Source organism: Protopterus annectens, chromosome 1.part0, assembly GCF_019279795.1.
Source record: "Protopterus annectens isolate FY-2018-M chromosome 1.part0, PAN1.0, whole genome shotgun sequence".
NCBI lineage: Eukaryota > Metazoa > Chordata > Ceratodontiformes > Protopteridae > Protopterus > Protopterus annectens.
The window spans coordinates 323,944,372-324,016,460 of NC_056725.1; positions in this window are offsets into that span (position 1 = coordinate 323,944,372).

Here is a 72,089-nt window from a genome sequence, read left to right on the forward strand (position 1 = left end):
GCAGGAGTTGGGGCTTTGTGGTTAAGCAGAAGTGAGAAGCCTTAAGCAAGGCATGTTCTTAAGGTAGGCTTATGGCAGATAATTGATAGTTTGGTTTAACTCGTGTTGCAGGGGCCTGGAGCGCCCTTTATATGGATGGCTTATTGTAGGGCATTTCCATAGTGATTAAATTTGTGTTGCAGTTGCCCTGGGTAGGAGGTGATCAGAAGGATTGGGTATTTGTATACTTTGGGATCAAGGTTGGGCAGTTCAGTTGGTCAATGAGGTGTTAGCTGCAAGTAGTATAGTTACACAGATGATAATGGTATGCAAACTTAATCTGGGTTAGGGGTTTCATTGGCATGTAGGGTCAGGGTAGGTTTAATAGGGTGAGAATTAATTGATAGTGGCCATTGGCAGGATAGTTTGTGTGTTGAGGGCTGATGTAGGTAATGAAGGTTACTGGGCTACAGTTCATGTGGTGTGTTTTTCTTTGTAATGGGTGTAGTGAAGTCATTCATAGGGTGTTTTTGTCGATCAGCAAATGCTATAATGATATTAAAGGTTTTTTTCATTACATTGGGTGGTTGGTGTGGTTGAACTGCTATTAAAATTGGTTTTGAAAAGGAAATTTCATACGGATATGTCCATTGGGCAGTAAGACAGGGCTTCAGTTAGGCGTGATAGTGGGCAATTGTTCGTGATTTTGCTTTTGCATGGTTTTGAGTTCAGTGTTTGGGTGGTACATTTGGGGGGGGTAATGATCTGGAATCATTGTATGCTACTATGGGTTCTTAGGTGAGTGTAAGTTTAGTTAATATATATACAGGTTAGGCAATGTCATAGTTGGCTATTTTAGCACTGGAGTGGGATTAGTGTTATAATTTCAGCAGTTAATGTAGGTGGCTAATTTGGATAGTTATGTTATAGAGCTTTGGTGGCCTGTTTGTTACTTTGGCTATGTCTGTGATAAGGGTTATAAGCTGGGGGTTGAGTCAGTGGCTGGTGTGAGGGAGGATGATTGAGGGGACATGAGTATTTATTTTAATTTTGGTGTTGGAGTTAGCTGGTGTAGGAGGATTCATTGGGGTTGTTGGGGGATTATGGTTTGTTTCCAGTTGTCAATATGGCACTTACAGGGCTGATGGTGGTTGGGCTGCTAACAATGTCATGATGGTTGTTTAACCATTTCATGTTATAAAGACTAGTTGATTTAATGTCTGGATTGATATTGCACCTGCACTAAAGAGATGTCATTGGTATGATGGTATGCAATTGGGCTTAATAATCAAATATTATGGCTTGTTTTGTTGAGTTGTTAGAATGCCATGATGACTGGTGAGCAGTTTTATGGAGGTGGCTTGTTGGTCTAGGGATATGATTCTTGCTTTGGGTGCAAGAGGTCCTGAGTTCAGTTCCTGGACAAGCCCTGTATTTAAAAAAAATGCTTATAAGAGATAGTGTGATGGTGGGATTCTTAGACAATGGGAGTTTAATGATACTATTTTTGTTGGTAATGATGGGGGAGTCATTAGAATTGTTATTGCTCTGGCATTAAGGAGAAGCTCATTTGGTTATCATGGCATTGGGTGGTAAATGGGGTTGAAATGTGGCATGATGACATGTAGTTGACTCTGCTTGGTTTTTATAATGCCCTTGAAGTCATTGCAGAGCTGCCATTGGTCATGAAGTGAGGATTATTAGCTCATGTGCAGTGCAATGCTAGGTTATCAGCATAGGTGAAGGGTCAGTGTTTTTGTTTACAGCTGTTTTGGTAACTGTTTATTTTGCTGTGTGATAGGGTTTTAGGAGTTAACTCTACCCACCTTGGTTAGTGGGGAGGGGGTACACCGAATGATTGTAGGCTGGATGCATTAATGGTGTTTAGTTTGCTGGAAGTGTGTTGCAGAGAGAGGGAACAGCCTGGTCAGGCTGGTGGGTGGGGAAGAGGGGTAGGCTTACCCTTTTCTGTTCCCTTTCTGGTGCTGAATGGTCAATTAAATAAGTTTGGAAAGGAAAGAGAGGTTACGCTGCTTGAGTACAAAAGTAGGAGGAGGAAGCTGATTCTTTGATTGGTGGTATAATGCAATAAATGGTAAGGAAAGTGAGTGGTTATGCTGCTTGATAAGTATATAAGCAAGTGGGGGAAACTGCTTATTGGATTGATGGTATAATGCAATAAATGGTAATGAAAGTGAGCGGTTACGCTGCTTGATAAGTACCGATAAAGGGTAATGGAAGTGAGAGGGTACGCTGCTTCATTAGTAAGTGAGTGGAGGTATGGACACTGCTTACTGGTCAGGATGAGCAGGTTTACACTGTCCTTTCCCAAGATAATTTTACATGGATGGTATTTCACCTGTATCATGTTTGGTTGAAGTGAATGAATATTGGTTAACATTTATGTTTATGAAAATGTAATAAAGGTCATCAAATGTCATTCAGTGTAATGTGTTTCTTGAAGGGGACCTGGACAAATAAGGTTTGGAACAGACCATTTTGTCCAGGGACATCTTCAAAATGTGGGGGGGGGGGGTTAGTTAGAGTAGCAGAATTTGGGAGGATAGGGTGAGGATAAGGTCAAATAGGAATGGATGAGGTTTGGGAGGAAGTGAGATAGGGGTAGGGAGGGGCTTAGAGGATGTTAGGCAAGTGTAACTGGAATAGGAGTCATATTTTGGCATGAACTTGCTACCCACTCTCCCTGCCTCTTTTATTAGTGGGGATATAGCTATGTTTAGTTTGGACAGGGCAGAGAAGAAGGGCAGGCTTGACCTCTTCTGTTCCGCCTCTGGTGCTGGATGGTCAATTCAATAAGTTTGGAAAGGAAAGTGAGTGTCACGCTGCTTGAGTACATATGTGAGTGGAGGAGGCTGCTTATTTGGTTGGTAGTATAATGCAATAAATGATAAGGAAAGTGAGCAGTTATGCTGCTTGATAAGTGCCGATAAAGGGTAATGGAAGTGAGCGGGTACGCTGTCTCATAAGTAAGTGAGTGGAGGTATGGACACTGCTTACTGATTAGGATGAGCAGATCTACGTCGTCCTGTCCTAAGATAATTTTACATGGATGTTATTTCACCTGTATCATGTTTGTTTGAAGTGAATGAATATTGATTAACATTTACGTTTATGGAAATGTAAGAAAGGTCATCAAATATCATTCGGTGTAATGTGTTTCTTGAAGGGGACCTGGACAAATCTAATTCTGAAGTCATGAAAGTAAGAAATTTTTCTTCCACACTTCTCGATAAGCTTAGAACTTAGACAGCTTCAGATCCACTTCTCCAGAAGCTCAGACACTTTATCTGTCAAGAATGGCCATCAAAGAAATCATGTTTGCCACCAGATGTGCAGCAGTATTTTTCTTACAAACACGAGATTTTGATGGAAGATGATATCATCATGAAAGGTCCAAAAGTGATTGTTCCAAAATCCTTGCAACAAGAGTATATCAAAATCTTGCATTGTGGCCACACTGGACCTGATTCTACCAGAAGAAGGGCAAGAGGACTAGTATTTTGGTCTTCTATGTCAAAAGACATTGAGAGAGGACTTATATCTCATTCTGTTTGTAATAGTATTAAACCACATCAACAAAAAGAACACTTCACCTAAGCCAGATTCCTGAACTACCTTGTTCGACAGTAGCTACAGACATTTTCAAATAGAATGGTCAGCATTACTTGGTCTTAGTAATTGGTTCAAGATTGACCTACTTCCTAATCTCACTTCCAGTATTGTCATTACTAAGTTGAAGATATATTTTTCTGTCCATGGTAGTCTGCACAAACAAATTTCTGATAATGATGCATAGTTTGCAAGTCAGCAGTTCCAAAGATTTGCTGAAATATAGGACTTTGTTCATGTTATGAGTAGTCCTGAATACCCACAATCAAATGGCTTGGCAGAATGTGACGTTCAAAGTGCAAAACAGCTGTTGGAAAAACCTAAACATGAAAATATTTATGTTTTTCTAAGTCTGCTCAATGTCAGAAACATACCTCATGCCTTTTTGGTTCACGTGTCCAGAGGTAATGTCAAGACAAGCCAGAACCACACTCCCAATTAGTAAGAATTTGGAAGAGACCATTTTGTCCAGGGACATCTTCAAGGTGGGGGGGGGGGTAGTTAGAGTAGCAACAAAAAACAACAAAGCAGAAAAAATGCAACTCCTAAAGATGTGTTTGTCCCAAACATCATACTATGATACAACCAGTAAACCTCTGAATTCATTAAAAGAAGGGGAGATAGTGAGGATCCAGACAGCATAAGGATTTGACTTAATAGGACTTTTGAAACATCTGTGTGAAAAACCCAGAGCATACATCATTGAGTCACAAGGCAACAAATTCAGGCAAAACTGGAAACATTTACTAGTGGTGTCAAACCCAGTGTTGCAACATTTTGCTTGTAACAAGGACTCTAATTCTCAGAGTGATTTGTCCAATGTTCCTGTTCCAGGGAGCATTTCATTGCCTGTTCCTTTTCCTGAAACTATCCCTGAAAGTCTTCAAGAAAAACATTCCCCAGTGACTGTCCCTGTTGCTAAACCCAGTTCTAATTATTACATTATGGGGTCAAGTTGTATCTCAAGACTTACTCTCAAATACATGGCAACCTGGACATGATTGTTATTTGTATATGTCTGTATAATCTGCATACTTATATGATTGCCATTGTTTATTTGCATGACCAACTAGTCAAAGAGGAAGGATGTTGATCAGAGTGTCTATTTTCCTTTAAGAGCTATTCAAGTCTATGGGTATGTGCATATATGTACTGAGCATGTGCAAGCAAGAGTGCCATTTTGTAGTGAGCAGGCGAGGTGTAAGCATGCATGTGTGTAGTTGTCAGTCAGTTAATTAGTTCATTTAAGTTTAATATTACCGTTTTCCATCCTGATGTGTTTGGGTGTAAGAAACTTCTTAAATAAACAGGAGACAGCCTCATTGTCTTATTCAGTATACACAAGACAAGCAAAATAAGTATCTACTACAAACATTCTCTCTCTGCTGACGTATATCTTTACCCCAGTAATTTCCTCCCCAATATATGAGAAAGGGGATAACTTCTACATTGATTCCCTATATCTTCTTGAATAGTTGCATGGGATTGCCTAATTATACTGAAAATCAGCTGTGTATGCTGCAATTAGCATCCCTGAGCTACAGATTTTTCAGAGGCAATCACCTGCTAATGAGAGCTATCTTAAAGGTAAGCTCCTAGCTAGGGGAACCATTGTGTGTGAGAGTTAGTTTGTATGGTTAACTCATTGTAACACTACTTACATATCTGTATCTTTCAACAGAGGAGTATTGATGTATGTAACCAATTTGTTTCCAACATGATGCATATGTTTGAATATACTTAGGGGGAATGGGGATTACATCAGTAAGCCTTTCTTAGAACTGTGCAGATGATGTGCCATTAATCTGCAGCTGTATAACACCTACGTAGAATGTAGACTACAGCAAGGGTATTATGTTGTCTGTTTACTAGGGACACAGGTCTTCTGGATACTTCCTTTGTTAGCAGTTGTAACACTGCACAGCTATTTGTTTGGCATTGCATTTTATACATATTTTATGGGGGGGGATTCCTGCTATGGGCCACACTACAAGTGGACTTGTGCTGGATGTGTGATCATATGTGAGTATCTGTCATGGCACAAACAGGAGTAGGTCACTATTGCTAATATCCTAGTTGGTTCCACAACCTTTGTATGTTTGGCACACTGTTGCATATAAGATGTGTAATCAAGTTGGGAATACTGATAGCTTTCCTTTATTGCTGTATCTGTACATACTGTATACCCATGTATGTGATGCTGACATGTTTTCGCAGCCCACGTTTCACTGATGCAGAAAATGACCTCATAATTGAGGCAGTAAGACAACACTACCAAGTTCTGCTGTCCAGAGGGAGGAAAGATAGGCAAGAGCAACAACCGTTGTGGGATGAACTGCTCCATAATGTAAATATTGTGGGTCACCAGAATCACACATATGAGCAGGTGTGACACCATGCCACAGACATGGTCAACTTGGCATGCAGATAGGCAGCGGACATGGCCAGGGATCATCAGGTCACTGGCGGAGGGCCTGCAGTGGAACAACCACTGTCAGCCACAGAAGAATTCCTGGCAAACTTTGTAACACAGGACAGCTCCCAGGCATCCATCACACAATATGTCATGGACATGTGTGCCACAATTTCCACTCAAGAGGAGCATCCAGGTATGCTTATTTGGATCAGCATTGGAATACTGTATCACTTAGCATGTCAGAGTGTACATAGTTTTATATGGGCATCAGGTGTTTTATGGGGTGGGGGGGGGGTTAGCTGCAGTTTTAAGCTCATGCAGAGATTGTGACCTACTTACCTGTTAACATACCAGCTACTATTAATGAGAGATATTTGGATGTAGTTCCAGTGTTATACTGTAACATGTGGTGCTGTTTACATTACCTCTCCCTCATATTTTTTCAGGACCATCAGGAATATAAAGAGGCCATGCCCCTGCCGCTGGTAAGCACAAAACATTTTTGTTAGAGATGTAGATTTACTTCAAGATACTAGCTAAAGTGTCATCCCAGGCCTGCTGATGATTGCTGTACTGTCTGCATGATTGACAAATGTACAGATATGTACTGACTGAACACACTTTACGGTCATACTTATGCATTGTAGGTGTAACCACAGTGATTAATTTCACAGTATTGTCAGAACTTTTCAGATGGTCATACCAGTAAACTCTGCAGAGTTCTGCAGAATGTCAACAGTTTACATAATTTATGTTTTGCTCATGAGAGTCTAGTTTAAAGATCTGATATTTTCAAATACTTACAGATTTGGGTTAGAAAATAATGTCCTCATGTCCTGCTATATCATATTATGGATTATACAAGTCTGTAATAGTGACAGTTTATACAGATTAACATATATTGCAACATAGTACTGCAGAGCATAGCAGTGCAGGTTTTAATGTACTGCTGTCCCCTTTTTACCACAGGTGACCAGGGCAGGTTGGTCTCTGTCCCCTTCACAACCCAATGTCAGTGTCTCTTCAGATTTTGACAATGATGGTGGCCAAAGTGATGCACAGCTGTGGGTTGCAGGGGCTGAATCTGTCACAGAGGTTTACATCACTCATCCGCCCTCATTATCACCATATACAGTCTGTATGCCTATTCATACCCATTCCCCTGAGGCCACAGATATTGGACAGTTGGAGGGTGAGGACATTGAACAGGGAAGTATGGCTACTGTGGCTGCAGTGAATGTCAACACTGGCCACAGCCAAACAGTTGGTGAGGTTCCAAACAGGGGAGATAGATAGAGATGCTCATAGGAGGCCTGCTGTCCCTCCACCACCTGTTGCAGGTGTCTCATCACGTGTCACTCGGCATATGTTTAGGGCCAACATCCATGCATAAGCACATTCTGAAAGGAACTCCAGATGAATGCTCAGGGTTATGGATGTAGCACAGTCTGACATCTATGACTGGCTCAACCACATTGCTCATAGCCTTGATCAGTTGACTGATGCAGTGGAAAGACATTTGTCTGCAACACATTGCACACTATCTGTCTTGGAATGCACATTGTCTGTGATGGAATGTCTGGTGGAGTTGAGTTTTAGACTTGTGGATGTAGGTCAGCAACTACATCTGCTGAGAGTTCACATGGCCATGCTCAATCACGCTCCTGTAGTGGCAGTACATCCAGCACTCCAGAAGGGGGGGGGGTGTTGCCCACACCAAGATGTGTCAGGCCATGAATTCAGGGTCCTGGGCATTCCCATGGAGGACATGGTCCCAGCAGACATTAGTCACCCTCAGGTAGTAGCCCAGCATCTGACATTGGGCATGGAGGTGCCAGTGCAACTCCTGGCAGAGCCAGTTCTTATATTCAGGGGCAAAGATGATAAACTGTCAGCTTTACCATGCATAGCTCAAAGCTTTCCAACATACAGACATATAGGGCTAGCAGTGAGCATGGCTGTGTTTAAGCAGAGACACACACACACACCAACCACTGTCACATTCAGGTCACCTACAATCACACACAACACATTTACATGGTCATCTTCCCTCATAACCTTTCTGACTCACACACATGCGTGTCAGCCAATTAGGTCATCCTATGCCTCCTGCACCCCCATTCAACACACTGTGCATGTGATAATATCTGTGCCACACCCCTGTCATCCTTCTCATCAATGCAGGGAAATGAAGCTGTGAGTCTAATGCACAAGGTGACTTGCTAATTTAATATGTATTTGTTTCATCCATTGTTGCCTTTGACATGATACTTGTACTGGTAAGTTACAGATATTGTATGCTGCCATTTGTAATGAGTAAACCACATTATTTTGTGAATGTTACATTGGATGCTGTTGTAATGGCTGTGTAGTCACACAATGAAAGGTGTCTCATGGAACTTTTTACGTTTCACTTTCAGGATTGTGTAGGACACAACTATGGGTACACATCGAAAATAAACCCATCAATGTCAGAGCACAGGATAGAATGACTGCACAGAAGAAAAATGTCATCAGAAAGGTAAAACTGTATAGGTGCATGGCTTCTTATTTTCATATGTGTATGATAGGCTAACAAAAACAAGGTCTTCTTTCAGTCTAGCCATGCATCCCTAAACTTTAACAAGGTCTGATACCACTGCTAAGTGTAAGCAGGGTTTTTTGAGCTGAGACATGTACAAGACAGGATGTGGAAGATGAACCACATATGGTTTCCCCTGTGTCCATTAGAGACATTTTTTCTAAAGCAGTTATTGTCATGTTCCCCATCCTATCGTGTAACTTGCACATGATTTGCAGTAGAGCAGAACTCTGATTCACATGGATGGGGAGCCTATTACATATTAGGTGTAGTCTCTGGAATCCTTAACTGTCTCTCCAGTATGTCTGATTTATACCACAATCAAGATGTAGGTGTGTAGCACAGGTAATTCTCATGCTAGCCCTTTCTTGGATATGCAGAAGGTACACAGTGGGATTTGACACCTTCCTGCATGGCAGGAATACACCTCACCTCCAAAGCATGTAGGAGACAGAATGCACAGTTACGGCATTGGCACAGTTTGCATAGGATGTGTTATGTACACTGTGTATTGGTTTACTGTTGATGCTCTGTGGATGTTGAGGTTCTCAGATATGCCTGGTTAGTTACATACCAAAGGTGGCATTGCACTCAATGATAGGTGTGATGAATGCCGAATACAGTGGAACAATGACTTTCTTGGATGTACGTGTCATACCTATGTTTACAGGTTGCGCAACATAGAATGAATCCTCAAATATTACCAACATGTGACAGTCAGAGGCTAGATTAATATATATGTGTCCATGACTACTGGGTCAACTGTTGGAGGTGTGCAGTCAATATGCGAGTTACCATGGGTTCATGACTTCCCAAGGGATAGTATTGTGCATTCCTTGGCATTTCATGTTAGTACATGGCTCTGACAACAACTGAATGCCTGCATCAGCCCATCCTGGATAAGTGCTGAGTTAGTGTGGGATTTAAATACAGCTGCTAATTTAAAATAATCTGTAAATTTAGTCATTCAGAGGCCAATGGCATTGGTCATGACTGCAGAGAAGTAAATGCCTAGAAGAAGCAGTCCCAGGAATGATTTGTGAGGGAGTCCACTGGTGACTGGCTTCATTGTAGAGGTGGACTCCTCAATGCTATTGTCCTGGATAATGTCTGTCAGCCATTTGGCTATCCACCGGCTGACATACTAGTTTGTAACTAACCTCTACAGTTTGTCACCAATGCCTGAAGCCTAATAGTGATAAATGTCTTGTCAGGGCATGGTAGGTGGAGTGAATCATTTCCCCTCATTCTTTGCTTTGTTTACCATTCATTGAAATCCACCAGGTAGGGTAAACATGATCTGCTCTTGAGAAAACCAAACAGGATTTGGTCCAGTGTCTGTAGGTGCACTACATCTTTAATGGTCATTTTCATGATAATTCCTTTCATGGCTTTAAATATCAGACTACTGAGACTTCTGGAAACAGTGCTTCTCACTGCATGTTGGTTGTCCTGTGTGCATCTTGGTATTGCAGTTATTTCCAACATGGTTTCCAAGAAAATTGTCATCCATTGTGTCTGAGTCTATACAGAGAACAGGCATACATTGGAGCGTAAAATAACACTTACACCCTGTAAAGGTAAGGCTAAAGTATCTACACAGTTATTCTGCAGTTAGATACTAATCAAGCAGTGCGTACTGAAAACAAAGACTTACCTTGTAAAGAATGCTGAAAAGAGGGGAGTGCCCTGAATTGCTGGTGCCTGGCTACTACTGCTGGTCTCACCAAAGTCACACTCTGCTGGGCTACAAAGCTCCTAGTCTTTTACTCTCACCAGAAGCCAAACATAAGTACCAAGTTCAAGATGAGAAGCAGGCCACAACCTGTTTGTTGATTCACACACTTGTCCCACATGATGCAAGGCTCTGTAGGCTTGACAGACCCTTTTCCAGGAAGATGCCCTGATTAGCAAGCCAAGCAATCATTTGACTTTTGCATGTACTATGCCTTGTGTTCTGAGCCTCATAGGATTTAACTAGGGTACTGACTTCATGGTGATTAGGAGCGCAGCTGCTGCATCACAATACAATGTTCAATGTCAGGAGACATAGATGTCCAAGGTTGCATTAGCAAGCTCCACAGCAGCAGTGATCCATGTTAGGTGACGATTTCACAGCATGTCATGCAGCCCACCCTTCAACAATGTAATGGTGGACATCTGGGTGACATGGATGTGATGCCTACTGCATAGAAGTGGCCACCTTTGGCCAATGTGTTTCTCACTCCCACATGTCCTAGGTATGTCATACTGTACACGTTACCAGAAAACAATTCTGCGTTCCCACATCATTTCACGCAACATCCAATTCCTATCTGGTTGCTTGACAGCCATTGTAGACTTGCAATGCCAAAGTAATGACTGCAAAGTTGAACAAGTTCTCTGTGCATGCACGGTCATCCATATCTTCACTGCAAAGAGTGCCTACAGACAGCATGTTTGTGTCTGTCAACCACAAGGGTGTAAAAGCATGACCCTAACTTTGCTGGAGTTGTACATTGTTACATTTGTAGGTATCCTATTGTGACCCTGCTTAATAACAGTATTATTGTTAATGTAAGTGCCACATGCCTGGCAAAGCATCATACTCAATATACCATATTATGCCACACTGTCAGGCACTGTTTTACCTTATGATGACAACATAAAGATGATGACATGTTAAATTTAAGTATCTGTCAGGCCACTGCCTAACCATGGCCTGTTGTGAAGTATACACAAGCAAGACTCTATTGCTAATGGCATTATCACTGACTGCTGACAAGATGTGGAAAGCATTCCCAACCCTCTACTCTTACTCCACACAAACACAATGTGTAAGAGATGTGACTATATTAAAAACATTGCATCCATGCTCTCTCACACACCAGAAAGTACATATGACAATGAGCAGGTTGGCAACATGCACACCTCACCTCCTACTCCAACCAAACCCACATCACACATGCCTACATGTGTGGAGGTCCTTAGACACATAAGTAAACACCAGACACCTCAGAAACCCAAATTCAAGCTCGCTACACATAATTATACCTCTGAAGAACACAGTACACATAATAATCCATGCACCACTGTCTCATCAGTCAAACACCTAAGGCAAAACACAAAATCAAACATATTACTCCTAGGTGATTAGATCATGAGACACATTAATGTGCATCTCACCAGGCTAAAAAAGGGAAAGGTTATAGTCAGATTTCTGTGAGGTGCCGGGATATGACATATCACACATGCACCAAAGTCTGTCAACATTGGGTACTGTTATGACTATATCATAGTTACTGTTGATATGTACAACTTTAACATACCTCTCTGGACTGTATGCAGAGACTGACAGAGCTTACAGACTATGTGTCTCAGGTCGGTATGCCCTTGGCCTTGAGTTGCATTTTACTGTCATCTAGGATGATGGCTCAATACAAATGGAAAATGATTTACTTCAATAACCGCCTTAGTGTGTGGTGCCATGGTAAGGTGATCCACTATCTGTCAGCCTGGGATGACCTGCTCAACAGACCTCATTGCTTTGCCAGAGACAGTCTCCATCTGTCCCCCCTGGGATTTTAATTAATGGCCAAGGCTGTTGCCATCCCCTAAGTTGCCTTTTATGTGGCGTCTAAAGGGAATATTTTCCAATAAGAAAACGCCATCTACAAACAACATCATGGTTATGCTGCTAAACACTAGGAATGTCACCACAAGACTCAACTTACTGGAAGCTGTCCCCACCTTGGAAGATGCAGACATTTGTGCAGTCACAGACACCTGTGTCAAGGCTGTGGAGAGCACCACAACCATACCAGGCTACATCCCATTCCACATGTTCAGACCTCAGACTTAAAGTGTGCAACGTAATGCAGGCGATGTATACAAATTTATTAAGGATGGATACACATCCAGATTGGTTAGACATTTTGATTCCCTAGAGAGACTGGTGTTGCTATTAACTGCTTGTAGGGCACCTAACCAAGCCATTGCCAGCTACAAGAGCAACTCCATGAATCAGGACAGTCACTGTGCTTATATGGATCTACTTGAGTCTATCAAGATACATTAAAACAAGATGGGTTTGGGTGACTTTAACTACCCACCAGCTGGATAGATTATTCATGCTCAAGCTGAATTTCCCAGAGGTTAGTGGACTTCCTTAACTACGATGCCCTGGACCAGTGGGTTGACATTCAAACAAGGGAAGCCAACATACTGGATCAGGTGCTTAACAATATGGGTGAACACTATAGAACCTCCACTGTGAAGTCCTTTCTGGTGCAATCTGACCACAAACTGGTCTCATTTAAAGTAAGTATCACAACTAACACCCCTCCCTTGCAGCAGATAAACTAATAAAGTTCAAGAAAGCAGATTATAGCTTGACTGAACCACTCCCTTCAGATGGAACAGGCAACTATGCCAAGCTCTACACCAATGCTTTATACAACACCTGTACAACTGCATTGACTTACTTGTACCTCACAGGAGCAAAAGAAGCTCCTCATGGCACAGCAAACCTGCCTGTTGGACAACTGCCATCAGTAGGTTTACAATAAGAGTCTCACATTAGGAGAGAGGGAGCACCCTTAAAATGAAAGCACTCTCTCCTCAGCTTAAACAAGCAAATAAGTGTTGTTGTGAAGTCCTTCAGAACAAAGTACGGGGTAAAATTAGCCTCTTCCACAAAGGACAACCACAAGGCATTGTGTAGTTACATGTGTAACATAGAAGGAAAGATACACATTGTTGTCAAACTTGTAGTTAATGACACCACATATAATGAGCCTGTAGACATAACTAACCTGTTGGCCGACAGGTTCTGTGACAACTGCACTCCCCTCTCCCCACCACACATATACCATGCCATCCCTACAACCTGTCCCATACCTTGTATCTCTAAAGAAGAGGTAGAAAATGTCCTCTCTAAGGTGACAAACACAGCAGTTATTGCACCTGCTAACATCCCAGGCTGCCTCCTACATGGGATCCAATATGGATTACTAACACCATTATGAACTCTTGGCAATCATAGTGTAACCACCGGCTGCCTCCTAGCTGACTGGAAAATGGCCACTGTTATCCCCTTGCACAGAGGTGGTGCATCCACTGACCACATGAACTATAGACCTATTATCCTGATTAGTCATATCTGTAAGGTCATGGGGCATATCATCATGAACCTTATCAACAAAGATATATGTACTCTACAAACACTTGACCCTACTCTGTTCGGATTTGTGAAAGGGAGATCATGTTAAACCTGGTGGACATCTTTGAGGCAGTCACCAATGGCCTGGATGAGGGGACATCTGTACATACAACCACCTGGACTTAGCCAAGCTGATTGACACTATCCCTCACTCAGGCATCATTGATAAACTCACCCATCTAGCCATCAACAATAATATCATTAGAAGGATCACTAAATGGCTCACTGATAGAACTCATATAGTCAGAATAGGGTTATTCACCTCCAATAGCAGAGCTGTAACCAGTGGTTTTCCACAGCGTTCAGACGTAGGTCCTCTAATGTTTGGAATACATTCATCTGACATACCAATACAAAGTGAATGTCTGTGGCTGACAAGGTTTGCTGATGCCTTTAAACTGGGACCAGTCATAGAATCTCCAGATTATGTCAACATCCTACAAGAGGGTCATAGATGACCAAATGATTGTTTCAACAATCATGGCCTTAAACTCTATGCAAATATATGTAGTATCATTCCTTTTGGTAGCAGCAATGTTCCTGCTATGTAGCACATCAATAGCAACACCTTACGTAGATACTCATGGATGAGAGACCTGGGCACAAAAGTAGTTATAACCTCTATGTACTCTTCCCTTATCAGGCCAATATTTGAATGCAATGGCCATTTTTGTTATGTATGTTTCCAAGCACCAGCAGCAATTGCAGAGACCACAAGGGTTCCTCACAAGGGGAAATTCAAGTCTCCATCATCTGTTCTATGGGGATTGTCTGAAATCACTGTTTCTTTAGTCTGTGTCATACAGACTACTGAGAGGTGATCTCTGTCTTGGATATGAGGCAATCTGTGACCAGGCTTTATTGGAAATGCTGCATATCTGTAAGTCAAAGGGTACATGTATTACTCACTGTAATAATCTTACAGCTTAACAAACCTTTGCAGCAGACTCCCACTTAATGTCAAACAGAGCACCTCATTGGCCCTCTTCAGATGCAATTTGTACAATTGGATAGGTGAACATAATTTCCCCACAGGGGTTCTTCCTGTGTCCCTCTTGGACAGGAGCAATAGGTGCTGATTGTGTAAATAACTGTAAGAACATGGATAGAATTGCAAGGGCCCTAGGGCCATTAGTCTTGTAAATTCCAATGATCCTATTATCACATAGGCTGATTTAAAATGCTTGGATTAACATCCAGATACACCAACTTGGCTACAGTGAGAACAGTATCACTACCAACTAATGTTTACAGAACACTGCACAGCACACACACACCAACTTGGCTAAAGTGAAAATAGTATCATTACCAATTAATGTCTAGAGAACATTGCACAGCACACACACACACCAACTTTGCTACAGTGTGAACAGTATCACTGCCAACTAATGTTTACAGAACACTGCACAGCACACACACACCTTGGCTATAGTGAGAATAGTATCACTACCAATTAATGTTTACAGAACACGGAACAGTACACACACACAAACACACACACACACACACATACACACACACACACACACACACACACACACACACACACACACTGTTTGCTGTAATGAGAATAGAACCCCTACCTATCTAGTGCTACACACTAAAAATGACAGTACTTAACACACACACACCACAGCTTAAGTCTGACATTAAGATAACTATTGGTAGTCTTATAGTAGATGACATTAGCAGACCTTGTGAAAGACAGGAGTGTTGAGGCCTGCATCAACTGCAAGGGCCAAAATGTGCATGCCCATTACAGTTTGGAAGTCAGTGGAGGATTCACACTTTTTTGTAGGGGAGATGCATATACACACACTAAAACAACAAGTGGAGAACCACTACCTATCTAGTCTTACACAATTCAGAACATAGTACTTAACGAATGTGCCACAGCTCAAGTCTGCTTTATAAATGACTGCAGGCAAACTACTTGTAGAGGATATAAACATGGCCTGTGTTGAACAGTGTGTGTGGCCTATAGAGTGACATTGCTTCTTACTGTCATCTGCATCTAGTAGCCTAGCTATGTGCCAACAGTGTCTGTTTGCATTTGGATAGGCAAGTCTGTGGCCAAAAACAATTTGCCCTGTTAATGCGTGAGCACACAGCATTATACATTACACAACTTGTTTACTCAAAAAAAATGTGCCTGAATCTCTTGTGTTCTGACTGTGCTTCTCAAACATTTTGGAAATATAGAGTATATTTTAGAACATTTATTATAACTGTAATTGCCTTAATATTGCTACAATTCAAGTGTTCTAGGTCGCACTGCATCTGAAGTGTTTGTGTGTTTTAGCTGCTTTTCTCTCTCTATATATATATATATATGTAGACTTATCTGTATATCCAGACTAGCTACTTATTCTGCTGTGTTACTGCCTCTTAAATCATTTTTCAGTTGTGCACTTGCCTTGCTTCAGTTAAAAAGTTTTAAATTGCTAATTTTGTAGAGTTTTAATTGCATTTACTGTTTAGGACTACACATTCAAGTGTGTTAGCCTTTTCTGTGTTTATTTACTGTATTATTGCATTGTTTAGCCTGTTTCAACAACAAAAAAATACTATCTTGTTTTTTCGTTTCCCACGTTTTCTAGCCAGTCCATATCCAAGGCTTTGCTTGTCTCAGGACTTTATTTTCTGTGGTCAGAGCTATCCAGACCTTGCTGTGGTAGAGGGAAGTCCTATTGCTTACCAGTGGGACTGGTAAGCATTGTGCTGCCTGTCTGGTGCTGGAGGAGTGGTTTCTAGCTCTGAAATTGTATTTTTATTGGCCATTTTGGGCTGATTTCTATCCCTTTCAACTTTCTGGCTTACAATCACGTGTGTTTGCACATTTTTCACATTGTGCAGCACTGCGAGGCTACAGTTAAACTATACCAGGTGCCAGAAAGTCTGCTCTTCAAAATTTCCCTTAGAACTAGCTGGTTTCTCAGTTCTAGCACTAAAATCTGAACCCCTGTGACTAGCACTTGCTCTAGAACCTGCTGGAAAGCCTGAAACTGATTCAAGCACTCAGCTCTCCTTGTCAATAAGGAGAAATTAAACATAAGCACTAAACAGCCTATAATTGCAAAGTACCTTGCAAAGGTAAGGGAAAACAGCTCTTAAACTTTACAAAAAAGCACCAAAACAAGCATGTCCAAGGGTCAGCTTCTGGTGATTTCTCCTGTCCACCTGGTGAATCTGGGCATACTGGGGCAATGCGGCAACTGCCTCATGTACACAGACAATCCTCTCCTCCTACCACCCAACACTACAACCTGTGAGAGATGCACTTACATAGCCAAACTGGATGCAAAGCTCTCTCCGGACAAGATTGTGCTAGACAGCCAAGAGGAGAAGGTTAACACCTGCATTACACCTCAAGCAACTCATAGCCCTTCAAAACCCGCACCATCAACACCCACACATAGCAACACTAAACCCACATATGCAGAGGCCCTTAACATTAACCTTGCCAAGCAACAAGGACCTCCGAATCCGAAATGCAAGCAAATACCAGTCACAACCAAAGTGACACCTAGCTCACAACACCAGTGTACCACCCAACAACCACCCCTAAGGCAAGACAATGTACCCAACACTTTAGTCATAGGTGACTGTATAGTCAGGCACACTGATGTCCCACTAACCAGGCTGAACAAGGAGAAAATTACTGTCAGCCTCCTGTCGGGTTCCAGGATCCACCACATAACACATGCACTCAAGTCACTCCACAACAAGTACAAATATGACTCTGTCATTGTCCATGCTGGAGTGAATAACTTGAGACGTACCTCCCTGGACTACATGAAAAGAGACATAGAAGAGCTCTTGAATCATGTGAATCAGGCAGGTATGACCCTTGCCCTGAGTAGCATCCTGCCTTCGCCCAGAATGATACCACAGTATAAGGACAAAATTATTGACTTCAACAATTGGCTAAACTTCTGGTGTCATTCAAAGGGGATCCAGTATTTGTCTGGCTGGGAAGACATGATCGACAAACCATGGTGCTTTGCCAGAGATGGTCTGCACCTGTCACTTCTGGGATTCAGGTTACAGGCTAAAGCTCTTGCCACCCCCATAGTGCCTTTTTTAGGCAAGGTTCAAAGGATAAAACCACCACCGTAACAGATACAAGCATGCAAAATCTGAAGGTAATGCTACTCAATGCTAGAAGTCTAAACCTCAAAATGCACTCTCTTAAGGCACTCATAAAAATGGAGAACATCGATATCTGTTTAGTAACTGAGATCTGGTTCAAGGCTCCAGAGAGCACCCTTGCAATACCAGGCTACAATTCTTACCACACTTTTCGGCCATGAAACCAAGACCGAAACACTAAAGGTGGAGGAGTGTCCATATTCACCAAGGATATTCACACCTCCAGGCTATTTGCTCAACACAATGCATCTGAAATTCTCCAGGTGCAACTAACACTAGGTAAGACTGCAATCCAAATTGTAGCTTGCTACAGATCCCCCACCATGCCCCAAGATTCTCACTACACCTTTCTAAACATATTGGAAAATATTAAGATACAACCAAACACCCTAATACTGGGTGATTTCAACTACCCTGCCATTAATTGGGAAAACTACTCAGGTGTCAACTCCTTTTCCCAATGGTTCTTGGAATTCATAAATTCCAATGCCCTGGATCAACTAATCCATTGTCCCACCAGGGTCTCCAATATCCTAGACCTGGTCATTACCAACATGGGAGATAGATGCTCCACACCAGTGGTCACCCCCTCATTGGTTAGGTCTGACCATAAGCAAATCACCTTTGACATCCACATCCCACCCCCACCCTCCAGTAAGGAAACCTTCTTAAAAAACTTCTCTAAAGCCAACTTCATGCTACTCAAGTCAGAAATGACAAACTTCATGACACCCATGCAGACAGGATTTGGAAGTTCGACTGCAGAATCCTACACTAAAGCACTGTACGAGCACATCCACTCGTGCATGAATCATGTCATCCCAAATAGAAACAAGATGCTCTTCTCCAAAAAAAAAGGAAGCCAATCTGGTGGTCCCCTGCTATAAACAAACTATACAACAGAAGGAAGAAACTGTTGCAGAAAAGAGGAAAATCCCAGGATGCAAAAAACTCCCTCACCAGCCTCAGTAAGAAGTTGAGATCCCTCATAAAATCCTCAAATGCTAGTTATGAAAATAAAATTCCCAAAGATTCCAAAGACAACCACAAGGCATTCTATAGTTATGCCAAGAATCTAAATGGCAATGCTCAGATCTGCTCTGAGCTTCAACAGAATGGAATTAAATATATTGATCCCAAGGATATTGCCAATATCCTGGCAGATCAATTTAGTGCCAACTTCAACCCCTCTCACCCCCTAAAGGGACCATCTCAATACCAAAAGATTGCCAAATTCTGATAATCATGGCCACACAGGTAGAAACTGTACTCTCCAAAGCTAAGAATACAGCATCCATGGGACCAGATGACATCCCAGGCTGTGTACTACATGAAATACAAAATGAACTGGCACCTCACCTAAGTGTCATGTTTAATCATAGCCTCACCTCAGGCTTTGTGCCCACTGAGTGGTGCACAGCTACAGTTATCCCACTCCACAAGGGGGGGATCTGCCTTGGATCCCAGGAACTACCATCCCATCAGCCTGACAAGCCTGATCTTCAAGGGCATGGAATGCATTATCATGGAACTTATAAACAAAGACATTGGCAACCTTCAAACACTGGACCCCACCCAGTTTGGGTTTGTGAAGGGCCGATCTTGTCTCCTGAATCCGATTGACTTCTTTGAATCAGTCTCCAGAGCTGTGGACGCGGGTAAGGCAGTCCACACAGCCTATCTGGACCTCGCCAAGGCCTTCAACACCATCCACCACTCTGGAATCATAGATAAACTTACTAAGCTGGGCATAAATCCCTACATCACTCGATGGGTTGCCAACTGGCTGACTGACAGAACCCACAAGGTAAAAATAGCCAACTCCAAATCCAGCCCCAGACAAGTGACAAGTGGAGTACCTCAGGGTTCAGTCCTGGGACCACTCTTGTTTGGCATCTACTTCTCTAAAGTACAGGCCAACACTAAGGGACTCTGGTTAACAAAGTTCGCAGATGACTGCAGACTGGGAGCCATTACTGAATCCCCAAATGATGTGGATAGTCTACAAAATGGCCTTACAGAAACAGATGCCTGGTACCAGAGCCATGGGCTCAAGCTTAATGCCAAGAAATGTATAGTTATCCCCTTTGGAAAAAACATGTATCCATGAATTACCACATAGATGGCAGGACACTAAACTTCAAAAGTGTGATGAGAGACTTAGGGACACAGTTGGACAGCTGTCTCACTTTCGATAACCACATCACCACAACAGTCAGGAAATCCTTCTATGTGACACACCTCATCACTAAGGGCTTTTTATCCAGAAAAAAGGAGGTCATTGTCCCACTGTACTCATCCAAGGGTTGGAAGGGTGGCCTAATGGTTAAGGTGTTTGCCTTACAAACACAAGGTGCAGGGTTTGAGTCTCACAAGGGATAATTGGCTAGGCTTAAAATGGCTCGCATGGGCAGTTAGCTTAGTACTAATCTATGAATCTATGAATCTAATAGACCCATTATAGAGTACAATGCCCCATTTAGTATGTACCTCACAAGACATCTGCAACAGCTGGGAAGGCCACAGAAATACCTCACTAAAAGAATCACAGGCCTAAAGCAGATGCCCTATGCTGACCATCTAAAAATCTCGAGCTATACTCTGTGGCATATTGTCTACTCAGAGGTGATCTCTGCTTAACATACCAAGCCATGTCAAACCCTGAGCTGTTGGACATGAACTACTTAAAGAAATCCCAATCCTTCAAAGCCACATGCTCCAGGGATCTAAACTTTGACATCACAATGAACAAAACATGCTGGAGGGATAGGTTCCTGACCCAGAGACTCCCCATACTCTGGAACAGACTGGCCATACATGTCAAGCAGAGCGCCTCCTTGGCCCTCTTCAAAAGGAACCTTGACAATTGGATGGGAGATAGGAAATTCACCCCAGGAATTACAGTCACCCTGCTAGACAGGGGTCCAGGGAATTAAATAATGGGGAAGAAATATCCAGGGAATTGTTATGGCTAGGCTTGTATAGGCCCTTGGGCCAATAGCCTAGTACCAACCTATGTACCTATGAACCTCTATGTATATGTGCTGACATTTTCAGGGGAGTTACATCCATATTTGTGGACATTGACATTTACATCCCCTTCTGTATGTGTAGTCTCCTGTACAAGAAAAAAATCCATGTACACTATGGACACTGACATGGAGTCTACAAGGATGCCTTTCTGCTTGTTGCATCACTTCACCTGGCTCATTTGCATAAAATTCATCTGCTTATGAGGAAATTTGCATTGCTTGGAATAACAAAAGGAGCTACTGCCATCCCAGCTATCTGGAATTCTGTAAATAGTTATGTCATTTGTGAATATTAATATGATTTATATAGAAGGGGATGTACAAGCCAGTGCATTTCTTTGTGCCGGTCCCAAGAGCGGATAAATGGGGAGGGTTGCGTCAGGAAGGGCATCCGGCGTAAAACCTCCACCAAAAATTACTGATGCGGAGAACTTTTCATGATTACAAACCAGATAGGTCGAGGTCCGGGTTAACTATGACCGCCGCCAGTACTGTTAGCCAACAGGGTGCTGGTGGAAATTGGGCTACTGTTGGCCAAAGGAGAAGAGGAGGGCGAAGGCATGCCCGAAGGCAGGAAGAGAGGAGGAAGGTTAGGAGTGTAGCAGTGAGGGTAGGAACTTTAGATGTTGGCAGTATGACTGGTATAGGAAGAGAGCTAGCTGATATGATGGAGAGAAGGAAGGATGATATATCGTGCGTGCAAGAGACCAGATGGAAGGGAAGTAAGGCCAGGTGTTTAGGAAATGGGTTCAAAATGTTCTATCATGGTGTGGATTGCAGGAGAAATGGGGTAGGGGTTATACTAAAGGAACAATATGCCAAGAGTGTTTTAGACGTGAAGAGAGTGTCTGACAGAGTGATGTTTATGAAGCTCGAAATTGATGGTGTAATGATGAATGTTGTTAGTGCATATGATCCACAAGTTGCGTGTGCGATGGATGAGAAACAGAAATTTTGGAGTGAGTTGGATGAAGTTGTGGTGAGTGTATCCAAGGGTGAGAGACTAGTGATTGGGATGGACTTTAATGGGCATGTTGGTGAAGTAAACAGAGGGGATGAGGAAGTGATGGGTAGGTATGGTGTTAAGGAGAGGAATGCAGAAGGTCAGATTGTGGATTTTGCAAAAAGGATGGACATGGCTTTGGTGAATACGTATTTTAAGAAGAGGGAAGAGCATAAGGTGATGTACAGGAATGGAGGAAGATGCACACAGGTGGATGATATCCTATGTAGGAGGGCCAGTCTGAAGGAGATTGGAGACTGTAAAGTGGTGGTGGGGAAAGTGTAGTTAAGCAGCATAAAATGGTGGTATGTAGGATGACGTTGGTGATCAAGAAGAGGAGGAGGAGTGTGAAAGCAGTGCCAAGGATTAAATGGTGGAAGTTAAAAAAGGGTGATTGTGAAGTGGAGTTTAGGGAAGAGTTAAGACAGGCACTGGGAGACAGTGGAGAGTTACCGAATAGCTGGGTAACTACAGCAGAACTAGTAAAGGAGACTGCTAGAAAGGTGCTTGGTGTGACATCTGGAAAGAGGAAGGAGGACAAGGAGACCTGGTGGTGGAATGAGGAAGTACAGGAGAGTATACAGAGGAAGAGGCTGGTGAAGAAGAAGTGGGATTGTCAAAGAGATGAAGAAAGTAGACATGAGTATAAGGAGATGAGGCGCATGGCAAAGAGAGATGGGGCGAAAGCTAAGCATAAGGCGTATGGAGAGTTGTATGACAGATTGGACACTAAAGAGGGAGAAAAGGACCTGTACCAATTGGCTAGACAGAGGGACAGAGCTGGGAAAGATGTGCAGCAAGTAAGGGTGATAAAGGATAGTGAGGGAAAGGTACTCACAAGAGAGGAGAGTGTGTTGAGTAGATGGAAAGAGTATTTTGAGAGGCTGATGAATGAAGAGAATGAGAGAGAGAGAAGGTTGGATGATGTGGGGATAGTGAATCAGGAAGTGAAACAGATTAGCAAGGAGGAAGTAAGGACAGCTATGAAGAGTATGAAGAGTGAAAAGGCTGTTGGCCCAGATGACATACCAATGGAAGCATGGAGGTGCTTAGGAGAAATGGCAGTGGAATTTTTAACTAGATTGTTTAATGAAATTTTGGAAAGTCAGAGGATGCCTGAGGAGTGGAGAAAAAGTGTTTTGGTACCTATCTTTAAGAATAAGGGTGATGTGCAGAGCTGCAGTAACTACAGAGGGATAACATTGATCAGTCACAGCTTTAAGTTATGGGAAAGAGTAGTAAAAGCTAGTTTAAGAAGGGAGGTGATGATTAGTGATCAGCAGTGTGGTTTCATGCCAGGAAAGAGCACTACAGATGCAATGTTTGCTCTGACAGTGTTATTGGAGTTATACAGAGAAGGTTAGAATGAGTTGCATTGTGTCTTTGTAGACTTGGAGAACGCATATGACAGGGTGCCTAGAGAAGAGTTGTGGTATTGTATGAGGAAGTCGGGAGTGGGAGAAAAGTATGTAAGAGTGGTACATGATATGTACGAGGGTAGTGTGACAGTGGTGAGGACTGCATTGGGAGTAGCAGATCCGTTTAAGGTGGAGGTGGGATTACATCAAGGATCAGCTCTGAGTCCTTTCTTATTTGCAGTGGTGATGGACAGGTTGACAGATGAGATCAGACAGGAGGCCCTGTGGACTATGATGTTTGCAGATGACATTGTGATCTGTAGTGAGAGTAGGAATCAGGAGAGGTGGAGATATGCTCTAGAGAACAGAGGAATGAAGGTCAGCAGAGCTAAGACAGAATATATGCGTGTAAATGAGAGGGAGGGTAGAGGAATGGTGAGGATGCAGGGAGTAGAGTTGGTAAAGGTGGTCGAGTTTAATTACTTGGGATCAACAGTTCAGAGTAATGGTGAATGTGGAAGAGAGAGTCCACCAGGACAACATACGCTGTTACTCGTACAAACACTGAAATGCTCTCTTCTGAGCGTAACACTTTATCTGCTCCTACTCCTTCCATGCCTGCTTCCTCTTTCCAGGTAGAAGCAGCAGTTAGTGAACAACACTCTAGCGCGAATTCAGTGCACTCTGAAGTTTTAAATACAACAACTATATCAGCACCTGCAGTGAGAAGAAAAACTCCTATACCAGCAAGTGGAACTGTATCAGCTGAACCTAATGACACTTCTCTTCATTTTCCACTCCCTTTTCAACAGGAGATGAGGCGTAATTGGAGTCCACAGACCACCAGGAAAAGGAAGATATCAGGAGGCCAGTTAGAACTTCAGAAAAAAACTTTCAAAACTGTAACCAGGACTTGATTATTAATCTTTCCAGCCACATGCTTATGGACAATGAAAGAAAGATTTTGAACAAAGGTTTGTCCTTCATTCCCTCTCAGGGGACTGATGTAAGTGATTTAATAGTGGACATTAAATGGTTTGTTAGGAATATTGCACTTGGTTTACAGTTCGGCAACAATGTTTTTAATACTGATGTTATGTCTTTTAAAAAACCTTCTACGTATATGCCTGCTATACATCCTTTATTGGAAAGTTTTGAAAGAGTTTGCAGTGATGATTTGTTGAAGTTTTTTGAATCTGATAATACAAAAGTAGATTTTTACAATATTACCAAGGAAGAGAAATTAGCCCTACATGATTTAAAGAACAACACTAATGTAGTTATTTGACAAGCTGATAAAGGGGGAGCTACAGTACTTCTAGATACCGGCTCCTACCATGATACTATGTTAGAAATGCTTTCAGATACCACTAATTATTAGAGATTGAGCATGTCGGATTTAGATAAATTAATAAGAACAATACATGCAGATTTATATCACATGTTGATGTGTGGGATTATTGATGAAGAACTGTACAAATATTTTCTGACAGAGAAACCTATGATACCAGTAATTAGAGGTTTACCTAAGGTACACAAGACCACACATAATCCTCCGCTTAGACCAATAGTATCTGGCAGAGGCTGGTTAACTGAGACAATATCTATTTTTCTAGAAAAAAACTTGAGACCAGTCGTGGAATCTACTAGATCTATATTACGTGACACGAAACAGTTTTTGGAAACACTAGCACCTTTCAATGAGAACAATACTCTAGAAACTACAGACTATATGGTAACACTAGATGTTGCTTCTCTTTTCACTTGCATACCTAATGATGTAGGGATAGTTTTCTTAAGGTTATATTTGTTGAATAAAGGGCTTAGTAATAATCACGTTATTAAATTCACAATGTTGTTAGAAATGGTTCTTTGTCACAATGTTTTTACTTTTAATAATGAATACTTCCTTCAAATTAAAGGAGTAGCTATGGGCACATCTTGTGCTAACTCTTATGCTAACCTTGTGTTAGCATATTGGGAGAACACGTATGTCTTAGAACATCTGACTTTTTCCACTTCTATAAAATATTATAAAGGTTTTGTGGATGACCTTTTTTTAATTTGGGGAGGCACATTAGAGCTCTTAAAAGAGTTTGTTTTATATATCAATGGAACTACCACATTTCTTAGGTTGACTGAAATGTATTCACAAAATACTAATTGATTTTTTAGATGTGACATTGAGGAAAAAAGATAATACTCTAGAAACAGAAGTATTTAGGAAGGTATGTAGGAAGAATGCTATTCTTCACAGAAGTAGCATGCATCCCCCCCATGTACACAAAAACATTGTGAGTAATCAGGTGAAACGTTTTTCTAACATAACCAGTGATGATTTGGTTTACTCTGATGCATTAAAAACTATAGAAAGTGATTTTAGACATAGAGGCTATTGTAATAGAGATATGCGTTCATTGGACACTCTGGAATGTACACATCTAAGACGTCCTTTTATTAAAAAACAAGATAGTATAGTTGAGAGACCTATAGTGAGGAATAATGACAAGAGGAGGTTAGTGATTCCTTTTACTAATAATAATACTTCTATTGTCAGCATTATTAAGAGACATTGGAATATTTTACAGTTAGATGATGGTATAAAAGACTTAGTTGGTGAAAAACCATCTTTTAGCTATAAGAATACTAAATCTTTAAAACGTATGCTCTGTTATGAGAGAGTGCCTAAGAATAAGATCTCCTCCCAGAGAAAGGGTATATTTGCATGTCGCTCATGCAACCAGTGTGTATATATAATGAAATCTAATGTTTTTATACATCCAGATACTGGTGTTAAATATGAGTTTAATGAATATGCTGATTGTAAGTCAAGAAATGTGATTTATTTAGCGTCCTGCATAAAATGTTATTGTTTCTATATAGGAAAGACTAATAGAACTTTAAGAGAAAGGATACGAGAGCATTTATATGCTATTCATAGAGAAAATGAAGGGAATGCCCTAGCCAAGCATGTACTACAAAATGACACTACACATGCCTTTAGATTTTTAGTAATAGGACAGTTAACAGAGACAGAAAGACTTGGTAATATTGGCAATAAGACAGAAAAAGCTGAGGCAAGGTGGATAATTAAGCTATCTGCGAACAAAGGTCATGGTCTAAATGATAAATTTTCATTGAGACCATTTTTATTAGATAAAACTTTGAAACATTAAATAGTAACAATATGTTTCATAATCTAATATATGTTTTAGTATGTTTTAACAATTCACTTCCATCATTTATTTATTAATATGAGGGAATAGATTTTTAGGATATATATATATATATATATATATATATATATATATATATATATATATATATATATATATATATATATATGTATATATTTTATGTATTTTATGTAATTTTTAAATATTTTTGATGGAGAGGAAATGATGTATTTCTGTAATTTGCATGTGATTTGTTAATGTGATTTTCATTGGTGTTTTATTTATATATAAGTTGATTAAATTTTTATGGTTTGTTGAAGTCTGATGAAGCATTCCAAGCAACGTGAACGCGCTTATTTATTCGAATAAAGAACTTGTTTCTTCATTTATCTGGTTTGCTTCATTTGTTGTGGAGTATCAACCTCTTCTGATTTTGGATTTGTGAATGTGGAAGAGAGGTGAAGAAGAGAGTACAGGCAGGGTGGAATGGGTGGAGAAGAGAGTCAAGAGTGATTTGTGACAGACGGGTACCAGTAAGAGTGAAAGGGAAGGTCTACAAGAGGGTAGTGAGACCAGCTATGTTATATGGATTGGAGACAGTGGCATTGACAAAAAGGCAGGAGTCAGAGCTGGATGTGGCAGAGTTAAAGATGTTAAGATTTGCACTCGGTGTGACTAGGATGGATAGGATTAGGAATCAGTATATTAGAGGGTCAGCTCATGTTGGACAGTTTGGAGATAAAGCAAGAGAGACGAGATTGTGTTGGTTTGGACATGTGCTGAGGAAGGATGATGGGTATATTGGGAAAAAGATGCTAAGGATGGAGCTGCCAGGTAAGAGGAAAAAAGGAAGGCCTAAGATAAGGTTTATGGACATGGTGAGAGAGGACATGCAGGCGGTTGGTGTGACAGAGCAAGATGCAGAGGATAGGAAGAAATGGAAAGAGATGATCCGCTGTGGTGACCCCTAATGGGAAAAGCCGAAAGATGATGATGATATAGAAGTGTGACAAAAGGAGATACTGCCAACCCATTTATCTGGAATTTTGTAAGTGGTTGTGTGTCAATTGGGACTATCAACATGATACATCTGCCTGTGTTACATATGTATTATACAGCATATGATATAGACGTGTGTTGAAGAGATATTTTTATACACTACTGTAACTGTTTACCAGAGGAGACTGAAACACAGGAGATTAACTTGCAAAATGTCAGAAGAATGGTTGAAGTTAAGTTACTTTATAACTGTGCCATAAACTAAAGATGTTATCTCTCAGTTTCAGTGCAGTAACAGACACAATGTCTAGAACTAGAAGTTTTTTGTATTGTCTTTATATGTGAAGGGATATAAATAGTTTTATGACTTCCACCATTTGCCAAAAGATCTAAGAAAGGCCCTTGTTTATGTGTTTTCACAGGGAGATGATAATTGCTGGCAGTTTCTAGCAATGGGAGTTATCTTGGGAACTAACGTCAGGTGACAAAAAGTGATGTCATGCTGCAAGTATCCCAGCAGCAGTATTTGAGATATTAATTTAATAACTCTCTGAGAGAGAGGTAGCATGTAGTTTGTCTTTGACCTGACAACAACAGCTGGAAGATCTATTCTCCACACTTGCCTTGTTATAGTAGTAAGCGTCTTGGGTTCAGTAATTTCTCTTAGATACAGTTAGGAATATAGTGAAATGCAACTTAGATCTTTTTCTTTATTTATTTGGGACTATCCTGCAATGTTGTTTTAAATAGTTCCTATGATTTTGAACTCTGAAGTAACTGTGATTGTTTACTGAATATTTTCTTGTTCTTTTATTAATTATTATTAAATATATTTAAACTTATCATTGTGGCTGGTCTGTCTAGATATATTTAAGCTCTTAGTGTACTTGCATATCTATTTGGTGACACTGTGCAGGCCACTCTTAATAGCCTTGCTTTTTGTCAAACTACCATTTGGATTAATAGTAATATTACACAGTAAGATTGGATACCCTTTTAAGGGCCTTAAAGTAGTTGAAAAAGAGTTGGGTGGTGGCAGTGATAACTACCTTATAGTCTATGCAAAAGGACATAGCTTGTAAACTTGTACCAGCCTTTCCAGGTGTGTATGTGTGTTTGTGCATAAATCAAATCTCAAAGTGTGCGTGTGTGTGTGGGACATGACACACTGGATGGACATAGAGGGTGCTAGAGGTCTTAGCTTGGCCACTCAGCTGAAATCTCAACTCTATATCTGTGCCAATGGGGAGTCTTATAGAAGATCTGAAGAAAGGGGGAGAAACCAACCCCAGACTGGCTGTGGTTTCTGTGTGCTCTTAAGGGAAATTGCACATTACTGTGTATGTATTTGTCATTCTCCCAGTGTGTATGTCCCCACTGTTGCCAGTGGTGGTGATTGAGGCTCATTGATTACTGGGCCAGTGCTGGGGTGTCACTCATATAAGTTTCCATTTGCACATGCTTGTGGGCTGCTAAGCCACTCTTATTGAATCTAAAATTGTACACAAAAAAAATCATGTAGGCTTTACTGAATCCCCCCCCCCCCCCTGAGTTCTTCTGAGTGCAAAGGGAAGTTTATTCCACCATTCTGGAATTCACTGCGTGATGTGTAGGCAATTTTTCTGTATTATTGATATTTACTTTGAGTAGTAAGTTTCTCTGCCAGTGGTGTGCCCCAGGATCTGATATTTAAACAAAACTGTATTAGACCTTGAACTTTATACTAGGCAGAGATAATCATATATGTAGGTTATTCCTTAAAACCTAAAATAACGTACTTTTAATTTTCATGATATATCCAAAAGAACAAAACATCTTCAGGCCTCTGCTGACAATTACAACTCAAACGTCATAGTAACAGCACAGACCTGGTTGTACTAAACCCTACTGGATAATGAAATATTGTAACTATTCTGTAAAATATATTAGTATGATAAAAACATTTGGGAATAGGGAAGAGCAATTTTAAATATCACATATTTGATTTCCAGGTGCTAGACAAGAATTAAAAAGTAAAATAAATATATATACAAATAAAATCTATCAATGATCAGTAAAATAAGTTCACTGAAGTAATTAAAGGATTACTGATGCTTCAATTAGCACCAAAGCAAATTAAAGCCATACTTGAAGATAGTAAGAATAAAAAATAATAGCCAGTAGATTGAGTATTGAAATGGAAGTTAAAGAATCACTATGATGTTTATCAGGATCTGTTTACTCTTCAACTATCAGCTGTTTTGGACCTATTTGCCTAGCCCTGCAAAGAAATGGGCAAAGCATTACTAGATATTACCAATGGCAGTGATGAACCCGTATTCAAATAGTAAGCTCCAGATGTCATTGATAATGAATACCTTGTCTGCTCACAGGGGAGAACTAACAAGCCCTTAAAAAGCTACTACTCAACCCAGTAACATCAGTACTGACATACATACAGGACTGAAAGAAAAATACAAATTGAGGTCTATTAGAAATGGCTCAAAGCAGATGTCAATACTGAGATCTTTAGGAATGAGAGCGTATATAATTTATTCTATGATTCCCAAATGAACAATTTAAAGTCTCACCCGTAAAAAATATGATTATTAACTAGATTTCATAAAGACATAGATCACTGATGATTCAATTTAATAGAATAAGCTTGTTGATGAAGATTTACCCAGATGATACCAATAATATATATTTTTTTACAGGAAGCTAAATCCCCTTTCCATATCTGTAGTTATATTTAATAACTTCACAGATGCACAACTTTTCAGACAAAAAATGAGGAAACACTTGGGATCACGTATAGGTTAGAAATAGAAGTATTGTGGACTGGCAGTGATATTCCCCTTTTTTTATGTAAAAGCAGTCAGGCAGTTCCAAAGTAGGGGACAGAAACCACTAATTATTTTTCTCACCCAATGTATATGCAGCAACCTGCAGAGAAACCTAAATGAGACTGCAAAGCTTGAAATGACATTTTTAGTATGTCAAGTACACAATGCAAAATGTACAAAGTTGACAAAAGTTTCAATAAAATTAACACATTCTGAAAAATATACTTGTCTGTCTCATAATGCTTCACTAGAATACAATAAGACATTCAAAATAGTATCCAAATATTCAGTCTACCGGCCCCAATTTGTATATGGATATACACACACACGCACATATATATATATATATATATATATATATATATATATATATATGTGTGTGTGTGTGTGTGTGTGTCTACCTAAAAAGACCGATAGCCCACTTACCCGAAGACAAGACCAAGACAACATTACCAAATCTACATTTAAGTGAATGTTCACATAACCGAGAAGTCACCCAGGGAAAGGAACCGGTCAGCCAACTTTAGAAGTTTGCCTTTTACCCCACTAAAGTGCAGTCTCAGAGTTGGTATAATTAATTGGGGAGGGTGAAGCTCCCGACTTGTGTAGGTTGGGATTGGTTCCATGTGCTTTCTTGCTATTGTTGACCAACCGGTTAATTTCCCTGGGTAACTTCTCAGATATGTGAAGATTTGCTTCACTTAACTGAAGATTTGTTGATGCTGTCTTAGTCTTGTCTTCAGGTAAGTGGACTTTCTGTCTTTTCAAGTAGACTCATATCTATATCTATCTGTCTATCTATAAACACACACACACACACACACACACACACACACACACACACACACACACACACACATATAGTTAGATAGCACACACACACACACACACACACACACACACACACACACACACACACACACACACACACACACACACACACACACTTAAATTAAGCAGATCATATGAATCCAGGGCAAATAAAAAATGCCCTTTTCCTGATGTGGGACACTTCATTTGCATCCTTCATAATGAAAAGATGAATTAATACTTATCTAACTGATTAAGCAAATGACCCTTTCAGTGTCATCTCTTATTAAATCCAAAACAATTTCAAAGTTTATGTTCACCCCACTAAATGTTTTACATGTTCACAGACTAATTATCAATTTTGAGAACAGGAATGTGCCAATTTCAGTGAAAATCTTCTTCATAAAGTACTTTATTTTGAAGTTTTGGAATCAGCTTGCAGCAACCCTGTCTTCCAAAGCAGTGAAAATATGTTGTTGTATAATCATTACATGAAAAAGTGGGAAGAACTCTAGTCAGAAGTTTATATCTAAAAGCCTTACTCTATCCTCTGTCTTTAACATCTTGTGAGCAGATGAGAAGAAGCCATTCATAATCTATTTATTCAATAAGAATACCCCATACACATAAATGTTATGGTATTCTCCAATGCATGGAATTAACACAGCTTTAACTTCCCTTACGGATCTTACTAGAAAATCATTTGTTGGGGTCAATCCCCTGCTCGTTTCACAGTGAGTAAATGTAAGAATATCAAAGGAAAATATCAGAATGTTTAAATGCTGCATGTTAGACTTAATCCATAGATTTAAATGTGGTTGTTTTCCACTGTAATAACACTTCAAGGATTAATCCTTGGATCACAAATCTTAACTGCATTTTTTCAATAAAATGTATTCCCCTTTCCCGGTATAAAATTATTCAGTACGGAAATGATAACGCAAACTTAGGTGTTGAGAAAAACAGAGGTTGTGTTCAATGGCATCTTCGAACAATATACCTAGCCCTGCATATGTGGAAAAAATCCAGGACTATTCTCGCAAACATATAAAACATAAAAGACATAATTAAGTTATTTACCCATTAAGTGTCAATGATTAATAAAAGGCTCAGAATTTGCAACCTTTTTTGACAATGTGAACTTTTTATAACATTAGGAGTCACACAATTCTATAAACTACATCAGGGAATGGGAATCTCTGTAAAAAATACATTTCCAGGGGTACAGAGGCCCTCTGCCTGCAACACCGAGTCTCAGAACACCTCTGGCCATGCTCTATTTATACAATACCATGCCCCCTGTCAGACATTATTACTTGCTTGTTGCAACCAGTTATATAGTTTTATAGTTAAGACCAAATTTAAAATGTAAACATTTGCATTAATCCACAAAGAAGACTAACACTTGAAACATAATTGACCCTATTTCTCAAACCATAATTGGGAAAGGCTAGAAGATGGAACAGATGATAAAGTCTGTCACAAATGTCATTGCTATAATTGTATTTATTTATGCAAATTAATATGCAACAATAAAAACTCATACTGAATTGTTCCAGTTAAAGTGCATACAAATAATCATAATAAACAGAAATCACTCTTCCTTATTATTACCGCTGCTGCAGACTGTCATTTACAATAGCATGATATCTCGCAATGGATCTTTTGACTTTCAGGTTTTAGATGAAATTCACTGCATTTTGCATGCATACCATACTGCAGATGTTTAAATAAAACACAAATCCATATTAATACCATGAGTTTCTTCACAATGTATTACATCTTACTTCATGGCAGTCCCTGAAATGTGTGTTTAATGGATTAGTACTTTACCTACATTAGTAAGTTAATAAAACAAAGACACATGACTGAAATTCAGCAAATTGTAAATGCAGTCACACTTGCATTCAAACATATACCCACATGCACACATACGCACACACACACACACACACACACACACACACACACATACACACACATGAGCATGCACACACACATGCACATACAAACACATGCATAATTACAGACACGCACATGTGCACGCACTTCCATAACATAGTGAAACTAAAGAGTTTATAATGACAATTGCTATAACACATCAATGTAATGAATTTTATATCTAAAATGGCATTATAACTACTTGAATATCACCATTTTAGTTCTTTCATCTTTTGGTTGCTTCCTGATTTGTTTTAAGCTGCATTTTTTTTCTTTGAGCCCTCAGTATAAATGAGCAGTCTTGCTTCTGGACATTCCTGGTTAAAATAAAATAAAATAAAATAAAATAAAATAGATGCTCTACAGCCTATATTTTCAGTTCATTTACATTTTCCTTTGAATCCGCCCATTGTAGACCATTCATTGTACTGCCAGATCAGTTTCTAGCTACATGCATGCAACCTTTCCAAGCAGCCATATTTTTGTGCTCATGATGGTGCTTATGGCTTGCTCTTTTTTACCCAATACATGATAGGCTATTATGATATATTCTGGTTATCTGTAGTTTTAAAGACTCTCCAGATGTCAAGCCCATTCCAATCCATACCTTCTTCATTCTAGTTCTTTTTGTCCTTTTTGGACTCCTTCATATTGCAGCTTTTGATGTTCTGAAAAGTGGTTCTCCAATTTCATTCTTATATTTATATTTTACTCAGACAATCTAATCTGTTGTCTTGCTCAAATAAAACAAATACTTGTTCTAATATGATGTCAGTGCTCTCCATAAGCCTGAAAAGAGCTTAGTAATTTATGAAATATGTTCTCAAGTTTAGTTATGTTTCTATTGTTCTGTAATACAATAGATTTAACTTCCTATTAATAACATTTTAAGAAACTACAATTCTTATACCAGTTATTCTTCAGCTCTACTCTCCTTTGACTTGTGAAAAACTGTATTACATTTTCATCAGGACTTAAATGGCAAACATTGCCATGGTCACCAAATCTTCCAGTGGAGTCACACCAATTTCATGTACATAATTTAGTTCTACCCAGATCTGTAAGTAGAATATATTACATGTTTCTGTTTCAACCACTGTTAGCAGAGTCACAATTATTGTCTCTGTCTGATTATAGGTTCATACTAAGCTAACTGCACTTGCGAGCCATTGTAAGCCTAGCCAATTATCCCTTGTGAGACTCAAACCCTGCACCTTGTGTTTGTAAGGCAAACACCTTAACCATTAGTCCATCCTCCCAACTGCTTAAATGCATAGGTTCATACTAAGCTTACTGGCCTTATGAGCCATTTTAAGCCTAGCCAATTATCCCTTGTGGGACTCAAACCCTGCACCTTGTGTTTACAAGGCAAACACTGCCCCCTCCCCAACCCCATTTGCTGATTGCCTTTCCAGGTTAGGCAGTCATCACTGTAGACCGCATTATTATAGTCCCTAAAGTCTACTCATAAACATATGGGCTTCGTAGTGTGAAAGTATCCACATATTAGACAAAATAACATTGCATTATCTATTTTAACTTGTTGCTGTTGTTTATGTTGTTTTAATATAATAATCTCTACCTTCCTGCAGCCATAAACAATGTGTGGACTTCCTTTCACTGCAGTTCAAACAGCATGTCTCGAAAACTTCTTTCTTCCTGTCCCTTAGTTCATTACAGCACACTTAATTATAATTCAGCTGTCTCTTGGTGTTTTTTTTTTTTCAAATAAGAAGGAACAAATGGGAGTTCTTTTAAATGATGAGGTGATTGTCAGATATTGCTTTATTTCCTGAAAGCAAATATATATGCTTGTCTATAATAGTATTATACCATATTCTACCTAGCACTTCAGTTTTGCATTCCTCCATTAAGACCAGTACTCCAGTGGATTCAGAGTTATCATCTGCCATTCTACAGACCAAAACTTCACTTACCCAAAAGGCACTATGATACTTCAACAGCCATTGGAACATAAATATTATCTCCATTTGTGTTTACATAATATCTGCTGTCAGTCCTTTCAGCATCTTGTGGGCAAGTGATTCCATCATCCCCTCACCCTTTATACTTTGTAAACAATCCTAACCCACTAGTTCCATATTGTGTACCCTAATACCCACTGTCATGTGTAATTTCTTTTACCTCTTTTGTCAAACCTGCTGAGGTTTGGCTTGAAATTCCCATCTTATATTGTACGATCATGAAACAAATCAATGCTTCCACCATTTATACACAAGCAATCCAGTGCTTTGCAATCAAACTTCAGAAAAGTTGTGTGCAGACTTCTCAACCTTTCAGAACAAAAAATCTGTATAAAGCCAAAAATAATGGGGGAGTTAAAGGCCCAAAAATAGGGATAGATTTTAAATATTGCTCTGGTAAACTTACGTGAGTAGAATGACAGATATTGCATTATTATATATTTTCTGGTGAATATAAAGTCTGAAACTCTAATTTTTGTCATTATTTAGTATTATTTAGTGACTTCAATCTCAACTTTTTACCAGAAAATTACAAATTTAATGTGGAACAGACCAATAATAAGATGCAAATATCTGGTTAGTTGAGAGGTATGGTTGTGCACTCCTGGCAATGATACTTCCTGGTGTTAAAGATAATGACAGTTTTATTGTCTGGTCTATTGCTCCCCTATTTACAACACACAAAAAGCAGCTTGCTAAAGTTCAACTCTCTGATTAACTCTCCAACAAACTCAAAAGATTTAAACCACTGCTTAAACAATATCTTAACCAATTCTGGTCCTGCACATGCTCATCAGCAGGTAAAGACTTGTGCTTACCGTACAATACTCTCCAAATACTCTCCTTAAACAGATAATCTCAGCCTCTCACTGAAATGACAATTTTTTTTATACATAACTGCTGCCTGTACAATCCATTAAGTTGCATGTGGGCTTTCTCTTTAGTAATTTCTACCTCTGTAAGATCTTAGAATGTATAAATGTAACAACTGTGTGTGTATAAATGTAAATACGATGTAACTACTCTGTGTTTAACTGGAACTTATTATAATGCAATGTAAACAAATGGAGCTTTTCTCACTGGGCCTCTGCTGAAAATGAATATTACCCAGATGGACTTCCCCTGCAAATAAAGGCAGATAAATAAATAATAATTGATATTTTCCACAGGAAAGTACTGTCAGTGTGTTTCATAAGAAAGCACATTTACTTTTTGTTGAAAGATTTCTCCATACTACATATTTGTGCAGTCATGGAGCTGATATATATATATATATATATATATATATATATACATATATATATATATATATATATATATATATATATATATATATATATATATATATATATATATATATATATATATATATATATATATATATATATATATATATAATTTCAGGGTGGTTTACCCCTGTCCTAGTGAGAGTGGAGGATATTCTCCCCCTGCCATAACAAATGTAATTTCCTTGGTGGAGTGATTGAGCAGGTTTGCTTATTGACTTGGTTCCTAAAGGGGTAATATTGAAAGCAGCTGAAATGCTGTGTATCACACTTTGCTAGCCTGCCACTGTGGTCAGTGTGCTAAATACAAGTGGAATTAAAAGCAAAAAAGTAAGTCAGCAACATCACTGTCTAGATCACAAATATAATGACCCTTGTAAAATATTCTAAAAGAGTCCCTTCTGTGCCAGTTATCTTCTAAGTTTTCCTAATCTACTTCCTTATCATGTTTTGATTAACTATTTGAGATAATATTCACAGTTTTGTTGCCCTTCATAAAGAATACCTCTGTGCTCCATATATTATTTCCCTGCAAAGAAACTACCACTTGTTTGGGCAATTGCTCTAAAAACATGACCTCTTTAGATCTTCTTCTTGTAAGTCTGTTGGTAAGGGCACAAAAAAAAAATCTTCACGTGAAATACCTGCCCATTTGGAAACCACCTTCTGCGACTGATTGGGTCTGCAAATCAACTCAGCCAAAACACTTTAAGATTTCATGATGATATTTCACCCTACAGTTCCCTCCACACTATGTTATTTCTAGTCTCCTTCTGCATCTTCTCTGATTAGTCATGCTTGTTGTAGTCTGTACCCTTTAGCACAGCTCAAAATACTTTATCACATGGGGTCATAGGTAATTATTAGATAACTTCCCCTGTGGGCCATTTTAAGCCTAGTCAAATTGCCTTCCACAAGTGTGATTCAAACGCTGTGTCTTAGTGTCTGTAAGATAAACACCTTTCCCATTATACCAACATCCCCCCACATGTCTGTCCCAAACAGTTGCCCAGAAGGTGTCTCTCAGGATATCCAACATATGCTGACCCTCCACAGCCTCATTTTAGTTGCAGTGCCATTGCATACAGAGAGTTTATTTTCTTTATTCTGAATGCCTAGGCATACATGATTCTCTGTGTTACCTGAATGGGGGACTCTAAACTCTCCACTATTTATCTGGAAAATTATCAGTTTTTATCTCACATCACATCTGAGATGCCTACCAAAAATAAATCATCTAAATAATGTGTGACATATCTGTCAGGTCTGTTCTTTCTCAGATTAAATACATCACCAAACAATGTTAAGGAAGCTTGCCCATTCTATAATATACCATATGGGCATGGCTTAAATGAAGTAACATTCACTTTTAATAAATTCTGCAAGGTGGTAATCCTCTGATGGATGTAAGAGTTGAAAGCAAGTTCACTACCTACCTTTTTCAGCCCTTATATTTATTTTCTTATTTTTTTTTCTGATTATTTAAATACATACAAATGAGACTTGCACACTCTCTCTCTGTATACACACACACACACACACACACACACACACACACACACACACACACACACACACACACACATATATATTACATATCTATAAAATTGTATGAATATATACATATTGGTGTCACATAGTACTAATAAGCACAGTGTTTTTGAGCCAGAAAAATACATTGCTGAGTGCAGAAGAGAATGTGTCAAAAATTCTGAAGACAGCGTTCAAGTTATCTCCATAGCAACTAATAGACAACAGCTGCCTCTTGAGCTATATGAAGACCACTGCCCCTAAGGAAGTAAAATCCTAAGTAGTCTTCAAGAAACTTCAAGTGCAATCTGGAGAGTATCCAAGTCTTGAGATAACCCTGTACCTGTAATATAGAGCATGTGTTTTACTCAGCAAAGCCCACTGCGCTTTGTAAAGAACCTATGTGTGGAATTACAACTGTTATGTACACTTGCAAAAACAGTCTTTGTGACTGAATTTATTTTTATGTTATTCCCCATTTTGGCAAGAAAGCAATGTCTTCTCATTTATCCCCTGTAAATAAACTTTAACCTTAAACCAAAAGCTGGTTTTCAGAGACTTCCTTTGGGACTGACAAGACGTGCCTAAGTCTTTTCCTTCATTCATACTTAATTGAGGAGTATTGGCTTATGAGAGCGGCCAAAAATAACTACTTTTCAATTTAAGTTGCCAGTTGATACTATATCAAGTATTATTTTTATAAATAAGGTTTGATGGTATTGTGTTAGTTCTGATAATACTTTATTAATTAACATGCTAGATTTTGTATAGACTACTATAATATAAGATGGAAATGCCTGATTTGTTTCACTCTTCTGCCTCATTCCTTTTGTGTTATCCCAGTGTTCCCTTCTGTTTCTGGGTCTACCAGTCTCTCCTAAAGCTCACAGATTATTTTCATTCTCAAGCCAGGCCTGACTTGAAGCCTAACAGTGACCAGGGAGTTGTGCCCTATGGACCATGTCGTCCTGCAGAGAGGGCCTAGATGAATACCCTCCCCCTTGAATGGCTCACCCACCCCATCCCTGCCAGCACCTTAAACAAATTAGCAACACATTTTTCTTAGGTCACCTGGGCTGTGTTTAGGGTTTTATCCTTCTACCACATAGTGTTGGCTGGTAAAATCTGGTACTTATAAAATGCAAAAGATGATTGGTTATTCCCTTCACTATTAAAGAATGATACCTAACTGGTCAAATTCCCTAAAGGCAACATTTTATTAGGAAGACTTTTCATGACTATTAATTGTGCCACTGTGCAGTTGGAAAATATTACACTAGAGCACCTACCATTTGTGCTGTACTGTAGTGACAGGAAGACAACATGCTGTTACGGACCCTCCATCCCACTCATATAATGGACATACATAGTTAGCTATTCAGGTGCAAACACACAAATATGCATTCAAGCTCTGTCATGCATACATACACAGTGATACACTGACACATATACATTTGTCATCCCATTCAAATAAACACACTAATAGTTACCTCCATTGCTTATCTGTACCATGTGAAATTACTCTAATTCACCTTGCTCACATATCCACCTTTGAAAGGAATGGGTGTGCATCACATAAACAGCAACTTTTTTAAACAACTCTGCCCCACACATGCTTCTTTTGGGTGTCTATCACCACACAAGCACTGCAATAGGACAGCTTACCTAGAAGATGATTTGCATGGGTTCATTCTACAGAGTAACATATTTGCATAAGGCATGTCAAATCTTGCTAGCAAGTTTGTACAGTAGCAATTGAATTCAGCAAGGATATTCTCTGAATCAGAATGTATTTATGAAGTATGCAATGGCCATCTTGTCTACTTCAAAAATATTTGTGAATGCCAGCCTATGTCTAGTTTTGAGAAAGAGATCAGAACATGTACTGGTAAAGGGCTAAGAAAATATTTCTGAAGACCAGTGTGAAATATGGAATGACTATTACTACTTCAGGTCCAACATGCACTCTCTATTCTTATTGTTCTCTAAATGAAATTGCATTTAATCAATGTACTGTATTATAACTTTCTTACATGTTCCCCTTAAAAAATTAGTGGTGAATAATACAATGTATTTATAGTTACTATGACTAGACACTGAATGTTCATAATACCACAAATGTGATGCTATTATTTAATTTAAACCATACTTACCCCTACTTACGAGTTAACCATAATAACCATAATATACAATGTACAAACTAAAATAATTCAGCCTTTTAGCATGTCATATTATTCAGAACAACACAATTTCATCTCTGAAAACAATACAATAAAAATAATTTATGCTTATACATAGCTAATTGCATAAAACTGTGCAATAAGGTTTACTTATGCTGATACATAGCTGAATGATTACAGCGATACAATACGACTTGCTTGTATGTTATGCGCTATGCTGCAGGTATTGGCTAGAATGCATCAAATGTGTTTACTCAGTTACACAATCATAGAATACAAAAAGGGTAGGTATTTAATGGTGATGTTACAAGGCACTGTCTCTCTTAGCATGGTAATATAAAGTGTCCTGATATAATTAAATTTAATACAATCTAATAGTAAAACCAAATATTGTTTTCTGTCAAGCCATAAGGCAGACTAAAGAGAACACTTGTTCTTCTAAATGATTCAACTACGAAATAGCATCATCTAAGTTTGTTAGCTGTGCCATGAACATTCAAGTACAACTGTATTATATATGTGGAAAGAAAGTAACAGAACAACCAAAATCCATCACTCAGATTCAATAAAGCCTACAGGGTCCATTTACACTGAGTGTGCCTTGTACTTGAACACGCACACGGTAGCACACCATTTTGGGTTCAGGAAGCACCTCAAGGTAAACATCGTAGCATGCAAATTACATCCTAAGCAACTGAATATTATGCTAATCAACCAATCCAAGACAGAGGGGCTATTCAACAGACTGTAAAGCAACCATGTAGACTCAGTGTTGGTTTTCCTGTGAATTCCAAAACCTACTGGAATACAGCCATGAAAAAAGTCTACACAGAAACAATGTCAGGGGCTGCTGTTGCTTTAATTCATGTGTATGTGCAGCAGGCTAAAGTCTATGCTGCTGCTGCTGCTGCTAACAGGCCACGGCCTAGAAGGAGAAGAGTTTTCAGACCCCATTTAACTTATCACAATCTGCATGAGGTAGAAATTGTAGAGTGCTACAGTGTGACTAGAGACACACTACAGGAACTCTGCAACCTCTGCCATCCTCAGCTCAGACCCAGGGCAAACCAAGGGGAACCAATCCCAGTGGAGACAAAGGTATGGGTAGCACATAGAATCTTAGCTACAGAAACCTTTCAGAGACAATCAGTGGACATGTTGGGGTGTCACAGCCATCAGTATCCAGGATCATCCATCAGGTTTTGAATGCTATGCTCCAACATGCTAGTGACCACACATATTTTCCCCATATTCCTGAAGATAGGGACAGAAATATGCAAGAATTCTAACCTGTAGCACACTACCCTGAAGTAGTGGGTACCATAGATTGTACACATGTAGAAATTAAGGCACCAGCCGGGAAACAGGGAAGGCTCTACATTAATAGAAAGGGATTTTACTCTATTAACTACCAGGCTGTGTGTAATGCCAAGGGAATCATCTTGAATGTGTCTGCTGGCAACCCTTGCAGTTACCATGACTCAAATATCTGGCACAACTCCCAGCTGTATCAGATGTTCACTAGGGGAGATATCCCACAGAGTCATTTATTGGGGGATTCAAGTTATTCACTGGAACTGTGGGTGATGACATGATCAGAAATGCACACACACCCACTGAAAAATACCATAATGAGTCACACGCTCAAACCAGAAATATCATAGAGCATGTATGTGTTTGGGTTGCTGAAGTCATGGTTTTGGTGCCTAGATACATCTGGAGGAGCCTTGCAGTACACTCCATGGGCATGTACTGAAATATTCACAGTATTTGCCATGCTGCACAACATTATCCTGAGAAAACAGCTTTGGTAGGATCAAAAAGGGTAAGGAGCACACATCCCACCACCAATGCCAAAGTCACCACAGCCACACATGGGTGAGAAGTCGGGGGGAAGCAGCATCTGCTGTGGGTGAAGGCAGATGTAGGCATGCTCAATATACCCTCGTATTGGCTAAGAGGCAACATATAGCACACTCGCTCACCACCTAAGGGCCTAAAAACTTCCTCCTATGCACATACATATACTAACATTGATGCCAGACAACTGTCACAACATTTACCTCCCCATGTATTGGCTGTGTACTCTTGCACCAGATAGAGTTAGCCCTGAACTAAAACTGTTGCAACTACTGGATTTACCAGGTAAGTGCCGACCCTGGAATGTATTGTGTAATAATATGAATGACTGGCATATCCTTGCATGTTGTTACTTGGTAGTGTAAGCAAGTAAAAGGTGGAAGATTTGTACAGAAATGACCTTAACATGTGACAGCAGAGACCTAATTGACTTATATGTGTCCATTATTAAGTAGAGGGCCTCAGGTATCAAAGATTCATACAATCATACCTGTCAAAACTTTTGATGGTCACTGCATGTCCCCAGTTTAGCACCACACATTTGTACAGGAAAATCATTAAAGACAGAAGTTACACAATAATAATGCACACTGCAGTTTCAGACATCACAACCCTCACAACATCATTCACAATAAAACTGGAAAATGTTGATGTTATCAAGTGTCTAACTTTCTAAGACCAATATAAGTCAAACTTGGAAAGCCACAGGCCATTTCCCTTTGCCTGGACTTCATAGAAATAGTTTTGAAACAGTTGAGAGCCTGCCACTAAGAAATTCACTTTTTTACACTACCACTTTATTAAAAAAAAGCTCTTGTCATCCACATATCATCAAAGGATAAGATAGTAGTCAGAACGTTGGCAAGGTCCCTCTTCAATGGATACAAATGTAAGCCGTGCTGTTGTTTTAATTTGTTCTTATTTAGGACCTGCAGTGGCTTTGCAAACTAATTGCTAATTAGCACATGTCTGCTTACCTGATGTGGTCCCTATATTTCTTTTATTGTCAGTAAGTTAAAGGAAGGTTATACCCCTAACATTTGCATTTAGTTTACCTTTAATTTCTTCTAGGTTTTACGGAATGATCACTCACTTGTCTTAAACTTATTTTTCCACAAATTTCATGTTAAAAGATGGTTCCATACAGTTTGATAAAGAGATGACATGACAGATTTTGTTGACCATTGTTTGTAGGATGTTAGTACTGTGGGCTGAGATTAATGTAAAGAAAGATAGCCAGTATTCTAGCTGGGTCATTAACAAATGAATTCCAGTGGGTCTCCTTACTTCTATCGGTGATGAGTTGGCACATTTGCATACAAACGTAAGTTGGTGCAGGTTTTGGTTAGCTGTGTTCTCTGTAGGAGAAGTCAAGTGAATACTGGCTGTTGGTCAAACAGCTGACCAAATTAACTTTACTGTGCTAATGTGGGTATGACCTTTACTTTTAGGTGTGCTATTTGCATACTTGAGTTATTATAGACTCTCTGGTAAGGTTTGAAGATATAGAATAGTCTGGGACTTGTGGTCTGTTGGTTGTGGTCAGTATAGTCGGTTGATGGTGTTGAATACTACACAGTCTGCTACCTGGATAGCAACAGATGTCCCTCAAGGTTTGAATTGGTAACTTAGACTCTAGGAGTAATTGTGTGTTGTAGCATGCTTATGTTTTATTTTGTTTTTGATCTGCATGATATAAGGTTGTTTTCTTGGAATGTTTTAAATTATTAGCATTGTTAATTGAACCAAAAGAGCAGAGGACCAAACAGATCATATCAGTCATCAAACTAAGAGTCTGTAAGTCTGTTGAGCTGAGAAGTACATTAGGGATCTACTATAATTGCTCAAGTCTCAGGGTCTCAAAGACTACTGTCTCAAAAGTAGGGACTTAGGCATCTTGTAGATCATGTGGGCTGACACTTATGCTTGACTTTGAACAATATAAGTACAGCACCCTCAGAGGGGCAGTGAGAGGGGGTCAGAGTGCAGTTTAAACTTTCAAGAAGCAAGTAAGAAAGGGAATTTGTTTAGAGTTTGGAAGATAGTTTACTGCGCATGAAGGGAATTTAAGGTTGGGGAACAATAATCGCTTTTACCTTTAGGGAGTGCGAGGGGGAGTTAGAGTTAGGTCAATGGATGGGGAGTATTACTGTTAGAGTTATTGGTCAGCTATGAATTTTAAGGTTACAGTTAAAGCATTGGTAGTGTTATGCAGTTCACTAGGTGGTAGAAGGGCTAGTTAATTAAGCAGTATATAGTCGGTGAGGGTTTAAGGAGCTGCCATTTAGTGCAAGTGGCATCTAATAAGTGTGTCATACTCTACTAGCACATGAATACTTTTAGTGCACCTGCACTTTAGTCTGGTGATTAGAGTCCAGGCAAGGGCGCAGAGCAGCAGACTGAGGGCATGAAGTACAACCCGGACTTTTACCTAACCAGTAGCAGATGTCTTATTAAGTGTGAATCAGTATATAAACTGGGTAAGACTGCATGTTGTAGCAAACTTAATTTAGGTTGTCTAAATACAACAGGAGGACACAAGATAAGCTCCGGGTTATAAAGCTTTAATCAGGCACAAGTGGTTTCAGATCTGCTTCTTCAGGTGCATAAAACAAACTGAAACTAGTCATACTTTTAAACATTGCTGAATGCATCACATGATAAAAATACATCACATGTCTATATACACTCCATTACTATAAAATATTAAAGCTATATGGTAACCACAAAATAACTAAATATTCAAAGAAAATTATAAAAATATAATCCTAAAATATTAATCGTAAAATATTTCTTATATACTTTGTGCACTATAATAACATTGTTAAAATACATATTCTTAAAACAACTACTTTACCTATGTAGAGGTCTGGCCTTTAACTTTGGTCTCAGTGTTATTTGTTCATTGAGACCATGTCCCATGTCAGCTCTGAATAAGACTATCCATCTAGCTTGCAGTTTCTCTGTTTTATTAAATATGTCACCCCCCTTTTACTCACAAAACTCCTAGCAATGGCCATAAACTTAAATTTATGTTGATTGTTAGTATTCACAACATGTTTGACCAGGGCATTACTTCTGCTTTGTTTGCCTGTGTGATAAATGTGTTCTCTAATCCTCTCCTTGAGTGTACTGTCTGATTTCCCAATATAAAATTTCTTGCATACTACACAGAGAGCGAGATACACTATATGCCGTGTAGGCATGTAGATTGTACTTTAAATTTATATAGCCGGTCCTGATATGGATGTAAAAATTCATTGCTTATATCTATATATCCACAGTATGAACATTTGCCACAAGGCTTAGTCCCCATACCATTTATAGGTGTTTTTTCTTCTCTGGGTGCACATAAGCGTCTCTTCAAAGACTTTTGATTTCTGAACAAAAATTTAGGTTCATTCTCTATCCATTTTGTGACTGCCTTGTCAGTGGTCAATATCCCCCAGTGTTTATGTATAATGTTCATATAAGACCCGACATCACTAGAGAAGCTTAATGGCACCTTTAACTTAGGCTTATCACCACTGGTCTCTTTTTCCTTAGGCCCTCTATCCGAATAATAAGGTCTAGCCTTAGTATGTCGCAAACTAACTCCTTGTATTTGCTTCTGTACATCTCTCTCCTCATAGCCTCTGGCCAGTAAATCTTTCTTCATACTTTTCAGTTGTTGATGGAAATCTGCATCCCTAACGTTCAACCTAGATGCTCATAAAACTTGATTCCTAATGACATTATCAAACACATAGGTAGGGTGCATATGTCCTCTGCTTAAAAGATGGTTAATATAACATTCCTTTCTGTACAAGCATGTATATATGCTCCCTTTTTCAATATTTACTTGTACATACAAAAAGTTTATTCTCTCATATGAGACAACATATGTAAACCTTAGAAAAGTGGTGGTTGCATTCAAGTACATAAAAAATTCCAAGAACTCCTCTTCTGTACCTGCCCATAAAATAAAAAGGTCATCTACAAATCTACAAAAGAACAAAACTTTGTTCTGATATGGGCCATTCAATAAAAACTCACATGTTCCCATACAACTATGACAGCATTGCCGTAGCTATTGGCACAGGATGTGCCCATATCTATGCCATTACGCTGCCAGTATAAATCATCACCAAACCGAAAAACATTATTTTCTAAGACAATGCTCAGTAAATTCTTCACTAGTATAATTTTGCTTACAGAGAAATCAGAGTATATTTCCATAAACCTGGTTAAACTTTCCATCCCAATCACATTCAGTATAACAGTAAAAAGAGAGACCACATCAAGTGTTACCATGAGAACACATTCAATAGAGCTGTAATTATTGAAAGTGTATAAACCTCTCAAAACCTGTTCCGTGTCTCTTAACACATGCTCTCTACTATTTAAAAGTGGTCTCATACATTATTCAATGAAAATGGATGCTGGTTCAGTACACCAGTTTCTACCAGACACTATAGGCCTCATGGGTGAGTCAGTGGTGCTCTTGTGTAGTTTAGGCAAACTTGGATAATAGGTGTAGTAGGTGAGGTAACCATAAAATAATATAACACACTGTTATATATCATGTCATTCAAAAACGTATCTTTTAATTGCTTATGCACTTTTTCTGTGAACAGCTTAACCCTAACACGAGACAGTTTCTCATAAAAAAACATCTTCCTTCAGCATGTGAGACATAGTGAAATTATATTTATTTTTATCCATAATGACTACAGGCCTTCCCTTATTGGCAGGCCTGATTACTATTGCTATTCTTCTGTAAACCCAGTAAAGCTTCATGCTCTGATTTTGTTAGATTATAAGACTTCTGCCCCTTGTAATGTGTATGCCTATTAAAATCATTCAATTTATGTACATCCTCTATACACATTTTTTTCAAAAGCATTAACTAATGGGTTAACTGCAGGTATAAATGTGCTATATTTATTAATAACATAACTTTCTTGCATATTTCCAGCTATACTCTGTTGCATATCGTCTACTCAGAGGCGATCTCTGCTTAACATACAAGGCCATGCAAACACAGAGCTGTTGGACATGCTACACTTAAAGAAATCCCAATCCCTCAAGGCCACATGCTCCAGGGATCTAAACCTTATCATCACAATAAACAAAACATGCTGGAGGGATAGGTTCCTGACCTAGAGACTTCCAGACTCTAGAATTGACTGCCCTTACATGTCAAACAGAGCGCCTCCTTGGCCCTCTTCAAAAGGAACCTTGACGATTGGATGGGAGAGAGTAAATTCACCCCAGGGATCACGTCAGTCGCCCTGGTAGACAGGGGTCCAGGGAAGTAAATAGTGTGGGAAGAAATAGCCAGGGAATTGTTATGGCTAGGCTTGTATAGGAGCCAATGACAAAAAAGCCAGCACAGCGTGGAATCTACAAAAAATATTTATTTAAAAATCAATGATAGGAGGAAGAATCCCCACTATCAAGAAATCCAAACCAGTTTCGGCTAAACACAGCCTTCTTCAGTGGATCGAGCCATTATAAATTACAAATGGCTCGATCCATTGAAGAAGGCTGTGGTTAGCCAAAACCAGTTTGGATTTCTTGATAGTGGGGATTCTTCCTCCTATCATTGATTTTTAAATAAATATTTTTTGTGGATGCCACGCTGTGCTGGCTTTTTTTGTCATTGGTTGCTGTTTCTTAGCCGAGCACTAGCCTTGCGTGCACCTTTTTGTGTTTCCTAGGCTTGTATAGGCCCTACAGCCGATAGCCTAGTACCAACCTATGAACCTATGAACCTATGTATAGTTTCTGTGCCATTAAACTGCATTTTTAACATCAAATTATGTGTAAACATCTTTATATCAAATACAACATCTGCAAAGTCAGACCTATCAGTGGGTATAAAAGACAATCCTTTCTGTAACAAAGTAAACTTATCTTGAGACAGAACATGATTGGATAAATTCTATATAAAAAAATAAAATAAATTGCACCAAGTTAGCACACAAACATACGTTTTTTCAAACCAAAAAATAGAAAAAAATAAAGATGGTTAGCGCTTTCACAACTACACTAGTTGCTTCATCAGGCACAATAGTTTTACGTAATAAAGCTTATATAGAAGATGCAATAAATTCAGCTAACCATCCAATAGTCACATGTTTCAATGCTTAAAACTATATAACATTAAATATATGTAAATGTAGATATGCATAAAAACATAAAGAAATATGCATAGATATACTAATAAATGGTTAAAATATTACAATAAATATATATAAAAGAGACAGTTAAAATACTATAATATAATAATTCTAGTGCTTTAGTGATCTGGCTTTTAAAAAAGGTTTTAAGGAACTATTTCCATTCAAACCTGGATAATTCTCACCATTTAACTTATGAATCCATTTTTGTTCTATGCTTTCTGTAGTATGTTCTAAGTCACCTCCCCGTATATTGGAGAGGACATGTTGAATAACAAAAAACTTAAAAGTATGAGACGAGTCAGTGTTTTTAACATGACTTGCTAGTGCACTTGTCTCTTTAGAAATATTTATTTATATCTCTAACATACTCAAGGATCCTGTCTTTCAGGACCCTGTTTTTAAAAGCCAGACCACTGAAGCACTAGAATTATTATATTATTATATTTCTTTAAGTATTTTAACTAAGGGCAGGATTCACGATGGCTTGCATGGAGTATAAGAGCCGTGTAAGACTCCATGCAGCCATCGCGATCCAGGAACAGCCCGAAATCCCGTGTAAGAGAAAGCTAAAACGTCTCTTACACGGGCAGGGCGTGGATATGCTAATCACCCCACTTGCAGCTGAAAGGCATGCAAATGAGGTAGATTAGCAATCCGCAACTGAAACCAGCCCGTGTAAGAGTCGTGTTAGTTGCAGAAATGTACTCAGTTGACAACTGAGTACGTTACTGAAAATAACACAACGGAGCCATGACAGCTCCAAATAAACTGTGCAAATGTTACAGACAGCATGCCAATGGCCAAATATGTGGCCATTGGCATGGCAAAGCGATGCAAACATGAAAAAAAAGTTTTTTTTTTTTCTGGAGATAGGCGATGTTTAAACACAGCGCAGCCCCGTGCAAACGGGCTGCACTATATAAAACTGAAAAATGAAGGTTAGAAACCCACAAATGTTGGTTTTATGTAATGCATTGATTTGCAATGCAGGGACTAGCAGACCAAAAACAACATGGCCACCGTCTAGTGGTTGCTAAGGGGGGAAGCTGAGTGTAAGACATGTAACTAAGCATTAGTAGGCAATCCTATGTAAATGAATGGTAGGATAGTGAATCACACTGTCACATAGCAAATGAGCACAGTTCATGCAGTGTAAGAGTTACATAAGGGGGAGTAACAGAGTAGGAGATAGGTGACATCACAGGGGGGTATGTCAGGAAGAAAGCAAGCTCATTGGAGCAAAGTGGTATGTGAAACATATCAAACACACAGCAGAAAAAGAGGAGTGTCAACAGATAAGCATGGGAAAGTCAAGAAATGGAAGGTGTACACTGTGGCCAACACCAAAGTTTCTTGCTGTATGTGCATGCGCTCGTGTGCGCGCAGGGAGGCGCGAGTAAGACAGAGTGCACGCATGTAAGGCAGAGTAAGCATGTAGGAGCCTGTTTAAAGATCTGTAGACCTGTTTGCACCGGTGTGCGCGTGTTCTAACCCGAATAAGCAGATTTTAGTCCGTGTAAGCATGTGTGCATGCGTGGTAGCCACTGTGAGCATGTTTTCGCTGGTATGCGCGCTGCTCCCCCTGAGGAAACAGAGAGGAAAAGGAAGCAGAAGAAATTGTAGGAAACTAGCAGGGAATACCTGTAGAGGTAGCAGGTGAAAACAATTAGAAGCAGGCAATTACACAGGCAGAATACAAGCCCAGCCCAGCACTTAAAACACTGCAAACAGCATTGCAGTATGTTTCTCTCAAGAGATACTGCAAGACAGGAGTAAGCTAGTAGAAGTGAAAACTGAAAAAGCTGCACTCAGACCAAACATGCTAGGGGCTGCCATAGCTGTCATAAGGAGACATAGGAGACTTGCTGTGGGTGGTGACAATGGAAATGCTGCCAGACAACCAACAGTGAGGAGACGGAGAAGAGTGTACAAGCCCAGGGTCACCTACCAGGGGTTACATGGGCTGGAAATAGTGGAGTGCTATAGAGTGGACAGAGACCAAATTGTCAAGCTGTGCAGGCCACGCCTCACACACAGAACCAACAGAGGGGAACCCATCCCAGTGGAAACCAAGGTATGTGTTGGCCTAAGAATACTAGCAACAGGTACCTTCCAAAGACCAACTGGTGATATGATGGGGATATCACAGGCATCAGCCTCCAGGGTACTGCACCAGTTCCTGGATGCCATGTCAGCACATGTCGGTGATCATGTATATTTCCCCAATGCCCGTGAGGTATTGGCCAGCAATATGCGTCTCTTCCAGCAAATAGCGGAATACACTGAGGTAGTGGGTGCAATAGACTGCACGCACATACGCATCAAAGCACCAGCCGGTGAGCGGGGTAGGGCCTACATTAACCACAAGGGCTTCCCCTCCATCAACTGCCAGGTCGTGTGTGATGCCCAGGGCATAATAATGAATGTGTGTGCTGGCTGCCCTGGGAGCTACCATGATTCCCATATCTGGCATTTGACGCAGCTGTACCAGACATTTGCCAATGGAAACATCCCACATGGACACCTAGTGGGGGATGCAGGTTATGCACTGGAGCCGTGGCTGATGACACCCATCAGAAACACACACACACCTGAACAGGAACGCCATAATGAGGCACACGCACAAACATGTAATGCAATAGAGCATGTGTTTGGGCTGCTCAAGTCATGGTTCCGGTGTCTGGACACATCTGGTGGAGCCTTGCAGTACTCACCAACTACATGTACCCAAATTGTCATGGTATGTGCTATGCTACATAATAAGATCCTGTGAAAACAGCTGCAGCAGGACCAGCATAGGGCCAGGCCAAACAGCCCCCCACCATTGCCAAGGCCATCACAGGCAGAGCGTGACTCGGAGGAGGAACAACTTGAGCCTGCCCCAGTAGGCAGAAGGAGGCATGCCCAGTATGCCCTGGCCTTGGCAAAGAGGCAACGCATAGCACATACACTGGCTCAGTAGGAACCCTGGGAATGATACCCCTCTCTGACTCACTCATATAGTAACAGGGATGCCTAACATGACATAACCTGCTCTCAAACATGTACAGGGAGTGTAGTATGTGCATCCGACAGAGGCAGCCCTGCAGCACCACCTGAGGCATGATTGCCATGTGGTAAGCAATGTAACACCATCTAGCATATGCAAACATGAAGATCCAACCTAACATCTCACCCTCACCAAGCATGATGCCACACTATGAAGACAACAAGATCAAGTACAATAATTGGCTGAGGTATTGCTATTAGCAAGGGGGAACACATGGATGACAGCCTGGGCTAACATGCCGAGCAAGACATGATGCCCCACCTGCTAGGGATGGCATGCACCCAGCACACCTGGCTATGTAGATACTGGCAAAGGCTGCTGTTACCCCCACTGTGCCTGGAATAGGTAAGTCTGGAAACACAAACCCACCAACATAGGTAGCACAAGGGATAATAACCTGGATGTAATGCTACCCAATGCCAGAAGTCTAACCTGCAAGGTGCATGCAGACCAAACCCACCACAGCATGGAGAATGGTAATATCTGTTCTGTAACAGAAACCTGGGTCAAGGCCCAGAAGAGCACCCTAATACTACCAGGTTATGCCTCATACCATGCTCTACATCTCCAAAACATGGAACACACGACAATAGGAGTGTGGCTACCAGTAATTATCAAGAATAACCACACCCCCAGGTTGGTACCACAGCAAGAAGCAGCATGGACTATCCACGGGTGAGTAACACTGTCTCAAACTGTGTACCTGTTTGAAGCCTGCTACAGACCCCACACACAAACCCAGGTATGCCAGCCAGCCTTCCTGAAGACACTTCAGTGTATGAATGTCCCAACAAATACCAAACAAGGCACACAGAAAGTATGACATAGGTGGCAATCCATTATGTATGGAAGAAGTAGTCATGGACCTAGGGACACAAGTGGATGGTAACCTGTCATGTGACACACACATTGCCAATGTGGCCAGGAAGACCTGCTATATTGCCAACCTTAATATGAAAGGATGCACATGTAGAGCTACAGAGGTCATTGTGCCCCCATACCCTTCCCTTATCAGGCCCATATGTGACAACTATGCCCCAGTTCGCATGTACCTTACCATACACATGCAGCAGTCAGAAAGACCCCAAATGTACCCCACCAACAGGATAAAGGGTCCAAACTTTGGACATCTGCAGCCTGACTGAAGAAACCACAGCCCAATTCAGAAGCATACTGCACAGTCAGAGGTGATGTATGCCTGATGTACAAGGCCATGCCCAATCCAGAATGAATGGACATGCTCCACTGCAGAAACACCACAGTGAGATATCTGAACCTCTGCACAGAGATTAATAGGATGTGCTGGAGGGACAGATCCATAACCCAGAGGCTCAGGACACTCTGGAACAGAATCCCAGTCCAGGATAGGCTGAGCTCCACACACAAACTCAACAAGAGAAATCCGTTGAAGTGCATGGTAGATAGCAGGTGTACACTGGGGGCCATCCCTGTGTCACATCTAGGAAATTAAACCCTAAGTGGGCATAATATGCACATTGCAAGGGGTGTTGAGACCCACACACAGTCTGTCCGTGCTCAAACAAGGCCAGGGCAGATAGCCTAGTATGAACCTATGAACCTATGATGATACAAATTGTGCAGGACACAAAGGATTATTACACAGCTGTCCTACCTGATGGTAGGAACAATGGTGATAATCCACAGATATGCTCTGCAGAACTCTAATATCACAAACAATACACCAAACCCACACACATTGCCAGCATCCTACCTAACAGATTCTTTGCAAACTCCCCACCAGCACCTAACTGCCAAATATCTATCCCAGGAGAGTGCTGGCCCCCCGACATTGCAGATGCTGAGGTAACAGCCAGCATCCACAAAGCACAGCACACAGCATCAATGGTACCAGATGGTGTCCTGGGTTGTGTCCAACAAGTACTGTAAGAAGAATGGAACAGCAAATAGCATTACTGTCCACTATCAGTCCTATCATAGGATATGTACCCAAAGAGCGGTGTACAGCAACAGTGGTCCCACACCACAAAGGGGGTGCCTGAATGGATACTGCAAATTGTCACCCCTCAACCCCGAATATCTAGGTTGGCAAAGTAATGGAGAGGATGATCATGGATCCCATGAATAACGAGATTGGGTACCTACAGACATTGGACCCTACCCACTGTGGCTGTCATAGGGCAGATCCTGACCCGTACAAGTGTCTGACTCGTGAAACTTGCACCAAGCCCAGTGATGTGGGGAATGTCAATCACACAGCCTATCTGGACCTTGCCAAACCCTTCCATACAATACCCTAGTTGGCGGTACAGATAAGCTCACCAGCCTAACTATAAACCCCTATGCAAGTAGATGGGTTGCAAACCAGCTCAAGAACAGAACTGACCTGGCAGACATGGCAGACTGTAAACCAGGTACAACTGGCATCCCACAAGGCATGGCCCTGGGATCCCTCTTGTATGCTATATATGTCACATAGGTACAGGCCAACATGGAAGGACTCTGTCTGAACAGGTTTGCAGAGGACGACAAACTGTCCACCATATCGGACCCTCCAGCTGACACAAGCAACCTACAAAAGGCACACATAGAAACACACAAGTGGTGACACAGCCACGTCAACAAGCTAAATGCAGAATAGGATATAGTCAACCCCTGTGGAAACACAGTACATGGCCAGAAATTACCACATAGGTGTTAACCCAGTAAGTACATCAGGAGCAATAAGAGACCTCGGGACACAAGGTGATAGATATCCAGCATGCGACAACCATGTGTCTGTAGTGGTTACAGAAACATACCATATACCCATCTAATCATGAAGGTAAGCACAGCTTGGTTAGGGTAGGTCAATGTGCCTCTCTAGTCATCCATCAGCAGCCTCACCATTGTGTACAATGGCCCTTCAGGGATGTACCGTAGCAGACACCTGCAGCAACTGGAATGACCACACAAATACCCCACCAGGAGGATCGCAGAGCTGTAACAGATGCCATGTGTCGCCTGAGTAAAGTAACTGCAGCTCCACACAGTGCCATACTGCCTGGCTGGAGGTGAACTGTGCCTGATGTATAGAGCCATGACCAACCTGGTATCAATGGACATTTGGCACCATGTAAACACTGAATGCTGGTGACCTATGCAGCTGACAGGCCTGAACCCCAGCACAGACATAAACAGGACATGCTGTACTGATTGGTCCACAACCCAGAAGCTCACTCCACTCATGACTAAACTCCCACTACAGGATATCCAGGGAGTCCCTCAGTGACTGTCATCCAGAGGAATCATGATGACTGGATGGGAGATGGCAGGTGTACCCTGGATATCATCTGTATGTCATGGGTAGACAGAGGCACAGCACACTAACCGTGACATATGTCATGGCAAACACCAGTAAATGTGTGTTGAAGGACAAACACTCTCTGACTAGCATTACAAATGGACTAGGGCACATGGCCCATTGTTTGTCACTGTCCACACAAGTTGTGGAATACATTAACAATGTCGGACAATCATGTACTAAGCTGTCCATATCTGAACAAAATGCAACATGGTCATATCTGCACAACTGGCCCTCAACCAGTCTGGTGTGCTCACTATAAACATTACAAGCAGTGATAGGACTGAAACAGATTATACTGTCCACCACAGTGAAAATTTTGCACCAGTACACTATACAACAATACAACTGTTTGGTCAGCAGGAAAGGATGATGACAACTGTATGCAAACTATCCCATGGGAACCCTGCAGGCACAGCATACTGCCTGTTAGGTTCAGATACACAGCAGTTGGGCAGTAAGAACACAACCTGATGTCCAACACTCAACCATACATGTGATATATAGATGGCGTCCACACACAAACAGAAATGTTGTGGTCCACAGATCCAAACATAAGGAAAGGTCACACTGGGCATGCTCGCACACTTAGATACATGAGATGTGGCAGTCAAGAAGCCATACAAACTGTGAACTGGGCATGCTCACACACTTAGGCCATGTCACAGTTCAGCAGTTGCACACACATATCTGGCATTTCTATGTGTTAACACAGGAACCTCCCACAATACAGACATCTGCCCAGTGCACACAGTGAAGTTACAACAGAGACATAAGTAAAGTACTGGATCACACTCATATGCAAACATCTCCCACAGTACACACGTTGTTTATAGAGATAGGGAAGGCTATGGCAATAAAAACCCACAAACAGTATATGAGCAACAGATACGTGCATCTGACAGGTAAACATATGGCCGTAGAGTGCAATACCTGACTGTTGTCCCTAGGGAATACAGAAGGCTATCCACAGTGTATTTGGCATCTGCCTCCACAGTACAGTAGGCCACTGTGCCTGTGCAAAGTTAATGCATAGATATGTTCTCCCCCTTACTGATGGATAGTAACAGATGTACATACCTCTTCATCCATAATGATGTCAGCACACTATACATATGTCAGGAGCAGACATTATACCCCGTAATGTGAATAGTGCGCTCCGCTACTGCATCTCTAACAAGTGTCATAACATAGTTAGGTAGGAGTTTGAATCCTGCAAGTGCCCAGTGTGTGTGTGACTGTGTATGGGGGAGTAGTGTGTGCAGTTCCATGTGTATGAGAAATGACCCGTTTGGCAACTATTACTACACAAAACATGCTGCATATTCCACTGTCTAAACACTGATGATGTCAGCACCCTATAAGTACAGCAGGAGAAAGCAATCCCCCCAGTAATGCAAATAGCACGCTTTGCTAATGCTTCTCTCCCTAGTGTCATAACATAATTAGGTAGGGGTTTGAATCCTGCAAATGCCCAGTGTGACTGTGTATGGGGGAGTAGTGTGTGTAATCTCATGTGTATGAAAAATGTCCCTTTTGGCAACTATTACTACACAAAACAGACTGCATATTCCACTGTCTAAACACTGATGATGTCAGCACCCTATAAGTACAGCAGGAGAAAGTAATCCCCCCAGTAATGCAAATAGTGCGCTCTGCTAATGCATCTCTCACTAGTGTCATAACATAATTAGGTAGGGGTTTGAATCCTGCAAGTGCCCAGTGTGTGTGTGATTGTGTATGGGGGAGTAGTGTGTGTAATTTCATGTGTATGAGAAATGTCCCTTTTGCCAACTATTACTACACAAAACATGCTGCATATTCCACTGTCTAAACACTAATGATGTCAGCACCCTATAAGTACAGCAGGAGAAAGCAATCCCCCCAGTAATGCAAATAGCGCGCTTCGCTAATGCGACTCTCACAAGTGATTTAACATAGTTAGGTAGGGGTTTGTATCCTACACATGCCATGTATAATTTTGTCACACAGTTTGTCCATGTGTGTGGGGTGTTGTTCCCAATATTGCATGACATACATTATATCAGTAATGTCAATGCACACATGATGTATGTGTATGCCACCTACACATATGTACCTGTGAACTGCAAGAGTTCCCATGTCCGAATCATGCCTCATGTGAATACATGGAATATGCATCAGACAACTGTATGATTGGGGTGTTCTGTGCAGGGGCTGCATGTGGTATGTGACTATACAGTGTGGGTTGTAGATTGTGTCATCCCACCAGCGAGGGATACATGATTGGTCTGGAGCATATAGTCCACATGTTGGTGATGAACAGGTGCAGCATGTTGTGACCACTTGTGGGAGTGGTAACAAGTTGTTCCATAGCAATGCAGGGAATGAATAATAAGACACCTTCAGATAGGGTCTTGCAGCTAGAATAATGCTCACACTGTATGTTTGGGTAGTTGCAGTACAACCGTATAATGGTGTGTGGAGAGACCGTCATATTCCCAGTGTTGTCAGGAAGGCAAAGTGGGTTTCCTGGGTATGGGAGTGTGGTGTGTGCCAGGCTATGAACCTGAAGGCAGTCTAACCCACTGTGTGTTGCACATGGACAGGCTCTGATGCTTTGTGCAGTGACACCAACCTGGGGGTGTGTGTATCTGAGGTGCCTTTGGATACATCCCCCCTGTTCTGTTTTGGTGCATGTGTAGGGGATGACAAGCATGGTATCAGGAATGACCTGGCACTGATGGTGTGCACCTAGAAGCCTTGTACCAGGAGTCTGTTACTGCACGGTTATTGCTGTACCCCATGCTAAGAACAGTTTCCACTGCATGCATCTTGAGGTTTACACTGCTGCTGTTGAGTAGCATTGCTATTAGTGTCCCATCCCGTGTGATACCTGTGTAGGTGGCTATGTAATGTCAGCCTTGCATACAAAGGCAGTATGTGTGTAGCAACAGCCTCTGCCAGTATACAACGGCCCATGGGTGACAGGTGCAAGCTGTCCCAAGCAAAGCAATGTGGCATGTCCAGCATGTAATCCCACACTGTCAGGCACTGGATCCCCTTTGGATGTCACTGAAAGATATGTTAAGTGCAGAAACCGATGATTCTGTTTACATATTGTGGCAGCATTCATGGTGAGGGTGAGATGCTACCCAAAGCCAGGGTCATACCAGCCTGTGCCACAACCTCAGAGAGCCCCTCTATGTCTCCTAACATGTAGTCCAGGGAGGTGCATCAGAGGTCAGACAATGACTGAGTCATACTGCTACATGCCTTGGAGTGACTGCTTTGCTTGTGTTATGTGGTGGATCATAGTGCCCTACGGGCAGCTCAGCATGACCGTCACCTTGTTCAGCCTGGGAGCAGGACCACCGTGTATGTGTCAATAGAGGTACCTCATACAACTGTAGCAGGTGTGTTGTCTAGCCGTATGGCCTGACACTGTTTGGCACACAGGCTTTGTGAGCTATGTGTTGCATGTGCTCTGCTCTGGCGTAATGTTTGCTTGTGTGTCTGCTTTGCAGGTGTCAGCTGCTCAGGCAGGATGCTATTCTGAGAGCCCAATAATGTACCTGTGTGTGTCTGTGTTTGGATTGTGGTCGTGGCAGGTCTATGGGACACTGGTACTGTATTCACTGTAGTATCCCACTCCACCTGACAGGGAATGCCAGTGCTATGTAAACAGAGCTTAGCCCCCAGTTTGGCTATGTGGTTGCATCTCTCACATGTGTTGTACATGTATGGGAAGGGGAGAGGGTTGTCTGTGTACATGAGGCAGCTGTAACATTGCCACATGACTCACAGATTCACCATCTGGACCTGAGAGTAGATCGACAGGTGACCTTTGCACATTCTTCCATAGCATTGTGACTCCCATACTAAGTAACGACACATAGGGCCAATGGGGAACAAGATACTCAAGGTGACTATGTGAGGGTGTAGTGCTCCTGAATTGTTAGTGCTGGCATATATGAATGCTGTCTTGAGCAAATGTGAGGTAAGTCATATGCAATTTGTTACAGGCAAGCTACATGCAAACAGGACAAACAGTGATGTTCTGTCAAGTGACACATGGACATCAGTACAGTAAGCAACACAGATGTCACTAGGGATCCACAGAGGCACTGTATATCTGCACTGCAGATGGAATCAGTGTTTCAGGAACATAACAGGCAAACATGCATACAAACAAAGCTACAGTCAGCAGGCCTGCATGTAGACTATGCTACAACAAACAAGGTGTACGACTTCCAGTATGTAACAGTGCATATATGCAGGCACTCTAAGCCAGTACCCAGACATTCCCAGGTCAGACGGGCTGGGTCCAGCCACAACCCCCACAAGTGTATAGACCATGTACCTTCGTAATGTTGAATAACTGGCCTGATACCCAAGTGCTCATACCTGTAATAATACACATGTCAAATAACAGACACTGAGCCCTCACTCAGCAGTTCCAGATGTAGTATGATGTATGCTACCTGTCCTGGCACCACAGTATCCTTGACATGTATGGACACTCTCCCTCCTGTCATAGTTAGTTTTGTGTTTTGGTGCTGTTATGCATGGTATGAGGTGTGACCTTGTAGTGCTAGTGTGCTCTTGTAAGCCCTGAACCTGTTGTGTAGTACTGCACAGATATCAACATCCTGAAACATCTGCATTGCAGCGTCGTGTGTGGACAGCATGCAACTCACAGTTGACATGGCCATCATTGAGTATCAATATGTATATTGTTTTATCCCCTGTGCTACCTATGTAGGTGGCCATCCCTTCACAGCCTCACCACCAGTATGCAAAGATGGGCAGACAGAACACTGTGGTAATTAGTATGGGTGTACAAAACAATACAATGACATTCATACTGTAACTGCATCAGGCATGCTGGTATATACCCACAATGCTATAATTACACTGTACTATTGTCAACATCATACTATTACAATACGTCTATGTAGTCACCCTGTGCATCAGCACCCTGTTAACCTGTTCCTGCACCGATGTTACAGATTGCAGTAGGTGGCACAGTTTCATCATATGCACAGGGTGTGTACCTGGTATGCCTGAGTCTGCCACTGATACAACCAATTGACATGTCTGTGTGTGTGTTGGTGAGGGACAGCAGTACAAGATGGGACAATGTTGATGCAGTGTGTGCGTGTATGCGGTAGCCCTAGGTGTTATCTCTTTGCATGTGTGTATAAATGCACACAGTCCCACCTCATGGCTGCCATATACAGGTGTTTGTGGACAGCCACAGACTGTACCTGCCAGGACATACAGATCATTGTCTGTGGCCACGGACACGGTACCTGTGCCTGGTAGGGGTGCTACAGACCGTATCAGGTACCAAGCCAGACTGGGTACTGTCATCAGAAGCAGGTGTTCGTTGACTGGAGACAGGTCCCTGTTGGGACTGTCCAGCACCACATGCATGTGGTCTCCTGGGGCGGTCTGATGACAGCACAGACCCAGCATTGCTGGGGCTGCTGCTGGCACTATGTGAGCAGCCGCGGCCCTGTTGTCATCGGCGATGGCTGCCAGCTGCTGCTGTTGCTGGCATACAGCCATGTCGATGCCTCAACCGTCCACCACTGCCCTGGCTCATGGACATATAGTTGTGGAACAGATGTAATGTGTCCCCCCAATGTCTGTCAATGACCTCGGTGAAGCTGCGGATGGCAGCCGCAACATCACACATACTGTCATTCATGGCTGTACGACATGCTCTCAGCTCCCTCAGACCCTGTCTGGTGTACCGTTCCATACGTGACTGTGCCTGCATTACAGCCCAAAACATAGCTGGGGTTGAAAGACCTCTGTGGGCATGTCTGACAGGGGCGGTATGCCCACAGATGCTCCCACGAGAACCCATGGATGTCTGCCTGTGCGGTACTGTGTCAGGGCCCTGGCCATGGCTGCAGTGTGGGGATGCATGTGCCACCGGTACCACATTAGTCTGGTCAATGCCCACTGTATCCTGTCCATCACCTAGGGACATTAGTGACAAAGGATGTATTGGCAGGATGACTGTGCACATTGATGGGGTCGACAGCTGTGTAGTGTCAATTGGCTGACCAATGATGGACCCTGGCACACCTACCTGTGCCATTACACAGGTATCATCATCACTATACACAGCAGCTGATTCAGGTTCCCTGCTGCATGACACCAGAGCAGCACCAGAACCTGTGGGAGTAAGACAGGAAACACAGTTTACAATGTGTACACAATGCCACCACTGATGCACACATGCACACATGGGCACATGGGCACATGCACACATGGGCACATGCATACATGCACACATGGGCGCATGCACACATGCACACATGGGCACATGCACACATGCACAAATGGGCACATGGGCGCATTCACACAGGCACACATGCACACATGGGCACATGGGCACATGCACACATGCACACACCTCAGTATATGAGATATCAACCCACAGACACAAGCACACCTGCAATCAAACACATAGCACTACTGCTTCAGCCTATTATTACTATTAGTATACAGAGTAGTGAAGGTAATGGTATTACACACTCACCAGCATGGATAGGCTGCCTTGCTGTTACACCAAAGGGACCTGCGGAAAAGAGACATTTATCATCAGTGGGCACAACTGTGCCATTGATACTGTGGGCATGATACAGTTCAGTAGTGCAACAGTTAGCTTCCACAGGTGTACTGCAGATCATGAGGTTATCACTAATGCACAATAATTACCAAGATAACAGCTACTAATCGAGGACACACCTCACACATGCATAACCTAACAGTGTACAGAAAGGTCACTATACACATGGCATGTTACCTGCACGCTCTGTGTCCTGCTGCTGTGTGGCTCCAGCCTCCATCATTACACATGCATGCTGTTGTTGTTGCTGCTGTGCTGGAGCCACAACACTCAAGAGTAGTCCCTCCAGTCTGGTGAGGGGGAGATGTCTAGCCACCCCACCACCTGTGGCAAGCTGCTCCTATGGATATCCGACACACGCTGATGGACATTTCTAATTAAATCACTGCAGTGATGGCGTACCTGCTCATATGTCCAGATATGTGTGCCTATGTCATTTACCCGTTGGACCAGGTCTTGCCACAGTGCAGCCCTCTCCTGCTGGTTCTGGCTGGTGCGGGAAAAGAGTACAGTGAAATCCCGCACCAGGTTCTGGTGTATCTCCTCCTTCTCTGCAGCGGAGTAGACTGGGTTCCGCTGGTGAACCATGGCCCTGAAAAGGAGAAGGGAAATATGTCAGCAATATCTGTCAGCAGACTATAGCACACATAATACACATTATACTTGACTGCAGTGATATAACTTAGGCACCATATATAGCATCTGTCTGTCTATTGGGGGATACACATGTACATGACCAGATATCAGTGCTCATCCAACAACTGTGCAACAGTACCTGGCACACTCCATACAACAGACTAGTATACTGCAGCAGTCAACACACTGTTTCAGGTACAATACACAACCTCACACTGGGGGTTTGAATCAAGGTACTGTATGGGGAACATTATCAGCCCATGCACTGCACACAATGCATATTACATATTTCACTGGTAATGCAAACTACTCTTACTTGCCATAACCCTACCTACACCACAGTGACATACAGAGTAACACAGCACAACATATGGCAATGTAGTATGTGTTGATCGCAATACCCCACACACCTGTCTCTGGCCTCACACCAAGGACACACACTACCATGACAGACAGACAGTCATGGTGAGCAATCACACCAGTACACTACATGCACCCAGTCACTAGCACACTCATTCCACCTCACATATTCCGTTTGCAATGTGTTAATGGGTGTGCATTGTGTCCTAGGTAGGTAGTGTGCTGTTGGCCCTGGGCCTACAGCAGCATACTGTTATGCTACCCTGCCCCTTGTGACACATGTGTTATGATCATACCTGCTCCTTACAAACAGTTAAACAGGGTGACTCATATGGCATATTACCTATCAGCATAACATTCAGCAGGGGTATGTCTGACATCTACTCATGGGGAGCCTTGCTTCTTAATTCTGTGTGGTCTACTACAGGGTATGTCATATCTGTGGGTAGGGTCCCGTACCTCCACCATGTGCTCTATACTGCAGTGACAAGGACGACAGACATAGGTAATTTGTGTTGTGGATGTTGGAGGTGTTACCATGGTTGGGAGACAACTGTCATGGGTGTGACGGAACTATGTATATCCAGCAGTGGTAACCTCTATGTAGGTAGTCTGTGTGCGCTCTGTGGTGTTTGAGTGCATTGACACAGTTACTTGCATATGTTTGTGTCCTTCACCATATCTGTAGCTGTCATGGGAGGTACATACGGTGTAGGACATTGTGGGGTGTGGAGGGGTACAGTGACCTACATGTCCATGGCTGACACACCATGTCTGCTGACACATTCCATGTACAGGTATTACAGGACTAGTTTGCCACTGTGTATATCGATATGGAGCCTATTGTACACTTGTTGACCCTGTTCCCCCCTGACACATGCAGTGGTGGGCAGGCATGTACATATGAGGTGGTTACTGGTGTCAGTGCTTTTGAATGGGGTATGGTACTCCAGTATCCACACTGGTGTTCACTCCATGCCTGTGACACCAGGCACCTGTAGCAAGACATCTGCACACATGTGCCTCACGCAGTCTATATATGTATATATATATATATATATATATATATATATATATATATATATATACATTGATATATTTATATCTGTATATGGATATATATATGTTTGTATATATGTATATATAATATGTATATATAGATGTAGATATATGCATATAGATGTGGGGAAAGGGGGGAGAGAGTGAGAGAGAGACACAGGGTGAGTGTGAGTGTGAGGGGGTGAGACAGAGAGTGAGAGATAGTCATATACAGACATATCTGTTGTCAGTCAGATCTATCTGTATATGTATAACTCTCTACAGATATCTATATATGTATGTGTGTATTACATATATCTGTACGTACATATTCTACCAATCTCGATGTCTGTGCAGTAAGTGAGAACCTGGTTCAAGGCTCCTGAGAGCACACCAGCGGTACCAGGCTATACCCCGTATCATGCATTTTGGCCCCAGGACTCGGGACAAAACAAAAAGGGAGGGTTTGTGTCCAAATTCATGGAGGACACACACACCTCCAGGTTAGTGGCAATACATGAAGCATCACAGACCATCCAGGTGCAGATAACCGTAGGCAAACCTGCTATACAACTGGTAGCATGTTACAGACCACCCTCCCAATCTCAGGGACCACAGTCGGCCTTCCTGTAGACATTGGAGGATATGAATGTCCCACCACACACCATCATATTGGGATAGTGCGACTACCCTAACATACACTGGGTGCATTATTCTACCCCAAACACCCTAGCCCAAAGGTTCCTGGAATTCACTATGTCAAATGCAATGGAACAGCTAGTCACCTCTCCCACAACAGGAGATAATATACTAGACCTGATCATCACAAACATGGGGACAATGTGCTACACACTGGAAGTATACCCCTCACTAGTCACATCTGACCACAGACTAATCCCCCTGGATATACATATCCCACCTCCCCCACAACACAACAGACTACAGTGGGAAACCTCTCACATGCCGACTCTACACGTCTTATAACTGAGTTGGTATCCTTAATGCCCACTGGGCTAGTGTAATCCACTTCCCACAATGCAGACACCTTCACATATGCTTCTACAGACATCTCCAAGAATGCATGGATCATGCAATCACAAATGGAACCATGACCCTCTCCACCAAGGGCAGGCGTCCTGTCTGGTGGACCCCAGCATTGAACAAATTGTATAACAACAGATGGTAGCTACTGCACGGCAGAGCATACTTCCATAGAGCTACGGCATCTCTCATCAGCAGTAGTAGAAAGATACATTTTGTTGTACAAACATGCAAGGCCAACAATGACAGGGACATCGCTATGGTCACTACAGATAGCCACAAGGCATTCCTCTGCTATGTTACACACCTGGGTGGGAACCCTCAGTTGTGTTCACAGTTAGTTCACAGTGACATACGCTACACTGAACACACAGATAATGCCAACAGTCTGGCAGACAGGTTCAGTGCAGGTTTCTCCACTCTCTCACCCACACATGTGGAATTACTTATCGCAGCTGACTGTAACCTCCCTGTCATCTCAGATGTCCAGCTGGGAACCACCCTCAGCAGAGCTGTAAACACAGCATCAATGGGACCCAACGGTATTGCAGGTTGCATGCTACGTGAACTGCAAGAGGAGCTACACATGCACATTACATGCTATTCAGCCATAGCCTTAGTACAGCATATGTACCTGGACACTGACATACAGCAACAGTAGTCCCACTCCACACAGGAGGCACCTCTACAGACCCTGGTAACTACTGCCCCATAAGCTTAACCAGCCTGGTCTGCAACACTATGGAAAGGATCATTATGGTACCCATACACAGAGACATTGGGGACTTAGACACTTGATCCCACCCAGTTTGGCTTTGTAGAGGGCAGATCTTGCCTTATGAACCTGGTTGACCTTTTCAAATCAGTCACTATAGCCATTGCTGAGGGCATAGCAGTCCATACAGCCTACCTGGACTTGCCTACAGCATTCAACACAATACCGCACTCTGCCATCATAGACATGATCAACAGCTGACATGTAAATCCATATTTCACATGATGGATTGCAAACCAGCTAACGGATAGAAACACTATAGTCAACCTCAGTGGTGCCATGTCATACTCAGAGCCAGTAACATGTGGTGTCCCACAGGGCTCTGTCCTGGGACTGCTCATGTCCGGCATATCATTCTCAGATGTGGAAGAAGACATGGGAGGGTAGTGGCTGACAATGTTCAAAGATGACTGCATACTAGGCGCCATAGGCGATACACCTGCTGACACATACATCCTACTGACAGGCCTCACGAACACCAACAACTAGTGGCGGAGTCATGGCCTGACACTGCATGCCACGTAATGTATACTCATACCCTTTTGGATGGACAAGGTACCTACATATTATCACATAGACAATAACCCACTGAGTACAGACAAAGTAATCGGAGACCTGGTGACACTGTGCAATGCTGACCTCTCATTTGACACCCATGTTGCCGAAGTGGCTGGATGGACTTCCTACCTTGCCCACCTTATCATGAAGGGATTCACATCCACATCAAAAGGGGTCATTGTACCCCTATACTCCTCCCTTATCAGGCCCATGACTGTGTACTATGCCTCATTTGGTATGTACCTCATCTGGCACTTGCAACAGCTAGGGGGACCCCATGAGTACATCACCAGGAGGATCAAGGGTCTGCAAAAACTGTCATATGCTACCAGACTAACGTAACTCATGCTCTATTCCATAGCATACTGCCTACGTAGGGGTGCTCTGTGCCTGATGTAGTAGGCCATGTCCAATCTGGTAGTGATGGACATGTTCCACCTCATACAATCCAAATCCATCAGAAGCACGACAGCTATGGATTTAAACCTCAGCACACATATGAATAGGACATACTGTAGGGACAGATCCATCACTAAGAGGCTTCCCATACTGTGGAACAGGATCCCAGTTCATGTTAGGCAGAGACCCTCACTGACACTCTTCATGTGCATTCTTGACAAGTGGATGGGAGATCATAGGTTTACAGCAGGGGTCTTCTCTGTGTCACTACTAGACAGAGGCACAGTAAACTAATGCTATTATGTAGGGGTGTCTTCACTGTGTCACTACTATACAGAGGCGCAGGTTTCTAAATCTATTCTATACACTGTCTGCAGATAGCCTAGTACTAAACTATGCCACTGTGAAACTATATCTGTCTATGTATTTCTACATCCCTCTCTATCTATATATACACATACGCATATTATATATATATATATATATATATATATATATATATATATATACATACATATCTCAATATACATACGTATACACATGTTATTTATATATATATATGTATATATATATATATATATATATATATATATATATATATATATATAAATACTCCTTTTTAGTTCCACATATGTATACACACAGTAACGTACTGCTGAACACCCATTACTGTACCACTTACTTGTACATTGCACTACAACCTACATTGCTATGTGCACATAGCTACCATCACATACATATGTATGTGGAGCCTTCAGTGACAGTTTCAGTATGTCCCCATCCCTATGCACATCCTCATATACATTGATACAGACCAATAACACATCTGGAGGGTTCACAGTATGTAGAGTATTATAGTAGCACTTTACATTATCTGTGTTTGTTGCAGCTGTTTGTGTAGGCTTGCAGTTGCTTGGCCTGCTGTCTGCCACTTTGCTTTGTTATTTCAGGTTTGTTATTTCTTTTTCTTTCTTTCTTTCTTTCTTTCTTGCTTTTTTTTTTTTTTGTTTTCTCTCTCTCTCCCTCTCTCTCTCTACCTCCAGCGGGTGCAATGACAGTATTGCATGTGTGGACTGGGAGTACAGTATGCTTTTGTAGGTATCTGCACATGTCCATGTGATGGCCTCTGCACCAATTGTTAGCCAGCATTTACTAATTGCATGCAGCCTGTTGTGTAGTGATTGCAGTTCTCACTGTGATTACAGGCCTGTGCTATAAAAAGGTCTGTTAGGTAGGCGTACCCCTTTCAGATTATCAGGGTAGGGACCATGCTGGTTTGCTGTGGACACTGTTCTGTGAGTGTAAGGGTTGGTATGTCTCTCATATTTCAGGCTGTGTAGTAGACACTGCAATGCATATTGTTCTGTAAACTGAGTATTCCTTCCTCCAGTGTCCTGTTCTCCGTGTGTATGTAAACTGACACCTACGACTAGTAATACTGTGTATATGGGTGTGTGTGTGCTTTCCTGTGGGGATTGTGGTGTAACTGGTATATAGCAGTGGCTCTTGCAATCTGTTGCTATGGTTTCAATATTTGGCCTTTACATTCACTCCTTGTATGCCTGCTAGGTGTCTTTCCTGTTATGTGTTGCTATGGCTTTCTTATTTTCCATTTACATTCACAGCTTGTAATGCTTGCTAAATCTGTTTGGCCAGCAATTCCCTATGTGTATGTTGTGGTAGGGTGTTACTGCATGCAGTATGGTCTCGCCATGGTGTGGGCCTTGACACTTACAGGGGTATTTGATCATGCTGCTGAGCAGGCCTCAGATGCTCTCCGGTGCATCTTTTATCATCCTCATGGAATGGTACATAGCAGTGAGTTACTCCAGTGACATATTCTGATACTCTGCAGTAGTGACTGTGGGTTATTTCAAGCATATGTGTTAGTACACCATTTGTGCCGTGCAGGTGGTGCATACCTTCAGTCAGTCATAGTTACCATTGCATGTGTAGTTACACCTTTCTGCCTACTGTTAGTACATTGGGCAGGGTGTCAGTGGGGCACAGTTGACATTTGTTTTCACATGAGGGACATCCCTGTAACTCAGCCACAGTTGCTATGTCTGAACTCTTAACTATTCAAATATGGCAGTGTTTATCCTGCTCTGAGTATGTGTGTGGCTTGCCAGATGCTACTGTAACATTATTACCTAGTAGCTACCAACTAGCATGACTGTTTCTCAGCACACAGTACTATTTTACAAATCCACTAGATTTGACCATAAATATACATGACATGCTTTGTATACTAGACTTGTATATTCCCTTTACATTAATTCCTACTATTTTATGATATATTTCTTTCATCACAATGTTCTTGTATAGCATTCATGGCTTAGTGGTAAGTCATGCAGACTAGTGTTTTCAAGGTCCTGGGTTCGAGACTGAGGGAGGTATTTTATTTTGCTGCTGAGAAAACTGCAGGCCTTGTCATTCAGAGTGACTAAGGCACTTTTAAGCAGTTGTAAGCGGGTTAGCGCTGGTTTGCACGGAGGTCACGCATGCGCACTGCCGCTTAGCTTTGCACACACCTGCTTACTACTGCTTAAAAGTGCTTACTCTCGTGCACACCCACGCTATTTTCTTTGAAAGAAAAGAAAATGGGGAGATTGGAAAGTGGTGAAAAAGGGGTCACAAAGAGGGTAGGACAGTAGGAAAACAAGCTCGGGTTTTGCAGGAGGGATGTAGGAAAGGCCCATAGCTGCCTATTTCTTTGTCAGCAACAGCTGTGCATATGTTTGTAATTTGGTGTGAAATTTGAAACCTTCCACCCCTGAGAGAGGTGTAAGGACAACAATAATACTTGTTGTACAGCCAATTGTAATTGGCAGTTTACATGTCCAGCAGACATGTGTGCAAAATGGGCAGCTATGTATAGGGTGTAATTTTTTTGTGGGTACAGAGTGCCCTTTTTTATTTTTTTTTTCAGGTGAGAGTGGTATGTCAGGTACAGGAAGTCGGTATAGCTGGGGAGGTAGGTTGGGAAGGTTAACAGACAAGACAAACAAGACGCATACAGGGGCAGTGTATGACACATGTGGGGGGTTACACAATTGACGGGGACAGATGTTTGGATATCTCGAGACCATGAGCCCACAGATGGCAACAGTGGAACTGAGATCCCCACCCATGGGCAGTTGCCACTGCGCCTTCACTGCCCAGGATGGGGCTGTGCTGGGGGCTGTGTAGGCTGGGCAGCAGGCATGCCCGTGAGTTGTGCCACCCGTACCTCAAGCTGGCGTAGGAGCCCAATCACAGTGTGCCGGATCTCCCTATGCACCACAGTCCGGACACTACAGAAACAGGGCCACCGAAGGAGGGTCCGGCCTGGGCACTACTGTCAGGTGCACTCGCCAGCTGAGGTGGGAGAGGTGGGCCCGCTGGAACCCGTCTTCCCTGTCATCCTATGTTTTGCATTATGTTATGACAGTTTGGGTTAGTAACTTACAATACCATTCACAGTTAGTTGTAACAGCATGCATTAGTATTCCCATTAACCAAACACCCATAAATTCAAGCCATTGAACAGCAAGCATAACACATGCATAATTTGAACAGTAATACACATTCCAACAACATGCAGGGTTGATTGATGGCAACAGGCCATCAGGTTTGGAAGTATGAACAGGGCAGATGCATCAACGTACATGCAAATATGTATGAACCAACAGGACAAATGTCCAGGGGTGTTAATTGTGATTGCACATACCCATTTCACGTGGAATGGATTATTTGTGGTTAGATGGTAGGGTGAAGAAATATTTAATTAACAACTTCAAATACCTATACATATGCTGTACATTTCTACTAGCTGCAGATATATACACACTACAGGTCTGCCTACAGTTTCCTATGTGATAACTACTTCAGGTTGGTGATAGGAATGTTACTGCTACATCAATATACATTTCATATTTATTCATACACATTCATATCTGGCTCTGTTCAGCTACATCATTCTGCTACATTTGCTTTATATGGCTATAGACAACTGTGGATGTTTGGTATTTCAGACAACCATACTATCTGCATATTGCAGACTGAGAGCAACATATCCAGAGTTTGGGACACACATTCCAGCTTCAGTACTGTTTTCAACACATGTTGCTGTTTGTTTCTGCCTGTCACATTCATTTAATTCTGTACTGACTGCAGTATACTTTATTCAGGTGTTATTACTACTTTATTGGTGGATTCATACCTCTTTCTCACATTCTCTCACTTGTTTTATTTTTACAATTCAGGATGGTACTTAATTCTAGGCTTTATTGACATGTTTTACCTTTAGTTATAACAATCCTTTCCAACAGTCTCACTTATGTCATGTTTCAGAATTTCAACAGGGATATATTTCACACATGTGTTTTACTCAGCTTCTACAGCTGTACTTTTCAGCCTGCTGCAGGTTATGTACTATTATATTACAGGTGGGACATCTTTATTTCAGACTTGTTTCATTTTTATGTTTGGATTACAGGCTGCATCACACTTTTTTAATCAAGCAATACTTGCAAACTCTCTTACACTGTTACTTGCACATTTTATTAATTAGTGACTACACTGCACTCTTTTGCTAACTGTCATACTTATATATTTATTTACAGTTACAGGAAGTGAATTACTGACCTGCCTGGTGGTGCAACCGCACCAGCCTATCGCCATAGGCTCAACGGTTCGCAGAATGGACACCAGCAGCTGTAATATAAATGAAGTAATATTGGAATACACATCTCCATAATATCAGCTAGGTTAATTTCTTACATAAATAATTACATGTTACTTACTCAGTAGTGGGGCATTGGGCATTTGCCTGGCCTCCTGGATCCAATGGTTCAGTTGGTCTTGCTTCCGTCTCTTCAGGTCCGCATGGTGGTGACGGACCTGTTCACCAGTCCTTGGTATTCCTGTGGCACTGGTGAGATCATGAGCCAACCAGTCCCATGCCTCAGCCCTATATGCTCCCCACAGGACCTGGCCCTGTATTAGTTGGGCCTCATGATTATGGACAAGGAGCCAAACCATATATTTGGACTCCTCAATGCCCCACCTCTGTGCTCGGAAGCAACTACCCTCTCCTACACCTGACATCCTGGCTGCAAATCGGTTCCACAATTGGTCATGCTGTGTATTCCCGCCTATGGGGCTTATATATGCAGTTTTTCCCGCATTTATCTGTGATTGGCCATTTTGGAATTGTATCAGCTTCACAAAACCTGCTTTGTCATGCTTCTCTTTCTATTCATTCCTATATATATATGCTATTACTGCATTTCTAAGTGCAACTGTCATGTCTTAGTGGTTCAGTACTTTGACTATGGTGCATGATATCCTGGGTTCAAACCTGGCCATTGCTTTTTATATTTTATGACTGTCTACACAGGCTAGGAGGTGTGTCTGTGTAAAGGCAGTTTTGATACAGCTTGCTCAACGTTGCCCATCGGTTGGCTTGTTGCTGCGGTGCGCAGCTCCGCGCAAATGGATCATGCTGGTTTACGCGTGGTTTGGCTGTCAGCATGCATATTACGCTCAACTCAGCTACTGGCACACAGTTTCAGCATGTTAAAATGCTGCTCAACCCCGGGCACCCATTTTACACCTATTAAACCACTGCTCACCTACGGGCACTCATTTTACACCTGTTGTAACACTGCTCACCTACGGGCACTCATTTTACACCTCTTAAAACACTGCTCACCTACAGGCAGATATCCTCAACTTGTTACACTGTAGCTCAGCTATAGGCACATCTGACATTTTTTTTTATTATTATCTCACATTTCTTCAAAATACATGGCCCATTTCATTACATTTTACATAAAATATAATTTTATATATGTACATATATGTCAGGGAATTGTTTTGTGCTTATTTCACTAAAAATAAAAATTGATGTTGTGGGGGCTCGAACTATGACTGCCTGCTCTTCAGCCAATGTCTCTACTGCTATGCTATTGCTTCTTGGCTTACTTTGCATATTTAGTTCTTATATGCTTTTCCACTGACTGATAACTATGGCTAAGCGCCGGGCACGCCAGCGCAAACGAGCGCACTCACGGGCAAACATCTTTACAACTTATAAAAAAAAAATATTAGATGTTCATTTATACATTTTATGTTCATAGTCTGTGGGGGCATGTGTTGTGTTGTGTTTATTCACATTTCCATGGACT